The following is a 72,089-nucleotide window of genomic DNA, read 5'->3' on the forward strand; positions in this document are numbered from 1 at the left end:
GCTGCATTTACTATGCTGCTTTATTACTCACAAGCTTGGCATTTAGAAATAAACTAATCACTTCAATTTGACGGCGAGCAAAGCACTACTTGCTGTCTTGTCTGAAAGCCTTGAGAAGGATTTGGATACATTTAAAGGTTTATTAGAATAGTGACAGGGCTTGCCTGTACAGAGCAAGGATGCTGGACGGCTGTGCTGAATCGATACCAATGTGTATTAAATCTAACACACATATAATGAGGGGCAGGAAACTTGAAAGGTGAATAGCTGAGCGGCAAGAGAGGCAAGAGACTTAAGGCTTCATTATAATGGCACTTTTTTTTTTTTTTTAAACTGGAGACTTTTATCACTGTAAACTGAAGATTCAGTCGCTTTGCAGACTTAGCAGTGAGTAAAGTTCTAGCATCTATTCTCCACAGCAAAGCACTACTATGGCATTACGGCAAAGAAAAGAATATTGCAAACAAACTTCGTATCTGCACCTCTCCCGTACCACAGGGAGAACTCCCCAGTCCTCCAAAGCTAAAAGATCTACTGTTTTCTTCTGGTCAAAAGGAGTTCTTAATTATATTGCCATTTTACCAGAGCAGTTGAATAACAAGTCTACTCCATCATGAATTTTATCTGAAAAGAGTTATTTACACTCAAATAGACTGCACATGTTGGGGATTTTTGTTGATTTTTTTCTCAAGTCTTCATTACGCTGTGTTTACAGTTCACTTTTAATTTTTTTTTCAGCCTGGTGTTTTTCAAAACCACTGCCACATTTTAGGTATTCCAAAAAGATTGTGACTGAGAACAAACCCCTAAATTTTCTTTTAAGTGTGAATGAATCCTAACAGCTTCATGAGCTAGAAAGCTTTAAACCTGAGAATGCTTTCCCATGCCTCACAGCAGCTGTATCTCCTAGAACAAAACCTTATTCAACACTGAGTAAACAATAATGCACTTCCCCCCTCTTAAATCTAACTTGTGGATTTATCATCTTACGTTCCTTGGACACAAATGCAAAGCGGGAATTATTTTTCACAGCTGACAGTGGGAATGCAGAGCCCAGGAGGCAGAGAGCCCCAGAGACCTGACAGCCAGCTTGAACTGTGCCTGAAAAATGCGATTCATCTGAACGCTGCAGAGAGAAGTGGGGGGAAGGATGAGCCTAATTGCTTCTGACTATAGAAGTCAGATCTCAGTATTCTCTAGAGATGCGCATTGCAGGAAACACTATTAGTGAACCTGGATCCTTTTTAAAAGGGCTAATTTAATCAAGAGCTACAATAATGTAAGAATATGACACTGGTAGGAAATTTCCATATAATACTTGACAGTAAAAACTACCAAATGTTTGCCATTAAATGACACCGAATTAATAATTTGGGAGAAAGACAATACATATTAGCAGTAGCCAAAGGGAGCGGTCTCACATACAATAAGGCTTCGGAATAGACAATTTGTTGAGCACTAATTCAAACCCAGATCCTATCTATTGTGCACAAAAGGGAAACGTGAGCGAAAAGCTCAGAGAGTAAAGGATGCCTACCATGAAGATACGGGGACAACTCATTATCAAGTGATGGACGAAATGAGTTTGGTGTCAAAACACCCTCTTGTGCTGCTCATGACGCTGAAGGTTTCTAACGGCGGACTCCTGGGCGCGACGAGGAGCTTTTGCCGAGCAGCGTCCCCAGGTCGGCTGGCCGAGGCGCAGCCGGGAGGCTCCGTCGCGCTCGAGGCGAGCGGGTATGGAAACCGCGTCAGATTTACCCCGCGTTTCTCTGCTCGCGCGTGGAGCTTTCAGGTGTATCCTCTCAGGGCTTCGGGCTTCGCAACTTTTTTCAACCTCTCACCTTACATAAGCACTTCATTTATCAGAAAGGAAGGGGAAAAATCCATTCCGTGTTGAAACAGACTGCCACCTGCATTGCTTCCTAATGTAAGCAAATCCCAGCGGAAAGGTTTAGCACCAGACTTTTCTGCTGAACCAATAAATCACTCGCAGAAAGATCGTTTAAACCCTACATGTGGTGTTAACCAGCAAGAGTAGCACGCTTTTTAAAAGGAATTCCAACAATTCAACAATTAATCCAATTTCCTGGAAGAACTCAGGTGGCCACTGTGTATTTCAGGATTCAGACCAGCCATAGATATATTAGCAATATAATAATGACAGTGTTACTGAATTTTAATAAAAGAAAAATCACTGACATACACGGTACAGCGTGACACTAGCACGCAAGTTAAAAATGTTCCACAGACTTAATCCTTTTATAATTTTGTGTGTGATCGTGCGCGCATGCGTGTACAGAGACGCTGCTCTTGAAAGACGTGAGACTATTAACCTGTGCAGACATCGCGGTTGTCTCCTGGAGTGCCGGTATCCCACCCATTTATCAGCCCAGCTGTCTCGCAAGGTAAAAATAAAACGGTGCTTTGAGTTTAACAGGATGCAATCGACTTACAAAGCACGGCTGGGCTCTGCTGTGCTGTGCTCAGGGGAGTCTAAGAAGTGGATTAGGAGAGCAGCACATAAAACGGCATCAAAAAACCCAAATTCTTCCCTGGGAAACTTCCTCTCCAATTATGCATGAAAGAGAATAAAAATAAGGGAGCTTTCAAACAACCTGTACCACTTCTCCATTTTGCAGTTTGCTGCAATTGCTTTTAATTAACTCGCGTAATTTAAGTGGCCTGAATTCCTGAGCTGGTTCCCTTTAAAAAATGTCTTCTCGCAAACTTTGATTAGCTCCAGAGAAAGGACGGCAGATGACTTTAAATGGCATGAAGGTGGATTTATTGGCAAGAGTGTCAGGTTTGCACTTAGTAAGGAATTGGCAGATAGCAGAAAATGGCTGGACAGGATTCAAACTCCAAGGACTCAGAGCTGTAGAAGAATTTATATGAATAGCAAAGTATAGCAGCGTATTTACTTCAGTTAAAATTAATAAAAGCTTTTAACTAAAAACATGAAGAAATTAAACTTCCAGAGGAAAGCAGCTGCATTGCTTCAAAGGTATGGTCACGTGGATATGTGTTGCTTTCCTCCCTCACCATGTCATTTATCGCTTTGAGCAATAGGAAGGTATATTGATCTCCTCGATCAGGTGTATGTTCAAAAGTCAGATTTAACCCGAAGCTGCACAAAATTACTTAGCATACAGGAAATAAAATGCTCTATTTTTGTCCTAAATCAACTGTAGAAAAAAGTAGTATACTCATTGCGTACGAAAGGCACAGAGCCTGAAGTCCCAGAAAAAACAGGGTAGTCAAAGGGCCGTAAGCTGCTTCGTGCAGGTAGACAAGAGGTTTGGCCATGGTCTACAGCAACAAAACCAACAGGGTCTTGTGCCGAAGGAAGGTCTCACTACTGAAGGATCACCAGCTGAAACACTAACTTCGTTTGGTTTTGGGGGCATTTTTGAGTCCCAAGTTTTATGCTTTCTTTACAAATGTCACAAGATTGCTTATGACAGTGCTTAAAGTATCAACTACCGTACTGAAGCCTCGCTTATGCTCATGACTCCACCACTGGAGACGGACCACTGGGAATAGCAACAGAAATGGGTTTCCAAACTGCCAAGCACTGCTCTGCCCCCGGGCTGGGGCTGAGCCCTGCTTCGGGCGGGAGGTGGCCAGCTGACCTTCGGGCTCCCCTGAAACCCTGCAACCAGCGTTTTTGCGAAAAACTCTGCAAAACAGCCGTTACAACTACTCAACCCCAGACTTTTGGCTAGTAGCAAAGATGCCAGACGCAATGCTGACTTTGTGGAATCAGACACTTATAAATCGTGTTCAGCCAGAATAGCTCACAGAGGATGCTGAAAAGGTAGGGTGGCTAGGAAAATAGAAAAAGCAGAAAAAGCAAAAAGAGAAAGGGAAAGAGGGAAAAGCAAAAATCTTAGTCACAGTGTCTCTTAACTGCTGCTTTACACCATCAGATCTGCATGATCTGCTGATACACTTCTATGGAACTTCCCTGATGCTAGTCCATGATCGTAGCTAGGTGATGGGACATTCTAGTCTTTTCCAACAGCACATAAACACCCCAAATCACATTTGGCAGCTTCTTTTTCGGATAGCAATAGTTGACTTTTTTTTCCCCCTACTACTTATCAGTGTTGCACGTGCAGGAAACTGAGTGAGCCACCCTCCTATTTTGCTAAGTACTGATGCAGCATTTGATTTCCCTAAAAGATGCTTTCCTCAGAAAACCGAAAGACCACATTCCACGCCTGGCAGCAGCTGGTCTCAGCAGCCAGCATGTGGCTCACCTAACTGCAGGTGTTTATCTGAGACACCAAAAGAAGAGGACATTCACAAGGTCAGCTATGCCATTTGGAAGAGCTCGTGCCCAAGGATGCCAAGGCTGCTCCAGACTCAAGTGGGAGCAGACTCTCGAACCACGTAACCACAGGGGATGGAAGGGAGAAGTTCAGACTAAGGCTACAGGACACTTCCACGTATACAGACCATCAAAGGCTAATCACACTGAAGCTTGACCTTATATTCAATATGTTGTGCCAACCTTCATCATCACTACTTCCTTCACATATTTCTTCCCCTTTCCACCACTGAATTATGCTACAAGTCTCCTACGAAGCGTTTTGAGTATCTACACACCTTGGACCATGACCTGGACAGGCACAACAGTAGAAATATTTAACAAAATTCAAGGCATGAGAAAGAGAAGGTATGGACATTTTTTAATTCTTACTTCCCTTGGCCACTCTAAATAACTCTGGATGAGAACAAACTGTTTGTACCCACCAGAAGAAGACCTATCATCTATAAATTTCATCTACAGTGGTGTAATTTTGCAGAGAAATCCACTCATGGGACAGTTTGCTTACATATCTCTTTCCAAAAGAATTTTCTTTTCACTGATTTCTTCTGTTATTCTAGATTAAAATGGAAATTTCTGCAAAGTAACCTCAGAATAATGTTTCTGAATTTGTCAGCAGCAGAAAACATAATACACCCCATCATTTCTAATGTTTACATGGAAAAGTCAATAAAATGTTAAAAAAATGTAAGGGAGAAAGCTTCCCTTGTACTCGACAGCACCAGACCTGTCATATCTTAGAACACTCCTGATACTACTACATCAATAAAATTGTTAAAACAAATTTGTGCCTTAAAGCACAAATACAGAAGTATGCTATTGTAATTTTTTAGGATTTCTTGAAGGTTTGTCAATAAAGTATTAGAAATTCACTCAAGTCTGAAAATGAAGTTATTTTTACACTCAAATTTGCAGTTTCTACTTTGGAACTGCTGAACGGCAGCAACATAAAGTCACACACTGAAGCCTGAATCTTGCATGTTGCCCCGCGTTGTGCATGTATACGTAAAGTCATCAAGACTGTTCTGATTCCATGGACCTATCTGCCTGTACAGAGAAAGGAGGGTAAACATATTTTTCCCTGAAACTTGCTTGCAGGCTCAGGTCTTCTTCAGTATTCCTAACCAAGAAAAATTATGGCAATTTCATAAAGAGTGGAGAAAATCCTACAGTGTAACAGATTAGCTATAAAAGCAGAGTCTGAAATGAGGACAACCTTTTTAAGCCATCAGAATTTTCTTCATGAGACTAGAATTTTTCTGTGTCATACTCAGCACACAGAGATTTTCCTTTTTGAGAGCTATAAGGAATTTGACAAGTAAACCTACTACAGTTAATAGCATTTTAATCTTTACGCATAATAATCATAAACCTACATTGTACAGGTTTGATAATAATAACTGACAGCTGAATTTGAAGTATACGTTTCTTTCCAAAATAGATGCGCATGTAGGTGGATGTGTTGTAGAAATATAATATACTACATGGCTGAGCCTAGATAAGCTGGTGATCTCAAACGTCAGCATCTTCTGCACAAAGTTAGGGTTGAAATCTGCTCTTCTAAATACCTGTTCATCCTTCTCATGACACTTTCTCTAAAGAGCTCAGTGAATAGTAGATAAAATAAGTATCTAATGAGGTATGACAGAAACTCTGATGGAGCTAAACAGCAGAGATCTAAATTCTAATAAATAAATGAAGTAGAACATTTACTGCCAGCAACTATGTCAAGCTAGCCATAGGAAACTGTAGCTCTGCAGCTGGAGAAGGGCAATACTCTGCAAGCCAGAGGAGCGATGGAACTCCTCCAGCTTTGATTATTTATGGTGTGATGATGAAGGAACAACTTTCCATGTGAGGAACAGCTTTAAAGTTGAACAGTGAAGCTGAAACGGAGATTTAATGAAAAATCAGAGGAGAACAAAACTACAGCTACAAAAACAGTAACATTCGTTTTAACAATTTAAAAATATAATTTATGTGCAAAACCAGATGTTAACTTGTTCAGCTTCAAGGTAAACAGCAAACTGTATTCATAACAACCCTTCCGCTGAACAGCAAACACGCACTATTTAATGTTGCTGTAAATAAGGCTCACTTCATCCTTCCAAATGTTACCAAAATGAACACAAATGTAAAACAAACACATTTTAAACAAAGGACACATCTGTATTTAATGCAAAGCTATTTTCAAAAATCCCAACCTTTTATAATCTACCACAATCATAACAGCCTGAAACATAAGAATGCTTTCAGGCTGAGAAAAAAAGGCTTCTAATTTTAAACATTTACGAGGACACTGAGAAGTGGCTCAGAACCACACTTTAAAACATGTTTTCAGGCTTTAAATTGCTGAAAGCTGAGACCCCTTTACCCATTTGGCCTGAACTACAGAAAGGGAGAGAAGCGCAAAAATATGATGAAAAGGCTCTACATGAAAATTTCCACTTGAAAAAAAAAGCAACCAACTCCCTCATCCCAAACCTCCTGCCTCCCATCATCATTGCAACTCCCCCACTTCTACATGAAACGAAAGGGAGTGACGCTTCTTGCCTGATAACCACCACCAAACAACTCGCCTACGTCACTGGCGCGGATGCATCACCATTTCTAACAAATACTTTTTGAGAGTATTTTTGAAGGATGACTCTGCCATCATTGGTGCTGTTCCTGAACAGGAGAGACTCTGTGTCAGAGCCGCATTCATTTCAGCTCATTTTAAACTATACCAAGGAATGGGTGATATTGCCAGAAAGGTGATTTAATGTCCTTTCTAAATAATGACCATGATCAAAACTTTTTCACGTGTGGGGTTTTTTTCCCCCCACAACACTTAAAATGCGTGCTTTACGCTGGGAATGAACTTCCCTTTGATATATTATAACTGTGTGAAGGAGGGATTGTTCTCATGTTTCTGTTTCAGGGAAAACACCAAGTTGTTTGATTTTGAAAGTTAAAGGATTAAGAAGGGGGAAAAAACTGCTTCTAAATGCAAACACACTCTACTAAGTTAAATATAGTCTCAGTTTGATAAGAAACACTGACTTTAAAATTAGCTATTCCTTTCCAAATATGCCATACATTCTCCTCCATCTACCCAGTGAAAATAAATATGAATATATTGTATGCATTAAAAGATGGGTGTGCTATACCCAAGAGTAAGAACACGTAGTATTTTTAAAGCAGTTCAGCATACAAAAGTAATACACGAAAGCAAAGAACCAGAAATATTTATTTATAGCAACAGATAGTAGGAAGGAAGTTTTGAAAATCCACAGGGATTCTTCCACCTTACTAGGCACCTGTACAGTTCTATGAGCACTTTCCTTTTGTCTTCTATTTTTCTTGGCTCCAGTCCTATAGTTCAACCCTAGGGCAAAGCACCATACAACAAGAAATTACATTCAAAACTATCAGCTCATCAAAACTGCCTTTACTGTTTAAAAACAAAACACATACACAAAATATTGCAACATCTTCTGGAATCACACTCCAAAACCCCCACATTTTTAGACCTCTTCTCGTGTTTTCATCACCACAATTTTTGCAAAATAGTGAGAAGCCACCCAGGACATTTTAGGAATAACTCCTTCATCATTGCAATCACTCAGTTATAGTTTGACCACAAGCAGAAATGGATAGAGTAGCACTGTAGAGACAGTACTGGCGTATTCTTCAGTTTGCCCTCTGATGTGCTCTGACTTCTGTTGAACAGTGATACAGTGACTTCTTATGCTGCCTCCAATATTGCTCTCAAAATAATTCAGAGGTACGTAAGGCTTTAAGTAACAGCAGTTTAAACACCAATTTCAAACTGGTTCAATGACCTTTTCATCAAAACTGAGCTCCAGAACTCCATCTCCTTACAGCCTGAACTTACTTGCCCCCTTGGAGATGTGCTGAAACGGTCACCTACCCTGCCTGCTCTGTAGCAGGGGACACAGCATGCACTATTCCTGCATTACAGGCTGCTACAGCTTTGCATCCTGCTAAGGCAACTGTTGCTGGCTCCTGACATTGGAAGGTTAAGGTGCTGCATGCAATTCCTGTAGTACAGTAAATATGGCAACACACGTGAAAAAACCTTATTAACTGTACCATACAGTTAGAAGTGAAGGAACAATTTGCCTTTAAAGCCACAGAGTGGGTCAACTGCAGAAGTACAAAAAGCTATAGACCAAGAGTGTTAAAGGCAGAGTGCTAACGGTGTTGGCAGCAGTAGCGCTGCTGTCACAGGCGGTGCAAGGAATATGCTAAAAGTTCACTCTGAATCATGCAGTCTATTGCAGAATGTCAAACTTCCCAGGAGTAACCAACTCAGGTTACTATTTTTAAAAAAAAATTGGTTTCTTTCATAATGCAGTCAGGATTTGAGGGTTACATCTTCATGTGTGCCAACTAACTCATCTCCAACCCAAAGAGCTACAGAAAAAAAAATGAACGTAGATTTTTCACTTTAAAAATCCAAAGATCCTTGCTGTTACCAGGACAGAATGTAACATCTAAAAGACCTGCCAATAACAAATCTGCAAGCAATTTTAACATGGTTGAAGACACTGAAATAAAGAAAACAAGAATTAAAAGCTCTTAAATTACAGATTATAAAGCTCCTGAATGCCAGCTGCACGTATGCACATTCAAATGATTCAGAAAACTGCATGGAAATACATATTTACCCTAAAATCTGGAAGCACATTTGGGACTGAAATTACAGTTTCAGTCTGGTTTGTTATTTCATTCAAGATTAAGATTACTTCATATAAACTGGTTTATAGTATAGTATAATTTAACTTTTTCCTTGATATTAACCATTAGTATTGAGTATTTGCTGTTGTTAAGTTCCTTAAGCATGAATTTCAAGTACATTGTTTCATAATCAGTTTGCATGTACTCATCTGGAATGATACTGGATAAATACATTTTCTATTTAACAAAACAAAGGTTAGCATAACTTTAAAAAAACCCAACCAACCCACAAAACAAAGCTCTGAAGTGATACATCTCTTGAGTTAGTTTAGCAAAACCCCATAAACAATTTGGTAAGGTAGTTGATGTTTTTTGTGGCATTGTAGAATTGAGCTTCAATATTCACCATTATGAGAAAGGTCAATAATTCCTTGTTTTGATAACAAACTAAAAATTGTCCATAAAGTGGAAGGGTCTTCACAGTTATGATGACTCCGCCAGTGATTACAAAGATCCTCTTTTCTTCCAAATAACTGTTTGCATAAAATGCAGTTATAGCCCGCTTGAGACCAAATTTCTGGTTTTTTGCTTGGTGTACCCAAACCTACATTTTGCATCTCCTTGGCTGCTTCATTGCTTCCTGACTGAGTCAGTTCACTTTTAGATAACATATCGACATTATTTTGATGGTGAAAGTATATCTGTCTCTTCAGTTTTGGAAAAGTATAAAAACCTTCCTCATGGGCATTGCATTTTGACAAATGTCTTCTCTCATTGCGCTGTTTCCAGAAGTGGGTTGCATGTTTGATCAGTTCTCCCTTAGCTCCTCTATTTCCTTGCAAAACCCCTTCTTTTACTCTTCCCTGGATCTCTTCTCCATGAGAGCACAGTAAGTGAAACTTCATTTCACCAAAAGACTGTGCAATAAACTGGCATCGACCACATTTGATCTGTAGTTTCACTTCTCCTGGGTTATGGAATAGGTCCTCAAAATTGCACTTATTTCCCCTGTTAAAAAAAAAGGAAATACAAACTATTTCAGTATTAGCCATGCATAGAATAGAGATGGCAATTTCTGTCCTTATGAAGTTCCAAGAAGAAGGTGACATTCATGAAACAGTCTTTTAATTAAAAGCGGGCACTGTTGCTACAGTATTTAATTTACTTGGAACAGAAAAAAAGACAAATAAAATAATAATAAGGCTGGTTAGGAAACAACTGAAACCAAATGTTATTCAACACTGCTGAGTTTAAGAATTGCCTCCAAAATTACCCTTGGTAGAAATAATCTTTAACAACACTAACCTTTTAATAAAAGGTTAATAACTTTTTTTAAGTTCCTGATTTAGTGAGGTCAATCAAAATTCTTCTAGGTCTGTACTAGAAAAGTGAAAATGAACATTACGTGTAGTGTACTATTAAGGGAAACCAACTTATTAATTACTTAGTTGTCAGTTAGTTGTTAGAACACTGAGTGATCTAAGGTCAGTTTAAGGCAAAACCACATGTCCCACCTTTCACGCCAAGATGGAAACAATGAAACTTCAAAGTTTCGTTTTTCTCCCCATAACACAGTTGAAAAATGTTTAAATACCTAATTTACAATTGGACAGCCCCTCTCAGTGCCTTAGGACAGCTCTGCAGGATAAAGGAAACAGACACAGAGCTAGCAAGTCCCCGGTTTAAGTTAAGCCAATCAAAAGATGACTTCCACAGAAACCTTCTCACTATGCCTATGAAAAGGACCACGTAATACTGTGTATTTATACATATTAGACATACCGCTCAACAAAATAGATAAACTAAATGATTCATTGTACGAAGGCTAGTAAGGCTGAACGGAAAGTGCTGGTGTTCCTTAGGTTCAATACTTTAAAAATTTCTAACTGATGCCCCAGAGAGTGGGGCAAAACAAAATGTATAAAATTGAACATCAGTGTTGTAGTGAGGTGTCAGGTTAAAGCCCTGAGCTAACTAAAAGTGTACTTCAATGAAAGTAAATGCACAGTGGCACAAACAAAAAAGCCAACATTTATACCATGTCAAGAAATTTCACCTCAAAATCATAATGAAGAAATAAAAGAATGTTCTATCCATCTTAATATGGTAAATGTTAACTTTTCTACTTGGCTATGTGATCGCGAGAGCAGCACTAATCAACAAACAAGATGGATTAGCTCACAGCACTCCAGAGAAGGAAATGGGATAATGATATTTAATAGGGTAAACAAACTATAAACTAATAGTGAAATATGAATTGCTTTGCACTTATTGCAGTTGGTTCACTTACCTTCTCGGGAAAACCCAAAATGGGTAGAACACAGAAGACAGTGCAGATTAACAGAAAAAGTGATAGCGATGAGAAATCAACTGATCAAAATAGCTCCACTGGCAGTATATTGGGTATTACTAAAATATATGCAAATTTGGGATATTCAAGTGTCAGTAATAATATATATTCAATAAATCAGCTAAAATATAGCGGGTGGTCTAATGGATTGACTAGATCCCTTAATAAAATATTTAAATCATTCAGAACCTCACTTCAGGGGAAAACAAGATGAGGAAAATGCAACAATTTTCATAATGGTGATGTTTATGAACTTCCACTGACAACCTGAACTCCCATTTCCATTAGCATTTAATTAGTGAAAACACTCACCTCTCTGTTGCTTCTTCTGCATCTTTTATATTTGTGTCTCTCTTCTTTAAAGCATCTTGCAGCTGTTGCTCGCTAGTAGAGGGCTCTGTGCTGATAACAACCCTGTGCACTTCTCTTAGGTGACCAAAATACACTTTTGCATGGCCAAAAACTTTAGCACAGAATTCACAACACACAAGTTTTTTGGGTTTGCCTTCGTTGTGATGAAGTTTCATATGCGTGCTCAGGCTTCCAGAGTGAATATATGCTTTCCGGCAAATTCGACAGCTGTAAGGCCGTTTGTTTGTATGTGTGTTCATATGGTCCTGAAGATGGTGTTTAAACTGGAAGATATGGTTACAAACATGACATTTATGCATCAGCTTAGGTACAGCTGAACATGCATTTCTACTTAAATCACTTGATTTAGCTGATGTAGCGTCACTATGCTTGTAATTTAAGTATTTGTTTGGAAGTGAACTATTTAAAAATACATCCTGGTCTAAATAGTCAGGAGATGGTGTCTCGACTATTGCTGTAGAAGTCAGTGGTGCAAAAGCCTGCACAACTACCACTGGTTTTGGTCTAATACTACGGTATTTTTTCACTGCCTCTGCTTTTTTGTCTTCAGGTTGCTGAAGATCAGCTTTCGCCCTCTCTCTTCCTTCTCTAAGCTTATTAATGATGCATTTCCTTCGCTTGGTCTGAAAAGCCAATAAATCATCTGGGGCTCTTCTTTTCCTGCCTCTTCTTTTAGAGGCTGCACCACTCAATTTTTTAAGACTATCGACATCCACTTTGTTGGAAGGGGAGAAGGTATTTTCTCGAATGGTTTCCTTAGGGACTTGTGTAAATGATACAGCTAATCGCTTATCAGATGCTTTAGTAGGAACATGAAAGGTTTTTGACAAAGCTGGTATCTTTTCACATTCAGATCTTAGTGGAGGACCAGACACATCTGTAACATTAGTATTCTGCTTCGATTTACAGAACACTGAATTTTTCATCCTTGAGTAAGGCAAAATAGGAAGTTTTCCTTTTGGTGCTGATGGAGTCATCTGTACTGTACTGCCAAAAACTGCTGGTGATAGGACAGCAACAGAATTTGCAGAACTTGTGGGTTTTTCCTTTAGTTTCTCAGATGTTATGAATGACTCTCTTGTGGTTTCAGATGCTGTCTTCACAGACCGTAAACTTTGTTTCATGGGATTAATTGTACTTGCTGGCTTGGATAAAGTGTCTTTAACTACAGATGGTCCAGAAACATTACCATTAGCAATTTCAGTTTTGTTCGCTAAAGGAGATCCAGATTCCACACAATCGCTTTTATTTACTAATGTGGTCACTGTAATTTCAGCTGAGTCACGGTCTGTTAGCATCACTTGCTCAGTGGAATCTGAACTAGAATGAGTTTCAGGATAGTCTTCAGTTAAAGTAGTCATGGGGGAACTCTGTGATGAGATCAATGCTTTGGTAGGAATCTTGTTATGTGCACCCAAAACTGAGATTTGTGCCATTTTTGTGTCACTCAGCAATTTATTTCTTACAGATTGGTACCTAGGGATAGGCAGCTTTAGGTTTTCAGAAGGGGACACATTTGACTGCTGGACTTGCTGCGTTAGGGCAGGGGCAACATACGGCAAGGCGAAGAGAGAAAAAGTCCCTTCATGACCAGCCACCTGCATGACAGCATAGTTTTGAGTTGGTACCACCAGTGGTTTAGAACCTGCAGCTGAAATCGGTGTATTTTGCTCAGGCAAAGATGACTGAAGAGAAGAAACCGCTCCAGATGTTAGAATTTTTGGTACCATTTTTGGAGCAATGGTCCTAAACTGACTTTTCTTCTGAAAACTTTGTATTATATCCGAAGGGGATTTGTGTTTATCTGTAATAATAACATAACAAAGACATAATGTAATATAATGTAATATATAGTTTTTCTTTTAAAAAACCTACTGTATTGAATAAAACTGCTTACAAAAGATACTATTACACGCAAACTTATTAAAAATATACAGGTATTTAAATGACCACTAAATTAAGTTTAGAATTGCAAAAGTTTCATGGACAAAACAGAAATATCCCCTGAAGCAATGTGCTTGAATATAGATATGCAAAAAAACCCTCCTCTTAATCTAATCTTAAACGGATGTTTCATTCTAGGTTAGAAACCACATGGCATTTCAGAACAAACACACTTATCGCCTCTTCTGCCCTGGAAAAGCTGCACTAGCATGCTGGCAATATTCACCTGGAAGAACTAACAGAGACAGGATTTAAACTCCAGGATGCAGAACTTTTCTGAGCACCTGCTCTGATCATACCTCTCAACCAGAGACATGCTACCTTGCAGAGTTTCTGTACATTTAGAATTTGTGGGTTTTATCAGATACTGATCAAAGCCTACCTGATTAAGTCTTTAAAAAATCACTGCTATAAAACATGCAAATAATGTGTAATAAAACCAGAGGACTTGAGTGAAGATGTACTGTTGTCAAATACCCAATCACACACAGTGCTTGTGTGCCTTTAATGCACAATAGGACTACTGTAGTAAGTTATTCAAATATTTTTTGAAAGATGTAATTCATCAAGGTTATAGCACAGTTTCTTCCTGCTTCTATCTTTGCTAAATGTCACAAACATTTTTAGTAAAGAAGAATGTGATGATAATTAAGTAAAACAAACAAAAGGAAAAAGGTAAAATGTGTAAGATATAATCTGCAATGAGCAGCAGAGATATATGCTGACCTTTCTGACACTCCATAAAAAAGGATTTGATATATAGTTAATTGTACCACTACCATTTCATGTAAACGGCCTCATTATCCATTCTCAAATTCAACTACTGGTGCTTCCAGTTCTCAAAAACTGGGATAGGTTTACTGGGGGGGGGGGGAATCCCAACAATCTTAATCACTGAAAATTCAACTACAAAAATCCCAAGATGAAACACAATTTGGGAAGGCAACAATGTAAGAAAAATTCATTTTTAGAGAGGAATCACATTTTAATAGAATATGTAAAAATAAATGCCGGGACCTTGAAATATGGCAATGAGGTAATTCCATACAGAAGTTTCCACTCCTTATCATTTTAAAGCCTTGTATTACAAATGAATTTATGGACTTAAAGAGGTAACTGTGAATTACTACAACCACTGGAAACTCTAGTTCTTAATCCTGGATGTTCTTTTCAGACATTACACACTTTGCAACATGCACTGTAAGTTACAGAGCTATCACATTCGATGACCAGAACACCTGGACAGATACATATGCATACCATGACTACACATATGTGCAGTAAATCTACTGCCTTCAGGACATGCTAGATTCACTGAGCGACCATATATGAACTGCACAGTTCATACACAGTAGGTGTGATGCTTCTCAAAACTCTTTGACCTACAGCAGGTTCGTAGAGTAACTGCTGGGCATAAAAAACGTTGATCCTTTTACTGCATCAAACTTCAAGTCTATTATGCACCTTCTTGATCCCCCAATTAAATGAAACTACTGGGCACCACAACTACTTTCTTTCTGCTCAATGTCTGTAGAGACATCCAGAACTTCTGCATATTCTGTGCAGAGTGGACTACCATACATATGGAAATCCTGCCCCAAAATACAGAGAGATCCCTATACATAGGTTTAAGTCCAGGCCTACAAAGTTTGTGCACTAGCCCTGAACTTCAATGCTAGTTACAGGTCAAATTGTACAGCTTAAATACAGCAGATGACAAAATAAGTGTATTTTTCTTTCAGGGAACAGAATCTGTTCTTATTTTCTACATCATGTTTCCCATATACTGACATTGAAGACTTTTTACAAATCATCAGTTACTGAGCTTGCCACGATATTCAACACGAAGCAGCTTCCATTCTCTCTTCAAGTTTGACTTGCACCTCTCCCTTTTTATTTCAAAAATCTTGTTCATTGATTTGCATAGGAAAGCCAGCACTTCAGCAGACTGCTACCTGTGCTACTTTACACTCCAAGTTATAGGGCACCTGCTCTCCAACCAACGGTAGCAAATGATTTGAGTTCAAGAACAGACAGAAGTTTTTCTGCGGACATGCCACCTCTATAGAATTGCAAAAATGGAAGCGAAAGCATCACAAAAGAATGGTGAATATGAGGTTAGGAGGAAATACTTGTAGAAATAGTGCATTACACTAGCTTTAAAAATAAGCATATGCTTATCAAATACATAGACTTGCCTATTGCAAATTTAGGCAGTAAAATCACTTTTATTTAAATAAAGTCTCTCTACATATTTCCTCAGTACAAGAAAAGTACTATTCTAGAAGCCAAGACCTTCATGACTATCAACCACAAAATGCTCTTTGAAACAATGTCCATTTAGATCAACATTCTTTTTATGTAGTTAATACAATGCTAAGCATTGATCTAATTGTTTGAGAAGGAATTTTTATACAAATGCTCTCTTCCCACTAGTGTAATTTTATCATAAATATGTCTTCCAGTCACCCCATGTTTAGTATCACCCTTCTGTACAACTTTTTTTTTTTTTTTTTGCCAAGTTTACATTAGACAGTTTAGTGCAGAATTAGTCATTGCAGTGCCTCTGGTAAGCAAAGGATACTTAGCCCTGTATTTCCCTCTCATGCAACACAGCTGCTGTAGTTAAGAAGATTAGCCAGTATCTAAATACAGAAGTGGGGTAGATGCAGACTAGCTGTCTGATGATCCTTCAGACCCAGTTAAGATTTTGCTTGTGGACGGGGAAAGCTAATTGGAAGAACTTGTGGAAGACTTTCCTTGGATCAGGAAAAAGCAATCAGTTAATTCACAGACTGGAGGTCCTACTGACCCCATCCAGAGTGTCCACATATCATTAGTGACCAAAACTATTTTTTCCATTTATACTTGGCGAAAAGTTTCAACAATTTCTGTTGCACACAGTGATCGCTACAGTAATTCATGTATTTGCCATCCTGACACTGAAGGACTTGAATATGGTCTGGCTGCCGCTGTACCAGAAGGCCACTTGGAAACTTAATATGTATCTTTCAGGATTCCACACTATCTTCCAAACTATTTCTGTCTCTGATTCAAAGGACTGATTTTAACTTTTCAGTTGTGACCTGAGGATAAACCTTCATTTATGCAAACCCATGAAGTCTTGCATCTAAGAAGGGGAATTTTCAGTCAAGGGTGGCTCTGCAATGGCATTTTTGAGGATGGCCCTTGGTTTTAGACAACATTCTTTCTACAAGTCAGTCTACAGGTCCTTTACTGGAAGACAACAGTTTTAATACTTTCTCTAAAACGTTCATTAAGATTAATGGAAATGAATGAAAACTTTAGTTTAATATCCGAATGACATGAAGTTAACTGCTGTGTTTTCAGTCTTTCAAATAGACATGCAGCTGGGGCAACAGGCAGACACTTTTAAATAATTAAGCACAAGGTTAAATCAAACACAATTCAATCCATTTACTTTATAAGTCTCCGTTAAAAGATTAACGGTTACCACGCTAGTACCTGCAAGTACCAAATCACTCAAACTTGCAGGATGTCATAAGCTTTCACCCCTTCCAAATAACTTCAAAATTGTATAGGACTGGACAGTGATACACCAATTAAAAAAAAAAAAAGATGCATCAAAGTCTCTGATACAGCCACGCTGGGAAGAGTCGTCTGGAAGAATGAAATCTTCCACAGGGCTGCTGTTCATTCATGGTTCCCTTTGGTTCCCTTTCCTTCCCAAGTCATTCAAGTCTGGTGTGCTCCAGTCTGTTCTGCCTTCTTTTTGTACCTCGTTCAGTTTGTTCTCTATGTAAAGCATGCAACGTTACTGAACTCAGACACTGTAGAAAGCATCAGAAGAAATTTTGTTTTCCCCACTAGTTTGGTCTATTTTGAATGTTAAAATAAACGACCAAAATGCCAGAAACCACTGTGTAATAGTGTTAATTTTTTTAACAATTCTTCTAAGACCACCTCAGTTGTGTAGGTATGTATTTAATTTGTGTATGACTGGATGAGTGACAGCACATAACACAAAAAAAGGATTGTCTTGTTTTGAAGGGAAAGGCAGAATACAGATGAAAAAGATTAATGAAATATTTTATTAAATGCATATTTACATTGCTGAGTCTTTTGCTGACTTTGAAAGGAAGAATATCTGTTCTATGGGAAAGAAAAAAATGTACAACTTTCTAACAGACAATCCTAGATCTATTTCTGTCAACGATAGTTAATCATCCATATTGCCAAATCTCCATAAACACTAAATACCTGTGGATACTGTCTTTCCAGCACAAGTTTCTTGTTTTTGCTGACCTAGCATACTTTGTTGGACACAATGTTTCTCTGCAGGATTAGCATGCAAAAAAACACCACCTGCAAAAGTGCTTCAGTTATAAATAGATCCAGGACAAAAAAAACCCCAAACCACCCCCAAAACCAACAAAAAACAGAAAAAGACAATATAAAACAACAGTATAAAACATTAACTTAGAGTTAATGTATTAAGAAAGCTACTGCTTCTTGCTCTCCATTTTTCTCTCCTTAAAAAATGTTTTAAAATCTAATATATCACACACCAAATGCAAGGTGATAGCTTAATAATTGAGTAAAGCTGGTTAATGTGGTAAACAGATGGGATGCTTTTAGCTTCAGTGTCATGGCAGACAGTCAACAGCACCAGAACAAAAAGTTCAGAAAAAATGAGGGTTCAGTAGCTTTAGCAAGGCTTTTAAGTACAGGGGCTAAATCCTATGCCAATTAACGCTTTCTGTAATCCCACGTAAATCAACGCAACTGCAGGTATTCTAGAAAATAGAATTTGGCCTTCTATGTTCAAAACTAGGCTGCACACCTACAAGAAGTAAGGTTGGTAATAAAGCCTAGAAATCAGGAGTGCCCAATGCTATACACTATAACAATTAATTTGCATTTGTTTCTATCTTTGCCTAATAATAACTATTTGCGTGGAATGTTCCATTCTGGATATTTGCCTCAGATAATTTTCTAACATTAATTTCAACAGAAAAGGCCAGCCATCCCCAGGTATGTTTGCATTTAAAGAAAAAAAAAAAAGATGACACTAGCAACACATCTGCGCATTAGATGAAGACCTTGGTATCTGACACAGCGATGTCTCTTTTGTCTGTGAAAAGCTGCCCAAATTTGGTGAAGTTGTAAGCTCTTGGCATGTGTTCAATAGATACTTGAAGCAGCTAATTCTTCCAAAGATTACATTCTATTGAATGTGCTTTTGCTTCAGGCCGGGGCTGGATTTTTCCTAAAACTATATAGCTTTAGACCCAAACACCCGAGTTGGAACAAGGATATGGCCTCTCCTTATTTCTTAACTGCTGAGCTGACAGTGTGGAAGAGAAACTAAGATGTATACAAGGCAAGCAAAAAAATACAAGACACTTGGAAAGTGTCTAGGCCAAAGAGTCAGGGTGGGATACAGGAATTAAACGCAGACTTAAGATGGGTAATGAACATTACTATTACATGTGATTTGGAAAGGAGAAGCATTTAAACCACAGGGATAACCTCATATCTCAGATTTCTTACCTTTTTAGTACTTGATTTTTTAAAGAGTAATATAATTATGTCTACACACGAGTCCTTTCATGCAATTTAAAATAGATTAGAAAAATAAATAAAATTAACAAAGTATTCTAATGCAAGATCAGAAAAATCACACTGCATCATTCATACAAACACTAACATACGGAATGTACAAATACACTTAGAATATATGTTCCAGTATACCACAGGAGGAAAAAGTTCAACATAGTTTGTTAAAATCCTAAAAGGGAATATTTGGCCTCTTTAAAGCTATATATAATAAATTCTGATTTGAGCAATGTGATTTGCTAGTTGTACACTAAGCATTTTATCCTTTAGAAAGGCCTTCTTTGCTTTAAAGTCTGTGCAAATTTATTATCCTAAGGGATTAGTATTATAGTGCATTTCAAGATACTTCCTGGATTCCTTAAGTTGTCTCCAAAACTCTTCTTAGCAGAAGACAGCATTAGAACAACAAAATTACACAATAAGAATGTTTTCTTGACATTAACTGGACTCCATTAAAGCAGACGTCAAACCTTAAAATTTCTAATGACATTTTTCACTGTGGGAATAAGCTAAAACTATTTTTGGCATAAACAGTCATGTTGGAGAGACAACTCATACAGTAATCCAAGATCATGGATACATAGTACATATTTAAGGAAGTTCTTCAGTCTCCTGTCTAATTCAGTCTTTTTTTTCCTCGAAACGCCCTTATTGCACTATCAGGCATATATTGATATATGCCAAAGTTTATACAGATCTACTTTTCACAAAATTAGTAACTTATGCAAACAAAAAAAAAAAGGATGGAGAAAAAAATTAATACTCTACTGTTTGGTAACTCCACTTTCTCAACTTCCAGAATTGCTTTCCTCTGTTGTTCAAAAGCACATAGGAGTTGCTTCATTATCATACTATCTGGACTTCTGTAAGGATGGTCCCCCACAACATCCTTCTCTCTAAATTGGAGAGATACAGATTTGACAGGTGGACTATTCAGTGCATAAGGAATTTGCTGGATGGTCACATCCAGAGAGTAGTGGTCAACAGCTCAATGTCCAGATGGAGCTCAGTGATGACTGATGTCCCTCAGGGGTCCGTACTGGGAACAGTATAGTTTAATACCCTCATCAATGACATAGTGGGATTAAGGGGATCCTCAGCAAGTTTGCAGACAACACCAAGCTGAGTGGTGCTGCTGACACGCCTGAGGCACAGGATGCCATCCAGAAGGACCTGGACAAGCTTGGACAAGCCTGGACAAGCCCACATGAACCTTATGAGGTCCAACAAGGACAAGTACAAGGCATCCCTGGTATCAACACAGGCTGGGAGATGAAGGGATTGAGACCAGTCCCGCCAAGAAGGACTTGGGGGAACAGGGCGATGAAAAGCTGGACGTGAGCCAGCAATGCGCGCTCGCAGCCCAGAAGGCCGACTGTAACCTGGGCTGCATCCAAAGAAGCATGGCCAGCAGGTCAAGGGAGGTGATTCTGCCCCTCCACTCTGCTCTGGGGAGACCCCACCTGGAGTCCTGCATCCAGCTCTGGAGCCCGCAGCACAGGGAAGACATGGACCTGTTGGAGTGGGTCCAGAGGAGGGTTACCAAAATGATCAGAGGGATGGAACACCTCTCCTGTTAGGACAGACAGAGAGTTGGGGTTGTTCAGCCTGGAGAAGAGAAGGCTCTGGGGTCACCTTCTTGCAGCCTTCCAGTACTTCAAGGGGGCTTATAAGAAAGATGGGGACAGACTTTTTAGCAGGGTCTATAGCGACAGGACAAGGGGTAACGGTTTTAAACTGAAAGAGGGTAGATTCAGACTAGATCTAAGGAAGAAATTTTTGACAATGAGGGTGGTGAAACACTGGCACGGGTTGCCCAGAGAGCTGGGAGATGCCCCATCCCAGGAAACATTCCAGGTCAGGTTGGACGGGGCTCTGAGCAACCTGATCTAGTTGAAGATGTCCCTGCTCACTGCAGGGGAGTTGGACTAGACCAATCAATCTTGCCAGCATCTTGGCTCCAGTATTTTTTGTCCTCAGAGAAAAGTGTAACATAAAACAATACCCATGCAAAAGAAGATTCATTAAACAAAAGTTAACACATCAAGAAATCAATACATCCAGATACTATATTATCAGCAATAGCAGCAATAATAATCTAAGACATCATTTTGAATTTCTCAGATTCAGATTTCACGTATCTCTGTATTGTCCCACCACACGTAACCTTTAGAATATGTATAAAATCCTGTTTTGTAGGGAAGAACAAGCGGCCAACAGCTTTGAGGTAACGTTTTTGAGTTGCAATATCAAACGTATTAGCCACATGTGGGTAAATCAATATTCAAAAGCAACTTCTTCTATAAAATGTGGGCAATGCAAGGCTTAACACAACTTCCTGTAAAAAAAGCCATTTCTGTGCTACTGTATAAAGGAAGAAAGTCTTGTCTTTCCTAAAAGTCGTAACATATATACATAAGAGAATTTTAAACATCCTTTTGCAACGAATTTAGAATACATTTTTTAGCAGATCCACATGTTCTCTTAACACCTCTCATGTAGTGTTTGTGAACTTTAAAAGGGTTCCAGTTTTTTGAAGGCACAGTCTTTCAAGTTATAAGCTACTCATTTCATATTAAGGTTAACATAATTAATAGGTTTTAAGCAGATCAAAGTATTTTCACATCAAGAAATGAAAACTGACATAAAGAGAGCTAGACATAAAGCACCTGTAATTATTAATAACTTCTTACAACTTTACAGCTGAAGAAATCACACTCAGATTTTTCTCACTATGGCAATAAGAGAACTTAGGAATAAGGTTTATGGAGATAAATCTATGGGCTCAAGACGGTGCCTGGCCTCTGCAACTACACAAATCACTATTAAAGATGAAAACACTGGTTCTTTTGTGTTTAAGAATGGAACTTGTCTGAGGGAGACTGTTAGATACATCATCAAAGACTGTGTTTCAGCTTCTATATGCCTCTACTAGTTTCAGCAACCAATCACGTCAAAACTTCAAGTGGGCATTATCTAGAAAACATGCTGCTCCGATAGGACTCAACTGAGCTGAATGGACATTATTTTGGTATCACTGCAAATCCAGTGGTTTGTCATGTCGGTTTTGCCCAGTCATTCTGCTCCACAGAGGATACCATCCCTGGAGATTTGTGAAGCAAGGCTTCAGTGACGCAGCCACTTGGGGGAACTAATTGTTCAGAAAATAGCTGAAGGGAGGTGATGGAAATACTGGTCAAACTTGTAATTCATAAACCTTCAACGGCATTACAAATATGAAGGAGCTATATCAGAACGTGGGGATAAACCCAAGATTCAAAAGAAAAGGTTGTAATCGGATTGTTAAAAATTATTTTCTGGGAGAGCTGCCAGTTGAAATTTCTTTTACTGAGCTTCAAGAAAGATATGGACCTAAACAGTAATTAATTCACTGTAAAGTCAATGTCAAGGTAAAGTCCTTTTTAAAAGTACTATCAAGATCACATAAACCTGGGCAAAATCTTGATATGACTAATGTAAGTGGTAATTAAAAGACTTATTTTTTTCCTTAAGTGCAGAAAACAATAATGACCAGGTCTGCTACAAAAATGAAGGCAGAATTCTTCAGAAACTACGCAGCACAAAAAGGTCAAGTAGAACCATTTTATGAATAAACCATTAAATATTTTCTGACTAGACTCTTGCTCCTCTTTCAAATAAGCTGAGAATAGAATCTGTCTTCGTCTTACTGAGAGCTCACCCTTCCTCCCTTTCCTCCATGGGACAGAAAATACACATATCTGATTGCAGTAAGGGAATTATGCCTCTTACTCCCAAAATGTATTTTTTTTGCAAGTACTGATGTGCAAACAGAGTGCACAACAGAAGAGCAAAATTGTTATTCTTTTTACAGAGTATCACTTTTTTTGTGAAAATCAGAGCATTTTTTTCTGAAGAGAGCCTGTAGGCAAAAGAAACAAAGAATTAATTTGCCACTTTGGCTCAATAGAGCATATATATTTTACTTGAGGTATTAAAAGCAACTACATGGTGACTTCTGTAGAACAAACCTCGGAAAGTGCTCCCTCATTAGAGATGAGCAGAGGATCAGAACACTGTCAGTCCTGGCCTGGCCTATTTTGAGTCTTCCAATATGAACTACACACAGGATTTATCATTCCCCAAAGAAAGGGCCAGAACACATTGTTAAACTTAGATGATAGTTTGAGACTCTTTTCTGAGGGATTCTGTAAATAGCTCATTTCTTTTGAAAATTACTTAAGTGATCTAACTTTTGAATGTGGAATCTCTATCCAGGGTTTTTCTTTGTTCTTGCTGTCCCCTCCTTTTCATGGCCTAAATTGCTTCAGAAAAAGACTCTAAAGGTCTGGCTGAGATATGCAAAACATTGCCACCTGTAGTCAATTCCAATAAGGATTAAAACAAAAATAAAGATTAGAGGATCTCCACAGTATTTCAAATAGATATGTACATTTATTCAAAGACAGAGACACCCCTGTATATACCCCTGTATAGCATAAGAAAACTGAAACATCTTTGGAAATACTATGGTCCTGGGTAGGAAGACATTAGTTTTCAGAACATACCAAGTTAGCACTTGCTGCTGAACCTGAATGTAGCTGGGCCTTTCTGGCAGTAGGATGTAGCAATATAAATTACAGTATCTGAATGTTTTTCCTCCCCCTGCACATAATTACAATTATTTGCAATGCTTATTGGTATGGCTAAGCTTCCCCGTGCTAGCCACTGTATTGTTTAAAGGCAGCACCGGTTCTCAAAAGAAGGCACTGGATGTGCTGTAACGGAATTGATTGTTGATTTGTGATAAGTGATTGGTGATAAGTGATAATCTATCAGCAAATATTTGTCATGGGTGCCAGCATACGAGGGCATGGAAACAGGAATGCAGTCAACAGGAGTGCAGGCCGAAGACGATATCCTTAACTTGCCGTGTGCAGAACTATCAGTACGTTTCTAATTAAATTCACGTGTATCTGGTATGCTCCGGCAGACAAAGGAGACCCTTGGCGCAGAGTCCAGTAGGGGGAGTCGGGCGCCCGTCACCGCGGCCTCCGGCCACCGCCGGAGCCGGGCATGCCTTGCTGCAGCCGGGAAGGCCACACCGGGCACTTTCTGTTCCTTTTTTTAAGTGCCAGCACAGCACTCACGTCGACCACCCTCCAGTAATTGTCAAACAACAGAAAGGCTAAACTATTTGTCTAATAATTTTGTAACACTAACTACGGCTTCTATTGAAAAATCCCCACAGTCGCGAAATCTTTCACAGCACCGCACACACAACCTGTGGAAAAACTTCATGACACGTTACGTTGTTATTTCAAAATATTCTACCTTTGCAAACTTTTCAGTCAATTCAGTATTTTGTATAAACTTGAGAAGAACTTGAAAGAAAGCAGCTGGGCCTTCCTGTAATTACTTCTATTAAACTACTTAGTAACTTCAGTACAATCTTTGTGTGAGAGGGGTTTTTTAAAAAAATCCTTTACTGATTTTGTGTTGATCTAGTTAATGTCCCAAATAACACATCCACGTTACTAAAACCATCAGTATTTTTAACAGATGTTCTTCTTTTGGCCAACATCTGAAAATGAAGCCCTGTTACCAACACATTTTCCCATCCCAAGCAATACCCCGAAATCTTTGTCAAACTTTCTTGCTTTCGTCATTGCTCAGCTCATCACACAAACCATCTGCATAAATAAAGATGCAAGCATCTGCTGTATGGCAAATGGTCTCAGGGGCAGATGTTTTTATCCTTGCATTCATGTCACTGGCTTGGATACATTATTTGAACAGATGTACACAATTTGAAAGTGTCGTGTCCCACAGTGAAATGTCTCCAACTGCTTCCTATCAAAGTACATAAATGCTATTTGCACCTGCATTTATGTTAATGATATAAAGGCAGCAGGGGTTCCAGTAACATGAGAGTTGATGCTAAGAAACACATTCACATGGTTAATTGAAGATTGAGATCTCCCAGCACCAAATGACCACACTAACATGGATACAGAATGTACTAAACTATAGACTTTTAAAAAAGCTGTATGAATTTTTTTAATTAAAATAAAAATACTAAAGGAGCAAAGGTATAATTCAGCCTGTGATATACTTTTCCAATGTATATTTTAAAAAGACAAAAAAGTATTAAACAAATTCCTAGATAACCAGGACAGCCTTATATTTTGCACAATAATTGAATAAAATACACAAATATTTCATGTTAGAGTCATTTAACAAAAACATTTTACAAATCTGATAATGCCAAAGGTATTTAATTTCTCTAAGGCACACTGGTATTCTATGTCATTATGGAGCACTATAAAAAAACCCCAGTACTTGCTCAACAACAAATATTAACATGAGTGTGAATGATGGAATATGATGCTTCACTTACAATTTCCTAATTCCTAGAATAAAATTAAAATCTTAGAAGTTAAATATTTATCATTACTCAGAAAAGTGCATCTGTTTGAACATTGAGTTACAATTGCTTGTTATATAAATTATAATCACCTTTCTTATAAAATACTTTAAATTGAGAAAAATAGATGCCCTGAAGGAGTACATATCAAATTACAGAACTCCTGCTATTACATGACAAATGGCAGCACTGAAGAGTTTATGTTGTCACTCAAAGAACTTGTACTATTACTTCCATACTCAACTGAAAAATAACAAGCACTTTCAAAGTATAGAAAGACTGACAAAAATGCTATATTGAATGTAACTGATGGATAGGTTCTACTTCCAACATAATTTATTTTCAAACGTTTTGTTTGTAAGAAATGCACCAATGTTATAGTTGTACATAAATCGTTATAAATTGCTAATAGCCTCAACACTTTCAAAGTGCCATAACATATTTAAAAAACAAGTGTGGTGCTTGATAAGAGGATGAAAAAGAACGACAGTAAAAGAATATAAAAAAATATACTGAGACTAGTATATTTGTAGAATATCATGATTTCGCACTGATACAGCTTTTGGTCAGGATCTGGTTATGATTTCTAACATGAACCCTCACTTCCGAAGTTTACAAGATGGCTCCTGTAATTCACTCTGGGTGCAAGGTGATAACAGGATACTGACTGGAATAGATTTTGTGTTAGGAAAAAAAAGTCTTCAAAAAAATCTCAAAGCAAATGATTCAGAAGTTTCAAGTTTGCAAACAGCTTCACAGTCTATATTATCCTCCTGTTATTCAGAAATGGCTTTAACATAAAAATAACACATTCAATTTGACTACAACAGTGGTCAAATTCCTGTTATTTAAAGGAAAAATTAAATTAAGGCTTTGAAGTATTAGAATTCAGTATTTCAGTCATAAGCATACGGACATAGAGCATACTGCAGGGTGGATAGCTTTACAGAACAGTTCTTTCTCCCTTGAAAGAATAGTCGCATTAGACACAGAACTCATCAGCCAAGATCAATTTGCATGACATCCTTCTGGAATAGCTTCCTCATAATTATTACAGTATCATAAAAATACTCAGCCTTCACAAAACAGGTAAAGTATAAACTTACATGACAGGAAAAGCTCAAGACTTCAAGTTAAGTAATATGTAGTGCTTTTCTTAATTAACACAAGTATTAACGATGGAAACTTAACTGACAACTTGCAATGGCTCTGAAAGGTCCATTAGAGCTTAAGTCATATCCTTCAAACATTCACTCACATTTAAGAAGTATCATTAAAAATGACATTCAAGTTAAAAATCATATTTAAACATTATCATTGTGACACAGATCAAAAGGGAAAGGAAATTAAAGTTATGGCTCCACATTTAGAGGCTTGGGGATACATAGTTGCAGCACAAATACTCTTACTAATAACAGATGGAAAAATTCAAAACACTAATCCTACTGAAAACTAAATGAACAAAAGATGACTTCTGAAGACAAAACATGGAGGAAATATAGTTAAACACAAAAAATGTCAGTAAGGATAGGAATGATGGAGAGCAGGCACTTAAAAATCTAAAAATCTAAGTTTATATTTAGATTTTTTTGTTTGTGCTAGTCTTGTAGTATAACTCCAAATAGATTTGACCCTCAATTATATGAGGGTCAAATATGACAAAGATTTTCATATATATAAGGATAAAAAATCTGTAATAAACCACGAACTTTTAATTCTGCTAAATCAAACAAGAAGCAGATTTATTTATTTCGTTTCAACTATAGGTGGTAACAGTATCTAGCAATGTCCCAAAGAAGAAAACAATATAAGCTATTGCAATTGCTTAAATTGATAGATACTGCAGTATAATGGCTTATTTTTTAAAAAAAACATATATGGGGAGAATAGTAGACACAAGTTACATAGTGATTTATTAATGATGATGATGATATTTCTTCCACATTTTGAATCACAAGCATCTAATTTCTCAAAAAAGTATAGAAAGTATACTATACCTGCAGAAAAAGTTAAAGGATTCTGCATTATGCCCTTTAATAGTTACGACAACGTTCCTGGAAAGAAGAAATACAGATACTTAGAAGTTCTGGTAATCTTTTATAAACTAAAAAAAACATAGGACAATAGCAATAGTTTTCCGAAACTGTATTTCAGGATGGATCCCAGTATACCCATACCTCATGCAAAACACCAGAGTTTTAAACCGTTTCCCTGGATCACACATACCCATATACGCAATCTCCATATTTCAACACTGGGTACAACTAACTTAGGGTTCTTGTAATTGAAAATCCCATTAAAGCCACAAGAGAGGACATGTCATGAAATCCAGTGTGATAATGCATTCCAAAGAATCACAGACAATGTAGGGTTAAGCAATTTTCCTTCAAACATCTGACTGCATGGATCCCATATAACTTGACTGACAAGCAGAATCTTCCATGGATGCTACAATGAAGATCTTAGCTTGCATTTGTGAAGCAAACATTACACTGCCACCTCTCCTGAATTTCACCTTGGTACTTACCACAAAATTTGATACATAATGTTTGACATAAAATAGCGCTACATCAAGTGGCCACCCAGTAACTTAAGTGTTGGCTATTTCTTTCCAGTGCATTCAGTGTGTTGCTTAAGCTTTGCTCAAGTGTGATTCAACAGTCAAGTAAGAAAGGCATAGTATATCTACTGAGATTTTCTTTATGATAAAATGGTCTAGCTTTTGGAATGGCTGCATAATAGCTTGGTTCGGCTAAACACCACTAACATGTTAAAAGTCACACAAGGTATAAAACTCTTGTTCTCCCGATGCAGTTGGAGGCTTTAGGAAGGTAACAGGCAAGTCCATTGACTGTCACAGATGGAACTGCAACTACTTGGGGGTTTACTTGGATCTAGGCTTTCATACCAGTGCCTATCTATAACATTTCCCATGAGCAGAGCCAGCTGTGTGGATGTGGAGTTTGCTTACTTTCCTGGCCAATTTAACAGCTGGTAGAATCTTACATAAAAACCATTCCAGACATGCACTCAAGAGCCCCCTTCCAAATACATGAAGTACCAAAGATTGTTTTTAGATAAATACAACAATAGGACAAATTCTGATGCAATTACCAAACACAAAAATAAGTCTTGCATATGTTTATTTACTATCACGCAATTGACTCCCAAAAAGCAATGGAGAGGTTCCAGGAAGGAGACGGTTCTGTGGGCAGCAATAAAGTATAAAAGAGGCAAAACCACTTCCATTTCCAAGAAGTTCAGTACCAAAGCATAAAAGAAAATTGAGTGTGGCTGCTGTGAGGAGACTTCTCACACAGCAAACAAGTGAGGCTCTTTGGTACCTGTATCCTCTGTGCTGAGCCATATGTAATAAGAAGCTCTTGTATGTCAACCAGCGCCTCCTGGCACAGGTTTGCCGACGTGGATCAGCCGACCCCAGGCTGCCTCAAAGAGCCTCTGTCCGTGGTGCTTAAACAGTCAACCTCTGATCTGTCAGACCCAGCATACAAACCTATGTCGGCTCACCTACATGTAGTTTACCGTCGCCGTAACCTATAGACAACCCCCTCTTAACCTACAAGAATGGAACAGACCACATTGATGTCACTTTGGAATGGAAAAACACTTCTAGGCACCTGCGTGGATTTTCAACTTTTCACCCACAGCGTAAGACATCCTTCTTTAAGGCCGTGTCGCTTAACAAGATCTTTTTACAGAAACAAAGTCCAAAGTTTTTCTTCTATTTTAGGACTTCCAACACTTGAAAGCATACTGAAGTATTTACAGCAATGCATATTCTTGTAAAAAACAATGTAAGAAATGATGTTCAAATGAAGGTTCTCAAAATCATTATTCTGAAGTCCCATTTTTATAGGTTGTCATGGTTGCTCTCAGTCGCAGGGAACATTAAATCTTTTTAAAAGGGTGCCCCACTTCTGGTTACTATCTCCTCTTAGAATTACAGCAAACAAACCAGACTTCAGGATACACATCGATAATTCTTAGAATATCATGTGGAAACACAAGCTTCACATCTTCTTCCAAGCATTCACAAACCCCAAGACTAGGGCAGAAAATTGGACCACACAAATCAAAACATTTTGTACAGGTATCGCCGATTTGAATTCAGCCCTGACTGCAGTAAGATAATGGTCTTGATCCAAAAAATCCAGTGCTTATTTGACAGACCAGTACATTGATCAGCTGCTGTCAATAAAAAAAGAAACGTGTAATTTCTCAAATTAACTTTTCATCTTTTAGCCATTTATGAATTATTATTTTTTATTGTTGTTACACTGAAGAACCTTTCACTGTCCTTTATTTTTGTAAATACTTAATCAAGTAACCTTTCTTTTTGGAAAAACTGAACAGCTCAAGATTTTGCAGTCAGGGCAAGTTTCTTACCGTGCCTTCAAATTTTTCTATCCATTGCTACATCTATGACTGTACTAAAGCATGTTTTCTTCGAATACAAATACACAAAGCAAACCATGTAACTTTGTGTAACTGTCCTGTTTCCATTTTACACTCTTTTTGAATTTATCAACAGTGATACTGTCTTTTTGATCACTGCCTAGTGCTGTCTCGGAACCAGTCCCACCACAACTTTACTACAAGTATAATGATTCACATTCCTTTCTCATGGACAGTTTCTGACATCTTTCATCTGACTGGAAACATGTTTAACAGATACTTAATAGCTACATATATTTATGTTTAGGACATGCATCAAACTGCAGTCCTAACTGAAATCTTGAATCAATGCACAGCACAGAAGTTAAGGATAGTACATCTATACAGCTACCTATACCTGCCCTCAGCAGAATTTTTTTTTTTTTAATTTCATTATAAAACTGGCTTGGCATGACTACTTTCCATAAAAACCATGTTGATGTTCAAAAAAGAGCCAACCTTAGCAATAAAATTATTAACTAAATTTTGTACCTGTCTTACACTCTTACATCCAGGAAAAAATTTAGGTTGGACACCACTAATAATTCACGATGTCTCATTGTTTTTAATGAATACTAAGGAGGCAAACATTCTTACAGTCTTCCTTTGTTGTATCTGAGTGCAACACTGGTTCTTTCCAAACACAGAAGATGATATTCTTTCTATCTGGCATTATCATCCATTTTTTCTGCACCTGAGAGCTTATCTGAATGATAAAACTTTTAAAATTCAATATTATCTTAAAATCTGTTTTGCTCAGTTTGTAACTCTACCATAGGACAATAAATAAAATATTTTAAATTAAAGTAAAATAAAAGCATTCAAGTCACAGTACTCCAGAACTCAAAATAGTTCCCTTGAAATCTGCTGCTGACTGGTCAGAGATAAAAAGAAGTCTATTACAAGAATTTCAAGTGAAGTGGAGTTGAAAGTGGACCGAATTAAAAAGCAAAATTTATTTTAATGCAACAAAATAAGCTCTAGCATGCCTACACTACTCCTTACGTTACCACAGAATGAAAGGATAAGTAAATTTTCAACCAGAAGAAGCAAAATTATAAAATCAACTGGAAAAAAAACTACACTGTAAATTGTCTTTAACCATCAACAGAAGCAGAGTATATGCATGTAATAACTTAAAAGCAATTTTCGCAGAAAAACACCCACAGGTTTTTATATGAAATTGGTGTCCTGATAGACTGACTGAATCTGAATATCAGGTGAACCCAATTAACCTGATTTGATGCTTGTCCATACTAAGACATTTATTTTGGATGTTACACAAAATCCTTTAGGATACTACACAGAAAATGATAAATAGGCTGTAAAGGTTATAACATTAATTTTACTGTCATTCTCATGCTTTAAGCAGGTATCAAAACAAAAAATCTCATCCTCTGGGAAGGAAGAACTATCTGAAAGTAATTATAGTACTCATTATCATAACAGTATTAAACTAAACCACTATGACCCTAACTGAATTTATTTTTGGTACCATTTTTTAAAAGAACAAAGCTTCTCAATGACAACTGCACCTTCTAATGCAGTGAACATTAGCCCAGGTACTGAAAGAAAGCATTAAATCAAATCTTGTAATTCCATATTAAGCTTAATTATGAATTTTAATTTAAAACTAAGCATGTAAAGAAGTGTTAGTTCAATATTATTATGCAATTTAATTTCAGAAGGAAAACATACTGCTAAAAAGAAAAATTAAATAAGTACAGTTTAGAAAAGACGCTCTCCTAAAAGAAGCCCATGAAATGTCAATTTATATTTCAAAAGCAATTTTATTCATTTTTCACACCTCTTCTTTCACATACTGTGCCATCTTGTAAATGACAGCACCATGCAACCATTATTTCCCAAAATTTAGAAACTTTTCAACAGAAACCAAGTTTCCCAAAAAGCATGAATGAATCATATCAGAGTAACTTCCAGGAAACTCAGCAAAATCTGTTCGTACTTAAAGGCTGAGTTACACTTGAAATAAATTACTAAAACATTGAAGCTATGCAAAAATACTGAGGAAGGTAGAAATGACAAAGACTGACTAGTGTAACACACAAAAACATTTGTTCAAGCAAGTATATTTGCCAAAAGCCTGCAGTGCTTGGCTACTTTATAAAATCAAGCACAAGGCATTAAGCCAATTTGTTTAAAAAATAATAAAAAAAAACCCTTCAAACCCCCAAATCTCAATAAATAAGCAATAGCTGATTTGCATTTCTGAAAACCTGCAAAAATATTCTGCATTTCACTACCCCAATCTTCAGTTGCAGAAGTCTGATTTATTATTTTCAAAATTTTCTATTTTAAATCGTATTTTCACACTAGGATTTAATCCTACATCCTCCTATTCTATATCCAAAGAGATATGCATGTAGGCACAAACAACAGCTTTCTTACAAGAGAAATTACACATTGCTTATGCTTCTATACTTAGGTAATTAATCAGGGAGCAACGTGTGTCCATAGTAGAATTCTTTCGGCTGAGCCCATTAGGTGACTTCAGCAGACAGCCAAAAAGAAACAGAAGCCTTATTGCAACTGGTCACTTTTCAAAGTATAAACCCAGAAGAACCTAAAACCCAGGCTATTTTTAAATTTTTGGTCATCCTATGAGATGGACCAGTCCAAGCGCATTTCCTTAACTTCACACCTTACATGCACTGAATGCCACAGTGGCAACCCTGGACAGGAATTCTTCCCTTCATACTCTGTTAGGTCTTGTATAGAACGGTTGGCTGGCATGCCTACGCTATGCCCATCTGTCAGAGTGGAACTGTGCCTACATGGCAGGTTCTATGCTACTTTCAATAACATGTTGCTGATAATAAAAGCTTATTTATGAAACGACACAGGGCAACTTCAACGTTTGGCTTAAAACAAAAAAAATGAAAAGTGATTGCTTTTCTTGAGGGTATAGATTTTTTGAAATCAACTTCTATGTTTTTTCAATTATATGAATAAGGACTAGGATATATACTGCAAGAAATGAGGATGTTCCACACATCTATTTCTACTATTGCAGAAAACCCAGCATACAGTCTCAGTAATTCTTATTTTGCAACTACAGCTATCTCCAAGACAGCAAATTCAAGGACCTGAGGGAAAATTTACAAAAGCTAAGTTTCTCAAAAGGAAGCCTGGGAGAAGAAAAGGCTAAAGAAGGAGCAATATTGATTCTTCATTTTATGAAATCTATGTATATTAAATAAATTGTAGTTGAACGGTTTTTATGACTGTAAAAAACCCCAACTATTTTCCATTTGAGAAAACAACTCCATTCTGAAAAACTAAAAAAGAAGAGCAAGGAACAGCACAGTTGCTATTATGCCTAATACTAGGCAGTTCCTAGAATGCCAAAATATAACACTTTTTTTTTCCAAATTTCCAATTTAAAATGACAGATAACATTTTATATTTTGCTTAGTAAACACCTTCTCGGTAGTACTGCTTTGAATGCCATGAACTGGAGTCCTGTATAATTTCCACATCTATATTCGGCACCTTTGCCATTATTCTGTATTAAAAGGTCAAAGCTTCTTATTTTAAAACAGCATTGGATCTTACTGTTGTGAAAGTAACTGTGAAATGATGAATCAGTACAAATTGCTACGTTTTGTTCTTTGTTCTGAGGGCAGCTGGAAACAATAGTTCTGGAAAACACAAATTACTAATTTCATTTTTATAAGATACTACATGAAATCTATGCTTTCCATAGTTCTTACAATTTAAATTCAAATTAATGTACTATTTAAAAAAAAAATATCAAGAAACAGAAACATCTAGGACTCCTACTTGGCAATGGCTGCTCCAGAATTTACTTTAAAATTCAAACTCTGCAATTCCTTCTACTCCTCTTGCCCTACACCCATTTTATCCTAGTCCTAAACTAAGCACTAATTTATTGTTTGGGTCCAAACTGCTAAGAAGTTTTCCAGGATTCTCAATAATGCAGTTTCGTAAGACAGACTCAGCTGTCAAAAAATAGCTCACAGTTCTGTTAGCAATATGTAATTTCATATATAGTGGAAGTGCAGTACACCATTATGGTTTTCAGTTTGCAATGCCCAATTAAATTGTAAGACTTTTTGATTTTGCTCTTGTTCCTAATTAATCAGAATTTGGGGGTTGGAAGGGACCTTGTAAGGTCACCTAGTCCAACCCCACTGCAATGAGCAGGGACAGCTTCAACTAGATCAGGTTGCTCAGAGCCCCGTACAACCTGTAATAACTGTTTTGGTCTAATAAGGACAGAATACATAATTTATCTTTCACTATGTATCTGTTGCAGTATATTAGCTTTCTTTTCAGATAAACATCATCAGAAATACTAACCAGTGATTTCATTGCAGTTATAATAAAACTTACATAGCTTTAGACAAACATCTGCAGTTGTGCACACAGGTACTCACATAATCATTCAGACTGGCAGCAACCATGATAGGTGTCCTGGTTTCAGCCAGAATAGAGTTAATTTTCTTCACAGAAGCTAGTGTGAGGCTGTGTTTTGGATTTGGGATGAGAAAATGTGGATAATGAGCTGATGTTTTGAGTTGTTGCTAAGTAGTCAAGGACAGTCCAGCTTCTCATGCTGGCCTGACAGCAAAAAGGCTGGGGGTGCACGGGAAGCTGGGAGGGGACACAGCCAGGACAGCTGACCCAGGCTGGCCAAAGGGATATTCCATACCATATGACGTCATGCTCAGTATATAAAGCTGAGACAAAGAAGAAGGAAGGAGTGGAGGGACGTTCGGAGTGATGGTGTCTGTCTTCCCAAGAAACCATTACACGTGATGCAGCCCTGCTTCCCTGGAGATGGCTGAACACCTGCCTGCCCATGGGAAGGGGTGAATGAATTCCTTGTTTTGCTTTGCTTGTGTGCGCGGCTTTTGCTTTACCCATTAAACTGTCTTTATCTCAAACCATGAGTTTCCTCACTTTTACTCTTCCGATTCTCTCCCCCATCCCACTGTGGGGGAGTGAGCGAGTGGCTGCGTGGGGCTTAGTTGCCGGCTGAGGCTAAACCATGACCCTAGGTCATCCCGTCCAACTTCCCTGCTTAAAGCAGGGTTAACACTGGGCTTAGAGCTTTGTCCAAATAGGTCTTCGGAACCTCCAACCTCAACAAATACCCTTCAGAAACCAAATTATATTTACCACTTGACAAAAAAGGATAGCCTGAAAATCACACTAACATGGGGTTTATGTACATAGGACAGATTGTTCCAGCAATCCCTGCTGCAATGCTCTTACCACATTTCAGAATTAGCTAAAAAAGTACTCAAAAAACCCTTCCTGTATTTGAAGCTATACTGAAGGCTTAAAGTAAAATTTGACTGAGTGGCAGAGAACAAAGATATTTTATAATAAATTACCATATATACTTTTTATTTACTTGCCCTTACTCTACAGATATACAGGTTATTTCAAAGAGTAGAATGAGGTTAATGTACGACAAAGGTACCAACCAAAATAATTAAAGATGACTAACGGAAAGACCAAAACCACTACTTTTATCTTAGGTGCTTTTTTCCCTCTTCCTCAATTTTGGCATCTGAGGAATAAACTGTTATTGGTAGAATAACGATAATTTTCTGGTGAAAATCAAGTTTTAGGATTCTGCTAATTATCAGCTTAGACTAAATAAATAACCAGCCAGGACTGCAATGCTGAAAGGAGAGCAAGTGTTCTGTTTTCTTAATGTGGTAGTCCTAACATATTTTAGAGATATTTGATACCTCAGAACTTACTTGCACATAGTCAAAACGTATTTGAATGTCTCAGACAACACAGCCCTAAAATTTCCATTAATAATTTAAAGATATGAAAAGAGTACAGCACATCCACCTGCATGATCTGATGGACTTAAGTTTGAAACTTGGCTCTAATGTCTACACAGAATCATAGCTGGCGCTTAAATGATGTAAAGACTAGACAAGAAACAATCAATCCCTAATCATTTCTTCTATTTTGACTATGGAATATTGGGTTATTTGGACACTAACCTGAATCCCTCAGATAAAAATTATTGTTTCATTCATGAAGAATTCTGTACAAGGTTTTTATTATTTTAAAAAAGTCTGGGCATGTTGTTAATGTTCTACTAAGAAGAAGGGCAACCAACAGCTGACAAAAAGAAAAAAACCACTCCAAATATTGCAAGGTGAATTGCCTTCGCAATTCTGACTCAGATAATATAATTCTTTCTGACTTTACAGCTGCAAACTTGAGCGCAGTATTAAATTTTGCCATGGTACTAAGTCATAGAATAGTTTGGGTTAGAACGGACCCTGAAAAGTCATCTAGTCCAACCCCCCTCCAATGAGCAGGAACATCTTCAACTATATCAGGTTGCTCAGAGCCCCATCCAGCCTGACCTGGAATGTTTCCAGGGATGGGGCATCTCCCACCTCTCTGGGCAACCTGTGCCAGGGTTTCACCACCCTCATTGTCAAAAATTTCTTCCTTAGATCTAGTCTGAATCTACCCTCTTTCAGTTTAAAACCGTTACCCCTTGTCCTGTCGCTACAGGCCCTGCTAAAATGTCTGTCCCCATCTTTCTTATGAGCCCCCTTTACGTACTGGAAGGCTGCAAGAAGGTGTCCCCAGAGCCTTCTCTTCTCCAGGTTGAACAACCCCACCCCTCTCAGCCTGTCGTAACAGGGGTTCCATCCCTCTGATCATTTTGGTGGCCCTTCTCTGGACCTGCTCCAACAGGTCCATGTCTTCCCTGTGCTGAGGGCTCCAGAGCCAGATGCAGTACTCCAGGTAGGGTCTCCCCAGAGCACAGTAGAGGGGCAGAATCACCTCTCTTGACCTGCTGGCCATGCTTCTTTTTGATGCAGCCCAGGATACAGTCGGCCTTCTGGGCTGCAAGCGTGCATTGCTGGCTCACGTCCAGCTTTTCATTGCCCAGTTCCCCTAAGTCCTTCTCGGCAGGGCTGGTCTCGATTCCTTCATCCCGCAGCCTCTGTTGATACTGAGGGTTGCCCCAATCCTGTGCTTGGCCTTGTTGAACCTCATGAGGTTCACATGGGCCCGTTCCTCAAGCTTCTCCCAGTCCCTCTGGATGGCATCCCATCCCTCACGCATGTCAACCCCACCACTCAGCTTGGTGTTGTCTGCAAACTTGCTGAGGATCGCCTTGATCCCACTATGTCATTGATGAGGGTATTAAACTATACTGTTCCCAGTACGGACCCCTGAGGGACATCAGTCATCACTGAGCTCCATCTGGACATTGAGCTGTTGACCACTACCCTCTGGATGTGACCATCCAACCAATTCCTCATCCACCCAATAGTCCACCCATCAAAGCCCCATCTCTCTCCAATTAGAGGGAAAGATGTTGTGGGGAACCGTGTCAAAGGCCTTACAGACGTCCAGATAGACAATATCGGTAGCTCCTCCCTTGTCCACTGATATGGTCACTCCATCATAGGAGGTTCATGTGTTGGTCAGGCAAGACTTGCCCTCGGTGAAACCATGCTGGCTGTCTCGAATAATCTACCTGCCCTCCATTTGCCTTAGCATAGCTTCTAGGAGGATCTGTTCCATGATCTTCCCAGGTGAGTCTGACAGGTCAATAGTTCCCAGGGTCTTCCCTGCTACCCTTTTTAAAAATGGGTACAATCTTTCCCTTTTTCCAGCCACCAGGGAGACTTTCCAAATACCATGAAGAGTGGCTTGGCAACTACATCAGCCAATTCCCTCACGATTCTAACTAAACGAGCATCATCTAAGTTGTTTCTCTAAGAATTTCCATTATAGAGTTTCTTTAAAAGTCAGATAAGACAGTTTTCAGTCAGAAAGCTACATTCTGACATTTACGATATTTGTGCTGCAATATCCCCCATACAAAAAATACACTTAATTTTAAAAAGTAGCTTAGCTTCAATGTGTTTTATTCACAGACTCAAGCAGAACAAGCATTCAAGAACTGAAAAAAAAAAAAATAATAGAAGGAGCTTACTATTAGATGGCATAAAGGACAAAGTGAGAAGGCAAACCTATGACTGTGCCTGATCAAGCAATAAATGAGCTCGGCAAATATGGTATGTATTGCCAGCATGATAAAATTGAAATTGCCTATCAACTAACGACTTTTAAGACAAAGACCCCCCAAAAAAGGTTCACCTGCAAAACACACATTTCTAATGCAGAAGTTAAAGAAACAAAGAAGATAAAAAGGGTATTAGTACCAAAAAAAAAAAAAAAAGTAACACTGCCCAGTGCCTAAGACCAATCAAAGCACACTAGACTCTAAGGCCTAATTTCTCTCAAAGAAAAAAGCTCTTGATACAAATTATACACTGGAATATTTAGTTTCTTACGTTGAAGGAAAAGGCCTATTTTCTTCAGATAAACTCAAAAAAGTCCTCTAAATTCTACAGAATAATTCACTTGAGAATGTGTAACTATTGTGAGGCACAGCTGGTCCTTGCAGATTGCCCTGTACTGAAAAATATACCAGATAACGAATCAGGTGTTGTACCAAGAACTCTTTCAACTGTTTTGGTGCTACACTGATCCTGCCCCCAAACTTTGCCTCTAACACTGCTAACCTAAACTGTGTTTCAGGGCTAAGGACCCTTTTTTCTTGATAGCTGAGTGCCCAGTACACTTTAAGAACATGTATACTTTTAATCCCAGCAATGCAAATATAATAGTTGAATTTTCTTAATGATGGTGAATATGAAAAACATTGCCCAACTATGAATTATATCCTATGTCTCCCAAACATGATCCTGTTCACCAAAAAAGATTATGTACTTAATAGATCACACTTCAAAAAACCTGTAAAAATCTAATGACTGGCATAAGCAACTTAAATCCTATGACTTCCACCTTTACTGCCTCCTAAGCATATAATAAACTACTTCACACTGGAAGAATCATCAAATATTAAGTTTATAAGTTAGAACATAATCTCACTGAAACATCCTCATAAAACTCAGAGTTTCAAGTTTAGTGCAAAAATTAAAAGGTCACATTTTATATAATTTCTGTGACAGTAAGTTAAGTTTTAACGAATATTGCATGTTTTATACTTGTAGATAAAAAGAATTCCCAACACACAACCAATATAGTCAAAATCATCTTGAAAAATTAAAGGCAGTTGAACTTTCACAGCTGAAGAAGTGGACTACAGCTGCAGAACCCGTGTGAAACCTGCAGCAAGAGAAGCAATCGCCCAGCTGCGTGCTGAGCACATGCAGAGGAGGCAGCATCCACCCTCCCTGCTGCTGCTATGCCCAAACTATTTCATACAGACCAAAGCAGAGAAGTTCAGCTGTTTGCCTGCATTCTTTGCTTGGTCATATCCCTCTCATTTTCTGGGAAAGGACTGCCACTGCTTCAATGGATTCTCCTGCACAGAATACCCCAATTCCCCAGTTGGGAGCTCCTGGAGGTCTGATCCAACTGATGAAGCAACTGCTGGGCCAAAGTGATTGATATATCATTTATTTTAAGAACAATCAGAGCATAACAGAGTGTATTTTCTAGTGAATCTGGTATAAACACATTTCTTAATTTAGATGTTAATTAATAATCAACTTTAGATTTAGATTTTAGATAGACAAAAATATTCTATAGGTTTATCTAGATTTGGTGACATTGCTTGATTGATTAACACCCAGAAGCAACGTATAATAGCAGCTGTTGTTCAAACTGGTATGCCATTCACCATGCAGTATACGGGACATTTGCAAGACAAAGTGTATATCCATATTCCATTATTTACTTAAATGATTCTTTTTTGGCAGGATTTATTACTGTCTGTCAGCACAATGTTACTGATGAAACACACCTTTTTATTACAAAAACTTTCACACAGATAAACATACAAAAAAAGAATAAATCAAAGTTTAACCTGTCCTAGTTCACTGCCTTCACTCACTTATCTTTGTGCAAATACTTCTTGCCAATATAATTTTCATTTTTGTATCCACCACCCTGTTTGTTGTTTGAAAAATGTTAAAGACACAGAGCTTCAAAGACTATCAGGCATACTTAATTAAGTGTCCTCAAAACATGTTCATGGAGAAAAAATGTGAAATAAACATGTCAAAATTATTCCTGGCCACTGTCCAGCAACCAGCTGTGGTGCTCAGACTACGCTAACCCTGGGAACATTTTTCTTTCTCTATGGGCCTCCAGCTTTGCCTTCTGTTCCTAAGGATATTTGTATTCCTAATTCATTCAGTTAAATCTCAAACTAAGGAAGACCAAGCTGAATTAGTACTTCAAGAGAAAATTAACCATAACCAAGCTTTTAAAGCAACTAGGCTTTTGTGGTTTGACACACTGTGCCTTTTCATTAATTTCCTATAAAAAAAACATGCTGTGGGACACCTATACTGCTTGAGTCACGTCAAGTCTTCAAATTCTAACACTCAAGTTCTACTCACTGAGGGTAATTAAATAACCAAACAACTTTTTTTTTTTTTTCCAGTAGTGGCATGAATTCCTACATATGGCCAAATTCAAACTTTGGCAGTCATATTCAGTCTCTCTACACTTCAGTGGAGTTTTAAGTATTTGAGAGACTGCTCAAGTATGCACAGACAAGGCTACGAAAGGCAAAGCTCACCTGGAGTTGCAACTTGCAAGGGACGGGAAAGGTGACAAGACTTCTGCAAGTACACCAGCAACAAAAGAAAGTCTAAGGAAAATGGGAGCCTAATGCTTAATGGAGAAGGGGCCCAGGTGACAGAAGGCATGGAAAACATTACCAACAGCAGATGAAGATGCGGTTCAGTAAGAGAATACAACCGGACATGTACATACCCACAGGATCAGAATGATGTATCCAAGGGAGCTGAGCTCTGGTCAGCGTCACTGCAAGGATGCACTCCATCATCTTTTAAAAGCCATGGCAGCAAGGGAGATTCCCAAAGACTGGAAAACAGCACACAGCACACCAATCTTCAAGACAGGCTAGAAAGAAGATCTGGGGAACTACAAGCCAGTCCACAGACGGGCTATGGAGCAAAGCCCCCTTGAAACCATTTTCAGCCATGTGAGGGACAGGGAGAAGGCTGGGAACAGCCAGCAGAGATTTATGACAGGTAGATCATACGCCACTAACCTAACTACTTTCTGTGATGAGAAGGCTAGTCCTGTGGATAAAGTGAGGGCAGTGGGTGTTGTTCATCTTGACTTTATGAAGGTCTTTGACATGGTGTCCCACAGTATCCTCACAGCCACAGTGGTGAGGTATCTATTGGAAAGTGGATGATAACGTGCATGGAAAACTGGCTGGACTGTCAGGCTAAAGGGTGGTGGTGATCAGTGGTATAAAATTCAACTGGCAACCAGCTACCAGCAGTATGCCTCTGGGATCAGTCCTGGGGCCAACACTGTTGAACATCTTTATTAATGACCTGGATAATGCAGTAGGGTGCACTCCTAGCACATCTGCAGCTGATATGAAATTGCAAGCTGGATGGCATGGCCTCTTTCAGAAGGACCTAGACAGGCTGGAGTAAAGAGCTATCAGAAATCTGTGAAATTCAACAAGGGCAAAGGCAAATTGCAAGCAACTTTCCATGGAGTAATGCCATGCAACAGTACAAGGTAGGGGCTCGCTTGCCCATTCTGATCAGCATTAATTATGCAATTCTTCTTTAAATCTTCACTGACGACATACTACTATCTGCCTTTTCAAGGTTCTCACATTATACTTTCTAAATTTGGGCACATTAGTTCCCCTTCCCCTCCAGCCTTCTAGCATTTCTTGGTTGTTCCATGATTTGTTAAAACTCAAAATTGATAATTCACATAGCTTCTAAGCTTTTTTTTTAACTATCTGTAGGTGTCAGTGCAGCAGATTTAAAAACATTTAATGTTAATAGTTGCTAGTGCAGTGATAATATGTTCTTTCCATCTCTAATGATGGAGGAGGTGAGATGTAGAAGCATAATCCAGCCTTTTTCTGAATACAGAACATAATATTTATTGAATATTTACGCTTTTTTCTGCACAGCAGAAATTTATCATCCTTGCCCATTATTGGACTTCTATCATTACTAAGCTTTTGTATACTTCAAGAACACCCTCTATATTTAAAGAGCTCTATTGTACTCTACTGCCCACAGATTTTTATTAATATCTTTACCTCCTTAACCATCTTGAAGCCATGTAGTGCTTGCCATCATCAGCTCCCCATCCTTTCAACTGTATTGCTAACTTCATTCCCTTTCTTACCTTGTTTTAACCAAACAAATCATGTTTCCTAAGAGAAGAATTGCTCTGGGAGTATCTAAATGAGTAAGCAACTGTCAAGTTAGTCAGAGTCTTATGCTCAAGTATACCTTGCTTTTAAAGTTTGCGCTTGTTTTAAAAATTAAAGTAGGAGATATGCACATGCAGAACTTGTTCTTGCCTCCTAACATGCATAGGTCACAGTTCCCAACACATCTGCACTATTTATTCTACATGCATCAGAAAGAAAACCTGTACAGAAGCAACGAGAATCATGTGGCTTTTATTTGTTAGAAAACTGTCTCATATATATATATATATATATATATATGTATGTATGTATGTATGAAGAAGTATTTTAGAAGCATCAAAAATTGATCAGTGGCCACTTGATTTATCAGCACAAACTCCCCATTCATGCAACACGCTGAATTCTCCTAATTTTCCTTTATTCAATACAGAAAGTTTTAAAAGAACTACTCATGCTTCTAGGATCTGAATTACATTTATAAAAAGCCTCCAATATATTTTGTCAGTGAAAACACTAGCACAGTACCACTTCACTTGTTTTCTGAATTGTGAGAACTGTTAAAATAGGCAACAGAATGTTTAATATAAACTTTTCTGTGGTCTTGTATAAGGTTTTTTTTGTGACATTTTAGTTTTCACAGAGGTTCTCCAGTAAACAGTCATTAAAAATGTTTTAACATACAAGTTATTTGGGTCCCCTATCATTTTCATTACAAAGCTGTGATTTGTTTTTTTTAATTTGTCATTTTGCTATGTCTCAAAAAAATAGCACTAAATAGCAGAAATATACAAGTCTGGACAAAGAACACGATATCCTGTAAGATTTATATAAGAGTTTTAATATGGAAAGAACATTAGTGAATGCATTTCTGTAAAAATAAAAACCAATGCTTCCCTTGCAGCAAAGCAGAAAACCCTGCATATTATTTCTATCACATTCACTTTCTCTCTGTCAAGTCCGTTCACCTTTCACTAATAGTGAAATAACTTAAGATCTGTGTTGTAAATGTTGTATTTTAACATGTGCACTGAGTGCATGCCAACAACCTGCATCATCTTCTGCAGCAAACATTCATTCATCCACCTCAACTACTTTTTTTTGGAGCACTGGAAGGGAGGTAGGGAAAGAAAAAATAATGGTGGTAACTGCCAAAGACATTTCCCACTATTCTTGTACAGATATTTCTGATCTGAGTGAATTCACTTACTGCGTGCAGGCCTCATGATCCGTAGCATGTAAATGTCAATGATCATGCTACAAGTTTGAACAGAATTAACCTTAAAAAAGAAACATGCAATGACAAAGAGTTCCATTCAAACCTTTAAAGGTCCCTTCCAAGCCAAACTAATCTATGATTCTATGAAACCCACCGTCCTTTGATTAATATATATATTAAAAAAAAGGATTTCCATTGCTGACAGTTACCTTTAAAGATAAAAAGGTAACTAATTTTTTTAATATATCAGCCTACCTAAGTACATAATTTTTAGATATTTGCAAAACAGTCCACTGCAATAGCTGTAACACCTACTGTATTTAAAGATTATTAAAATCCAGAAACTGTAAACCAAATTCATTTTATACAGATGGAAATATGAGCTTTAAGTTTCTGAGATGCAAAGTTTTGGACAGGATTTTTAAAAGAAGCCTCCAATGAGTAACAATTTTAGACTATCTATACACTTAGGAGATCACATAGAAAGCATAAAACTACTTTGGGCATTAGACCAGAGGGCAAAAATAGAACTCTTTCTACACAGGAGAAACACATGTATAATAAAGATGCAATGTATTCCTGTTTCCTAACCCTTTTCAAATTGTAAAGTATATTTTAAAGTTCCCTGTTTTCATGACTGTTCATCTAAAACCATACAATTAAAAAGCCTTAAGTATATAAACAGAACTTCAAAAAATTCTGGGGGGTACTTCATCTCAAATGTTAAAAATCTCATGATGCTTCATTTTCTCTTGGCACAGAAAAAAATGACAGCATGTCTATCGCTATACTTAATCCACTTTTCTTCAGTTGCTAAATAGTAGTGTCTAAATGTGGTAAACTGGGAAGTGAAACTTAACATTAGCTAAGCCTATCAGGCATCTTTTGTTCCTATATTTATCCATGGGGGACAGAATAAGTTTTAACTAGTCAGTAAGAGCTGCAAATAAGCTATTTCCATCACTGAACTTGCATGCTTTCTGCAACTGGTCAGGAATAACAGCCATCTGGGATCTTGCTTGTTACACTACTGTAAACATCAGTAAATTGCAGAGAGCAAGGGTGTTTACAGCATTTTTTCCCTTCAAAAATCACTGCCTATTTATTTATGTAAAAATCCAGTGAATAAGTATAAGTTGGATGCATGCTTTGTGAACTTAGAAAGGAGATACTTTAAAAAATATATGAATCGTCCAGAAACAAAAAATGGAACTGTTAAAAACTAGGTGTAAGTGGGAAAATTAGTACCCCAGTACTCCAATCTTTTTGTTTCCCATTCCAGAACACAACACCACCTGAAACTTATTAACACATATGAACACATGGACTGGTTTAAATTATTTCAGATAAACAATTATTTTTTTTCCCTCACCGGGTATGATTCAGAAGCCAAAAGAGTTTGTGCAGATCACCAGGTCCAAGACAACAGTCCACCAACCAACTTATTACAGTGATAGAAAGTCTCATCTAATCTGAAATTACTATTTTCAGTGCAAAGTCTTTAGTGCACAGTTGCTTTTTTCAGCTGAGTATTATCTGATTTTAAGCTACAGAAATAATGCCCATTTCAGTTTTTAAACGAAAGATGGCAGTTTTACTCAGGATACCTGTTCTTTCCCCTTACAAGCAGTGCTCAAACCAAGAAATTCTTAGTAGGCAGCGTAACAGAAAAAGATTTTTATCTTAAGTAGCAACTATACACTCTGACAAACTCTTTTCTCTTTTCTTCCTCACACACATTTCAAATTAAGAAATTTGTTTCCTTTAACATTTCAAGAACATTTTCAAGCTTTTATGCCAAACATTTTCATTTTCAGGCAACAACAGGCAGGGGAGTATTTAATTTTTCTAACATTTGGGTCATAAAAAAACTTATTTCCTACTAAGAACAGGAAACTGTAGCTGCATTGCCTAATTTTTCAACATTCTATGCTACTATATGTTGCCAGTATTTTATAATAAGGCTTAAACATTTCCAGAGGGAAAATATGGTGATGATTTAACACAGTCTTCCAAAGCGATGGGGGAAGCTAAAGAACTGGTCAGGAATGTGAAAGTCAATGGCAGCCTTAGCTCTAGGAGATGGTAAATCTTGAGATCCTGAGAGAAGCAATCGGGACTAATAGCAAAATTGCAGCCCTGGACTTGAGGAAACGTTTCTGTTTGTTCAGAAAGCTAGCTGGTATGACCCCTTTGAAAGGGCCACCCTGAAACATAAGGGAGCCCTGGAGAACTGGTTGATATTCAAGGTCAACCTCTTCAAAGCACAAGAATGGCCCAGTGTTTTAACATGCAGCAATGTGGAAGAAGCCAACAGAGATGAACAGAGCACTCCTAACTGAGCTCCAAGACGAAAGAAGCATACGCAAAGTAGAAGAGAAAGCAGCTAACCGGAATACAGAAACATTGCCTGAGGACACATACACATAATTAGCAAATCAAAGATCATTTGGAATTGCAACTATCCAGGGATGTGAAAGGCCAAGAAAGGCTTCCATAGATATACAAGACTAAGCTGAGGGAACTGAATACTCCCATCTATTCTGCACTTACAGGGCTGTGCTCACGTTTGGGTTCCCCACAGACATACTGAAGTTCAGCTGTAGGAAGAGAAAGGTAAGGTGGGAATCTTACTGCTGTCTTCACCTACGTAAAATAGGAGATGTCCTGATTTTGACTGAGACAGAGTTAATTTCTTCCTAGTAGCTGGTATAGTGCTGTGTTTTGAATTTGGAATGAAAATAATGTTGATAACATACCGATGTTTTCAGTTGTTGCTAAGTTGTCAAAGACTGTCCAGCTTCCCATGCTGGCCTGCCAGCAACTAGGCTGGGGGTGCACGGGAAGCTCTGGGCAGGGAGGGACACAGACAGGACAGCTGACCCAGGCTGGACAGAGGGATATTCCATACCATACAACTTTGCCTATTAAATTGTCTTTATCGTCTCAACCCACAAGTATTCACACTTTTCTGATTCTCTCCCCCATCCCACTGGGAGCAGCTGTGTGGTGCTGAGTTGCTAGCTAGGGTTAAATCACGACAGGAGGGCATACGGAACATGAGGGCAGACTGTCCTTCACGCTCCACAAGAGAAGGGCAGGAGGCTACAGACAAGTTGCCATGTGGGAAATCAAGATATCAGAAAAAAATTCACAGTGAAAGTGGTTAAACAGTGGAAAAGGGTGTCCAGAGGCTGTGTAGTATCTATCCATGGAGATGATCAAGGCTCAACTAAACAAGACCTTGGACAACCTCACCTAACTATGAAGGTAGCCTTGTTCTGAGCTGGGCATTTGAGCAGATGAGCTCCAGGGGTCCTTTCCAAAATAAATTTTTCTATGATTCCATCATGTATACCCACAAGAGCACATTACTTTTGGCACATCCTTGTTCAACTTACTAATTTTGCTTTCCAACGTATGTGTCTGTTAAATAGTAAACCTGTCAAAATAAATGATGACTCAAATTAACTCTGATATTACTTATTTCTAAAACCTCTTACGGTGCTACCATAGTGTCCTCACACCTTCTTCCCCCTTTGACACTGGGATTTGTGCTCCATGTTTCACCTCTCTTTCTCCCTAAAGCATCAATATAGAACTCTAGGAATGAAAATATGTACATAAATTAAAGAATAAATAATAGCAAAAATATGTGCATCAAGTCAGTAAACATTACTAAACACATAGAAAGCAGACAGATGGAATTAAAATGCAGTACATACATAGTCAGTGTAAAAAGGACTGCCATAATTGAAAGATCTTCTGCATGCTTAATACTTATCTACAAATAAAGATGATAGCCAATTCCTATAAAAACATAATAATATATATATGTATGTAATTGGTTCTTTTTATTTACACATACAAGATGAAATGTAGACCACAAAAAAGCTGATGTGCAACACACCTATTTTGAGGTCAATGTTGTGGAACTCACATGTAAGTAGCCCAAGAAATTCAGTATCTAGAAAAAAGATCCTGAAAGACAGTTGCACAAAGAGCATGTGTTCTGAGATTCTCATCACTGGATACATCTTCTGAACAAGGAAAAATCCAAGCAAACTCAATTATCCTTTTTGCACATCAGTGGTAAATAACATCATTCTGTCAGAGTGTTTATCTTTTAGCAGTAGTTGTTAATAGGATATCTAATACTTATAATTAATACTTTATTATATATAGTTCAAGTCACTCAAGAAAGCCAGGGACATAAAAATTGCCGTTAAAAATCTAGTCAAGAGGTGCTCTGTGACTAAACTTCAGTTGTGAATGTTGAAAGTGAGAAACCACTGCATTTAAAAACAAAGTGTCTGCAGTTCTACGACATGTGCTATTACACTTGATGTGTGTTAAATTTGTTTACATGTTACTTTTTATAGCCGGTCTCAAACTGAGGCACTTAATCTTGCCTTAGATAAGTGAAATGAATTAATTACTATCAAATCCTAGACATATTTATGCATTTTGTCATAACAGTATTTAACATGTCTTCTCAAGGAGAGAACTTGTAGAAGTCTGATTATAAAAATACAGTTCACTACATTGTCTGAAAGCCTAAACACTCACCCAATTCAAATTATTCCTTAATTCTATAGTAGCTTGTTACTTGCTTTCTCTGCACTAAATACACTTAAGATTAGACCCAGTTCTTCCCTGCATCACAGCTACACGCATCACCTTGCCTCCAGTACATTAGAGACAACTAAATCCAAAAGAGCTTCAAGTTGAACCACTAGATCAACACACATACACAAGTTCAACAGCACCAGCTGACATCCTGTAACATGCCTTCTACACAAAAAGCAGGACGTAATTTCCATATGACTCTGAAACCACATATTTTTCATACAAGAAAATTCATTACCACTGCAGAGGTCAAACTTATAATGAGCATCAGGTCAGTTACATTCTAAGCACTTTACAAAGCAAATTTAAAACAAGTTACCTTTAATTACAATATAACATGTAACTCCTCACTGTCTTGATCTGAGCAGGAGCAAAATTAAACAGGAAAAGAGAACGGAAAGATGATCTATACATCCTATGAGACGGAAAGCAGGCTTCAATACAATTGTACTCACTTTCAACTAACTCTAAATTCATCAGTGTTTTCGTAATATAGAGTCGAAAGTAATCTGTTTTGGAAAAAGCTTTAACCAAAGCACTACCCTGCTGCTCTTCATTGTACAGGAAGCCTAGAATGCTTGCAATGTGTTTAATGCATACCCTGGTTGATGTGTTTAGGTAAGTCCTCTTCATACGAGGTTTCCTACAAAATCTCAGATACCTGGAGATCACATGCAGGCCGTGATAAAGGGACAAAGGAACATTCTCATTTCAAGATATCAGCAGTATCTTCTTCTGTCTGTTCTGTTATACTCACTTGGTGCTTCATGGTTTTTCCACGTGAATGCTGTATAAATTCTTTAAGCCAGGACCTGTTTTCTGTGTATTGAATAATATGCCAGTAAGAACCTCTGTGTTCAACAACAAAAATAGGAATATCTGATAGCCATGTTCCCAATTATATGACAGAGTATGCTGTTAAAAACTGGGCAGCATACTGACTGCATTCCAATTATAACTAAGCCATCAAATTCAAGAAGACATCCTGATAAAGAATAAAAAGACATTTTCATTAAAATACATCCTTTCTATCCTTCACTAGTATAGCAGCACAGTTAACAACATGCACACGAACTGTTCTAACTTCTATTTATAGTAAAGCACAAGCACCAGTATACATGAGAATTAAACTAAGAAAAGGGTTCAAACTGCTACAATTTATTACCTACATAACATTTTCTTCCAAGTATAATCCCACTGAGCTCACACACAGTTATGCATTCACACGACTTCAGTCAGTCAGTCACTGGGAAGACTTCTGAGCATCTGAGTTGCAAGGACAATACCAGAGATAAACAAAATAGAATTACTTGCAGTCTGAGAATTTCACACAGCAGCCAATTAAATGCATGAGGTAATAAGACTAGGATTGTAACAAAAAAATTATCTGTAACAGGATAATAAGCTAATGAGATCACTCTTGAATGAAGTATCAAAATTCGGGCTATTTCTTGAACCAATGGTTCACAGAACTTCCACCTACTTTTGTCAGTAACAACAAACCACCCACCGATGTCAATTTATCAGTACATTACAACTCCTCACACCCTAAAAAAAACCTGCCATCACCATCTTGCACCTCTCTTGGCTCTGTGAGAAATGGCATAAAGGTCATGGAAAGAAAACTTCACTCGCATTCTTACAGGTGGCTCCTCCACATTAAAGCTGAAGAGCAGCTGAGCAGTGGCATGTAGGACCCTTCAGTACCTTTGCAGAACCGAACACTTCAGTTCCCACACCTCTGAAGCCAACATTTTTCAGCAGTATGAGGTCACTTCTATTTAAAAACAAAATAATACCTTGTGTTTACTGCTTATATACCACAAACTGAAAATCAGAAGAAATACAGGGTAACTGAACTATGTGGGAAAGACACAATTGACCAGTATCCTCTCTTTTTTCCTAAGATATGCAGCTACTGCAAAGAATCCAAGTGAAAAAAAAAAATCCTGAAGGCTCAACTAAGTAGTTCTACATTCAAGGAAGCTTAAAATGACTTGCCAATTATATGGTCAAAAGTAAGAAGCTACAGTCAAAAATCTGTCTTTTTTTATATCATAACCTATTTTCCAAATGTATTAAGAAAAAATAATCTTTAATGTGAACTCGCAGTCATTCAACAAAGATTCAGCAAATTCTAAACCCACACACTTGACTTGTCATCTATTTGGCTGCTAAATCTGACTCTGAAAGAGTGATGTGTTACCTTATTATTATTATTATTATTATTTTTAAAAAGATTTCTCTTGGGATTGCACAGCAAAGCAATGAGTATGTAGCCTATCTTATACAGGAAGGAGAGATTTTTATCCTTAAAAACAGGAGGTTCGCCCACATGATCACCTGGGACAAACTTGGCCAGTGCAAGCAGGCTAGAAGGTTATAGGAGCCTGGGAATGTTTAACATCAAGAAAGTAATTACAGCCCAGCAAGATCAGAAGGAATTACACAGGAAATGTGAACAGTAACCCTTTCATGCCAAAAAAAAAAAAAAAAAAAATCACAAAAAACTGAGCTCTCGCCTGCCAAACTATGAGGCTGTACAAACCAATTGCAAAATGCAGGAATGGAAAAAACACTACATATTACTAGGCTATAAATTCCCAACGATGTGATAAAACTATACTTCCAAGAAAAGAACAAAACCTCTGGTCTTTCTTGTTGCCAGGTATATGCAGTATAATTAAAGCCCAGAAGAAACATGAAAACATTTCAAACACCATGTAAGAATGGTCAGTTGTCTCTTCTGAATTTTTGCTTTTAATTTTATGCTGACCAAACAGTCTCCTCCCTAGAAGGTGGTCAAACATCTTGTTCTTATTTAGTCATGGGAAACTTCCTTCCAAAATAAATAGTACATTATCCAAGCAAGAATGCTAACTCTCTCGGTTATCTATTCCATAAAACTGAATCTCCCAAATTCTGATATAAACCCCATAGTTCAATAGAATGGGCTCAAGCTACAATATGTAGTTGTTGGTGAAAAAATTTCTGTTCTCCAGGGAAACAAGGGAATTTGAGTAATTTGATTGTAGTTCAGTCTAGTTACAAAGCCTTCAAGTGCCATTGTGGAAAGCGAGCAGTGATCATACATGCATGCTCTTCACACAGACCTGGGAACCATTTCAATGAAGCAAGAGACTTTTCTTAAGCTCCCCGCTAAGGAAAATTGTATTACTTTGTATCTACCAACAGTAGTTAGTACATAACCCTGATCATACAAGCAACCAAACACTAGTGTTTTCATTAATTTGTTGATTAAAACTATGATTAAGATATTCTCCATATAGTAAACAAACAAAAAGCTCCCCTAAAATGAGTATCGGTGTGTATCTGATCTACCCAAAAATGAGATAGATACTTCTATATTAAAAACCTCAATAAATGATCTTATTTATTTAAACAACACACTGTTTTAGCTGTTAAAATTCAACCCAGAAAAGTGTCATTGCATTCGCAGAACTCCATACCAGCACTTTAGCTTCTTCCACCTTGTCACTCAGGTCTTCCTTTCTACCTTCCTTTATTACCAAAGTCTGTCTTTTCTCATCTGTTCTTTCAGATTCTATTTTGTTCCCTTTTCCTTGCCTTCATATCTAAGGAGGGCCTTTGCCACCACTAACACCAAATGCACCACCAACTCCTGCATGACTGAAGTCTACTCTGCTACATGCTCAGTGGAATAAATAAATAAAATAAATATTTATTTTATATTAATAAATACTCACGGAATAAATAAAAGGGGGAAAAAAAGAAAATACAAAAGAATCACATGAGAATTTTGAGCATGGGCATGCAAACAGAGCAGATATGGTGCAGTAAAGAAGTAACAATCAAGAAGGCCAAAAAGTCATTGCTGACATTATGGCCTGCACAAGTAACTAACTCCCATTCCTCAGGAGATAAAACTGAAATATGAAACAATTATATTTTCTATTATTTTACTGAGATGGAGGCTGAAAAGAGACAAGCACCATGACTTCATTCTGAAGACAAAGTTCCATTTTCTCCTGCACTAAACTTAATTCCACTTCTAAGGGTTGGTGATTTGTAAAAACAAACTGAACTAACTCTCCCAGTCAATACATATTCTTCTGAGATTCAAGTCACTTCTCCTAAATTTGTCTGTGTCCACAGCAGATTAAGTATTCAGCAGTACACTGTGCATATAAAATATTAGCCAAAAAACCTGCAATAGTAGATGAGCCACTAAATTTTCGATGGCTTATAAACTCAACAGCACCATTTGTTGATCAGTCAGAAAAATATTTCCATATTGTTGCAAGATATTCTGTCTTCAAAAGCACTTGTAAAGCTAAAATACATCCAGCGATACTACTATTGCTTTTCCAGTGAGCTATGACAGTTCCAGCGTGCATAAAACCACAGCCTTTCTTTCACTAAGATGAACTGACCAGTCTGAAGGCTGTTAGGAGCCACAAGCTAACTACACGGACTCTTACCATGCAAATGAATTGATGGCAACAGCACTGGGAAGCACTTCCTGAATCTCCCAAATGTAGGCAACATACCAGAAGCTGAGCATTCCTTTCAATACATACATTTGTAACCGATCCATCTGCTGGACCCTGAAGCAGCACTGTGTCTCACAATAGTGTGCGCTACTAATACAAGATTTCTTTGCCAGTCAACAAAATTTTCTACCTGAAAACACCTGCTCTTTACAGAACCTCTTTAGAATTTATATCTGAAAACTAGTAATGTACCAATACAAGTAACATTTATTAATGGACAGGTTACTAGCATTCATTTCATTTACAGAAAGAAATACAACTAAATTTAAAAAACTGAAAGTAAAGAATGTCATATTCTGGGCCTGGGAATCCACTTTATAATGAAAAAGTGAATTCCAAAGATACTAGTTTTGAAAATTATTAAGCTTCTAAATACAATTATTTGTAATACAACTAGATTTCAACAGAAATTTAAAACTTCCTCTTTTGAGCACATCTACAGTTAGTCAACACGTATGTTAAAATTCCCACCCAGCCTCTTCCTAACTCCAACTATATATGCTAAACATTTTCTCCTTCCTAATGTAAAGCAGTTTTCTAAACATAATTGCCGAAGACTGAATTATCAGATAACACCACCATTCACAGATGAGTACTAAAGAAAACCTGAAATCCTTCTTTGTAAATATCCTCCAAGAAAACATGCATGGTTCTTCTGTGCCAACCAGTACTAGCCTACACAAATTTTGAGTTTATCTATTAACTTTTTAATTATTAATAAACATTTTGGAAACAGTGTTAAGAACACACTTTAAAACATAATTTCACTTAGACAAAAAGAGGCCTATACTGCACAACACGATTATTCCTCCCATCACTGAAATCTTCCAGGGTTAAGTAAGTATCCTATTTCTCTGATAAGACCAGGCAGTTCCTATAGTATATAGGTACAGTCCACTACCAAAATGATTTTTTTTTTTTTTAACTTTTTGTTTACTAGGGGAAAGGTGCTTTGCAAGTTATTAGATATCACCACCAAGACATTTCCTTGGCTTGCATTTTTGATGGTCCAGTTAAAGCCCATTACTCCACAGTTTCTGTAATCAACATTTTGTATTCTCGGGGTTTTTTTTTTTTTTTGCTTTTTTCTAACTGAACAGCTTCCTGAAACAGGAAGAGACTTATGCAGAACAAACCAATTCTATAGTCAGGAGTTTCCATCAACTTAGCAGTATTCTTAGTCTAAGGAATTTTTCTGCTTCTCAAAAGTTGATCAGCTAAATCTTTCACAGACATCTGCACTTCTGTAAGTGCAGTTTGATTTTAAAATCAAAAAAGAAAAATAAAAGTTTGCTCTACTTTAATCTTGAACATGAAAATAGGCTTTTTGTGTCTCAAAATTGAAAAAAATCACGTTCCAATGAACATCAATATTATATACCAAGTGTTTGAAGATTTTTAGATGCAAAAATACCTTCAAAAAGGTTTCAAAGCTTTTACAGTGAATTAGATCAATTACACCTTAATATGATCTCAAACCAGCTCTCCTTGCAATACGCAGCTATCTTCACAGCATGCTAGTACATAAATGTAGGTTTAATACTTACATGAAGTCATTACAAAAATAAATAAAACGGGTATGATGCTTGCAGATCTTGATCTAGCCTAAATGGAATCTACAGTTCCATGCTTCTTTTGAAGTAAAATCTTACTATTTAAAAGAAACCTTACACATGCTCATGACTAAAGGATCCAGAATAAAGTCTTTAAATACAGAATCCATTATTTATCAGTCTTCCTAACATTTTTTATGTAGTTACAAAGTCTTTCAGACACTGCAGTAAACAAAGGAATTTGACAGACAGGTGAAAAATACCTGGAAGGAATTAAGTACAGAACGGACATAATCGATGCTAATCAAACACACCAAACTCTGTTACAGTTTCAGCATCTCACCTTAAGCAAAAGAACATGCCCAAAACTGGTCAGAAGTACAAAATCCTGCACTGTCCGAATAACCCTCAACTGTTGATCAAACCTGGCTTCCTTTACATCTTAGGAAATAAAAAAGGCTTCACTCAATCCTCATGGAGCTGCTCTGACCACAATTATTTCCAGGCCTGTCACTTTCAAGCCACTGAAATGAGTCAGCTAACCAAGGAACTCAACATGCTACAGCCAACAGGCAAGCTAGTTTGTCCCATTTTCTTCTAGCAGTGCATGTACATTGTTCATCAGCAAAAAATATGGGAAGATCTGTTCTCAAATCTGAACAGGATCCTCTAATCATGACTTTGTAAGCCTTGAGGGGAACAGAGCATGTACATTACATATCTTACACATATGATGCTTTTGACAACTCACCCCACCACACTAACTGCTTTTTAAAAAAAAAGTAAGACTTTTTCATTATATTCTGACTAAGTGCACAATAAGATACAGTCCTTCTATTTGAAATCCCATCTCTCCAGAAGATGGTAAGAGCTACTATAATCACCACTAGAATATGAAGACCCAGAGCAGGAGGCAACATGGTTTTCTAAAATACTAACGCAAGATTAAGGAGCATCATCTCAAGGAAAATCAAAAGTTGTATTACTATCCTCCCCTCAAGATTGCTGTATTAACACTTTTTCATCACAGGAAAAAAAAAAATTCCTCAGGCTCCATAAAGTATTAAGCACATCACTACACATAGAAGAAAACAGAAAATTGGCACAACTTTCAAATATAGCAACCTGCAATCGAATTTACTGCAAATTGTATCACATTCATGTTTTTATAATCTATAAACTATACTGTGGCAATATATATTCTTGAAGTGCAGGTAGATGGTGAGTGAAAAAGAGAAAGATAAACAAACAAGTAATCATTCTACTAAATAACAGATTACAGAAAGTGTTTTCAGAAATGGCCCCTTAATCAAGGCAGAGATAAAATATTTCCATCCTTAAAAAAAAAAAAAAGCAGCCACTAACTTTCGAAGCATTCTGCTCATTACAAAACTGAAAAGAAATAAAACAAAGCAACAAACTTCTCCAGGATCCCACATACATCTGGCACCCACCTGCTTACGCAAAGACCGGCAACATGTCATGGTGGCTTTTAAATGCACATTTTTTGAAATAGTGACAATCCCCAAATGGCAAAGCTTACTATTTACATGTTCCAACCCTAAATAGTGTTTAAAAGTTGACCATTATTTTAGGCTTATCATCCCTGACAGAGTACCTCTCAGTTACTGAAGTTTTTCTGCCTTGACAGGGGAATTTCATTTTTAAGATTCATACAGAGAAAATGTTTCAGTATAAATCGTGGCTATTCTAAGCCAGGAAAATGTCCCGCAGGTCACTAAGCTACGATCTTTCAGGCGAGTTCTCCATAATTAAGGTATCAATTATAATTTCACAGGCATATTTTATTTTTATAAATAAACTCTGTTTCCACAATTTAAGCTGTGGGAAAGAATGCTTGTGTCAATGCACCAACCCTTGCAGCACAGCAAGTTTTGAACTGAATGCCAACTCTAAATTTTATAACGTGGATTCTAGCAGGGGAAAAAAAATAGGAGGAAGATTTCCCCCTCACCCCTCAAATTCCCATAAGCCTTCTGAATCTTTTCATTCCTGTCACGGCACCTCCCTGACATCTGCTCTTTGCTGCTCTAGAGCCAAATACAACAAATTTAAGTCAATCTGTTGCTAAACACACCAAAAGTAAAAACTGCAGCCTCTATTAAATGGAGTGAAAAGGACATTTCAGTGGGAATGAGCAAAAGCTGATTCTGTAGTCTTTTCCTGCTGAACACTGCTTTTCATGCTTTTATCACAGTTTTGTATTTGAGTTTGATAGAGACTGAAAGCAAACATAGTTTCTAGGACTTGAACCATGCCAAGCAAAAAGACTGGCAGAGTGACAAGCATGCTCATTTAATTAAGATACCCTCGCTGCTATTTTTTATGACTTTTTACATACTTGCTGGAAGTTGGCTGGACGACACAGAAGGCCAGCGTTAGCTCATCTCACCCTCCCTAAATATACCATTGCTCTAGGTACAGCACAAAGTTCTGTACTGACTTGGATTAAATTACTGCAGGAATATCTACTTAATGCATGAGCCCAAGCAACAGAAAAATCAAAGCGGAACAGAATAGTGTCTCATGAGTGGCAAGTCACAAAAACAACTCCCCTACATAATTTCTGTCCAATCCGAGGACAACCCCGATGTTACTCGCACAAACTTCTTCCTCAATGTCTCCATTTACAAGAAAAACAAAGTAAATCAGTGGATACTACCAAGAGAACTAGGAATAGTACCTAGTAAGTATTTCACCTAGATACAACCTAATACAGGAACAGAGAGTAAACACATTAGTGAGATGCTGTAATTATTTCTCCTATAAACAAACTAGGGACAAACTTACTTCCTTTACTCCCACCATCAATACATAGTTTTTAGATGAGCTTTAGAAAAAAAAAATCACAATAGTAAAAATAATCTTATAAATTACAAAAAGCTAAGGAGTTATATTCTTTCAGGAAAAGAGGTAACCTGAACCTGTAAATATTATTGTACTCTAAATTATCCAATTTCTACTAGAAGTTTCCTAAATTAAAATTATCCCTAGACTGCAGAGCTCACTGTCTTATCAATTTGTTAAGAAATACATCCTTTCTCAAGTTTCCTTTCTCAATTTGCCAGCCTAGTTTCACAGAATGTCCCCTTACTCTTACAGCATGAGCCAACAGAACAAAAGCTCTTGAATTACTTGTCTCAAACCATTCATCATTCTTTATACTTGTGTTATACTTCATCATATTCATTGCCTTTCAAAGGCTAAACAACCTAACTCTTTTTCAATTTCTCTTTATAAAAGCAAATTTACATCCCTGAAGATCACTGTTTTAGCCTTTCCCTGAATCTCCTCTACACTCTCCTTTTTAGAGGAGGTGTCACACACACTGTGATGGCATGCTATATGACAGTAAGATTGATTTCTACCATAGCATTTTATTCCCCATGCTATTCTCCATCACACTTTGTTTACTCTGATTGCAAGTACAAACACAGATATCAGAAGTTAACAGAGTTCTCAGAAACAAGATTCTTAACACACAGCCCCCTACTTTGAACGTGTGATACAATGAACATGTGAAGACTTGTCATTTCGGGCCAGGTAGTCTTCGTTTTTTTGCAGTTTAGCTTAATTTCTTCTTCATAGCTCACCAATTGCAGTCCACAAATCTTTTGTCATATGCCCACGGAATCACTCATTTACAAGAGAACATAAACACAGATTAAGCAAAGGTAACTGCCCTAAACTGCAGGTATGTGGACTTTTCACCTTTAGGCCTTCAGTGAGGCACCAAGTATGCTCCTGCATAAGAACAACTCTGTAATGTAATATAGCAGTCCTGCCCTTTGAAAAATTAAGACTTTAAAAGAAAACATAACATATGTATATATGGAAGACAAGAACATTCTTCATCCCACTTACCCTACAAGAACTACAGAAAACATGTAACATCTCAAAATTAACTTACTAAAATATCATAAAATATGAAAGATACTATATTGACACTTAAGGGGTACATATCCAGTCAAAACTAGATGAAAGTTTCAAAGAAAAACATGCATTTGAAGATCTGAAATTACATCTGCCTATCATGATTTTTCTCTGGAAGTGAAAAAAAACCAAGAGAATCAAAAGTCGAAGATTTTTTCCCTCGATGAGGAACAGTATTGTAAAGTTTGTTTAATTATTGCCATTTAGGGAAACACATAATAGTGATTAACCCAACTCTCTGTTCTTAAACACTCCGCTAAAAGAACAAACTATTTGTGAAAATAACAAAAACCAGCTGAAGGCATTTGGGTGGTCTCTGTTTCAGTCCTGTAATACAGAACAGTCCCTTCTTTCTAAAACCAACACCAATTTGTTTTCCATCTTCAGTAAAGCCTCAAAATGTGTTGATGACAAAAGCAATAAAACCCACTGAACATCCACATTGTTAATTTAGGACATTTTACTAGTAGACTGATAACTTAAAAGTTCTTGATTCATCATACACAGAGCACACTTTATATACACAACAGAACTATGCAGGTTTTTAAAGACTGATCCTTTTTGATTCCCTAACAGTATTTGGGGGGTTCATATACTTTTACCTTTAGGACAGTTTATATCATTAACGGTGACTGATGTTAGACTGAATGCTAATATTTAGACTTTACTACCTTGCTTCCTGAAAACATGGATCTACCTTATTTCTTCACCACCTGTTCTGACTGAGCTGAGCAAGACCAAGAACTGTCAGAAGCTCATGTCTTGGTGTACATAGCACTTCACTGCAACAGCAGTCTGATACATATCCGAGATTACAGGCAGTCACAGAAAATAGGCAGACTGTAACCTCACTTAGGGAGGCTAACCAGTCAATGACAGCCCAAAAAACCCACCAAAATTAAGTTTTGTATCTTTACTATTTAAAATCAATGACACACAGCAGACTGAAGTGTGCTCAAAACTACACAGCAACATCCTTATTTTCTATGGTTCATCCAAAAGAACCACAAATATATATATAAGAAAAGTGAAGTGGTAAAGAAGCAGGGGTACAACAGAAATTACATCTGTCTAAGCTGTAATTTGTCACCATGCATCATTTTCAGAAAGTTGTCCTTAGGGAAAGGTCCTTAGAAGAGGAGAAAGAGTCTTTTGCAATTGTCTCTTAGAACAGATGAATAATGCACCAAAAAGTAAGATAACACACCTTTATGGGTTGGCTTGGTTTGGTTTCTGCTTTTGGGTCAAGTAAACCCATTAAATACTTCCTTACCGGCATTTCAACCTACTGATAACACACGGCGTCATACAGAGGACTGAGTATGGAAATGTTGCTCTAACTGATCTGCCAGCCAAACTCAAACAAACAGCAAAAATTCTCCATGAAACTATAACTTAGAAGCCACATAATATCCCAAACCAATTTCATTGATAGGTCCTAGTAAGTCTGCCAGGAGTGGTTTCTTTCCCCTATAACCCCTACAGCTATCAAACAAATTTTCCAAGCTGCTTTTCCCATCTCTTTTGTACCTGCTTCTCCGGGCAAATACCTAAGCAAGCCACAGGAATATTCCTACCTCCCTGCCTCCCCAGTGACTTGCTGTGACAAGAGACATTTCAGCAGGGCTGGGATAGTCCATCTCTGAAGCTCATCTCAGCACATGACCCCTTCCTGGCATTAACCATGATACTTTTTCTAAGCCAACAACATTGGGCTTAGACTTTCTGAAAAACAATAAAGGGCCGTAGTTTCATCCTGTGGCTTAGGACACATACATAGAAATTAATATCCTACAGCAGCCTCCAAAAGTCCCACTTTAAAAAATATATATGTTCATTACCCAATGCTGCATAATTTTACTCTTTATATGATCAATGAAAAAAACAACAACTCATTCTGCAAAAAAAGCTTAACCATAAATTAAGTGACCACAATGCATTACAACCCTGAAAGATGCATCAAGCTACGTGTTATTTTCTTTCCCTTCCATTTGTGCAATAGTTGAAAGTATAGCAATAGTTCAATGCTAAGCCTGTTCTGGCATCGGGACACTGGCTAGGCTTTCAGTACTGTATGTCCTTCGAAAAGATGCAAAAAAGAACCAATAATACAAAGAATAGTTCACAGTTTAGGTGAGGAAATAGTTCTTTCCTAAAATGGTAAAGACTGAAGTGACAAACCAAAGATAGTCTCTCCTTAATTTATGCATTTTTGTATCCTTGTTTAATACACAGTACAGTTCTACCACAGTTAGACTTACAGTGTTTTGATTACATTTTTGATATTAATTAGGAAGAATTATCAGATTAAGACTTATTTCTCCACAAACAGTGATAACATTTCCTACAACATTTAATTACGCTATAAATACCCATGAAATCACTCCTTTAAAAAATAAGGCCTGAATACTACTTATACTAGGTTTAATCAGCTTATTAAGGACAAACCAGTACCTACAAATATAGTACTATCGTAAGTCAAAGATCCGCTTAATTAGTAAACATCACATGAAGAATAGTATAGTTTCTACTCAGCTGTTCTGTATGTTTTCATGAAGGGTGACAAGACCAATAGTAATACCAGGCAAATACAATACAAAGATGACAGCATTCTCCAAATGCCATTTTAAACTGACAGTAAGAACATGTTTGTTATGTCAGCAAAAGAAAGCATGGAATCAAAAGATTAGAAATTTTCAAAATTGTTAAAAAAATATCATTACAGATCTACACCATATATATTTTTTTTAACCATTACATTGAGAAGTTGTTTGCATTTCATTCAACTCTGATAACAACATACAAATACACTTCATAAGAAAGTGCTCAACTATTATTCAAGTGTCACTGTTCTCTTATTTGCCAATGTTAGTCTTGTAAAAACATATGTCCATGTTTTCAATTTTGTTTAAAAAAAAAACCTTTTTAAGTAAAAACATGTTCTGGATCTCTGTAAGTGAATTATAATGGTAAACATAAAGCATTACGTCTAAGCAAATAAGGTCAAAATCTTAACTTGACTGCATATGAGGATGAGCATCAAAACATCTTCTACTGCCGCTGAACCACTAATATCTTTTATGGAAATTCTGAAAACAATTAGTTTCATGGGAGTACACTCCCACAGCCTCAATGACGTTAATTAAAACATATAAAAACAAACCAACCAACAAACAGCAACTCAAAGAGACAAAAACTTGTCTACAGAAGAAGGGAAGTACATAGATGGCGACTGAGTCTTTTTCTTCCTTGATCACATTTAATCAGAACACTGAAAACAAGATTACAAAACACTATGTGGTATATTCTCAGTCCAGTTTTACAAAAGAAAAAGCATACAAACCTTAGAGAAAGGATACATTGAAAAATTTCCCTTTCAGGATGCAGAATTAAAATGCATCAGCTACCTAAGGCCATCTGCATCTACTCATGTAACCTGTGCTAATCATGTAGCAGCTTACCACAACCGAAGGCAGGTAAGGTACCTACATCTACCACAGGAAAGAACCCTAGCTTACTATATGTCATTTCTTTGTGTTCAGACAGACACAGAATCAAAAATTAAAAGATTCTGCAAGGATATTAACCATATTCTTTAAACATACCCACCTTATACATACTGCTGCTGCTGCTACAGCCAATAAAATACTTCATCCATCTTAATTCCTATTTTAAGGAAAACAAAAAACAGAAAGTCCCAATATCTCCGCAAATGTATTTAGCAAAGGACAGAAAACCATATTAGGTAAAAAACAGAAGCATACATTTTAGAAAGTGGTAAATAAACATGAATTCTACTAAAACGTGTTTACTTTCAATACAACAGCATCTCCCCTGAGGTCTACCATACATTGACAGTACTTCATAATAAAGTTAAAGTTCACACATTCCTGATTTTACCACACACTTTTAAATCTCTGTAAGTTTCTGTAACTGTAGTTTTCCCCATTTGACCATTTCACTTTGACCTGACATTTACCTCATTATGTGCAAATAAATACATGAAACTATCACCAGTTTTATATAGACGTTTAAAACATTAAACCACTTCCACGAATAGCATATTACCTGTGCACATAAAAATCCCTGAAACACCCCACGTAACAGATGGAGAACACTCCTTCCATCTAATACAGCATTATCATTGAACCTGTACATCAAAAACATAAACGTATCATTACATACATCTAGAGTTTCATGTGAGAAAGTCAGAAATACCTCATCATACGCTGTCACTGTCCTTGCTAGATCAGATATTCTCAAAAATGACATGCAGAGGATACACAGGAAACTAATATGTCCTCCATGAATGCTTTAAAAAGCATATTAATTACAAAATTTTAGTTACCCCACAATCTATTACTTTAACAGTCTGCCCAAAATTTAAAAACATTTGAATCGTACTATAAAGCTAGTTTTCTTCTGATCTTCCTGTTATCATTACCCAATAATATTTTTTTAATTAAATACTGAGAACATTATATCAGATGATCAAAAAAAAAATCTTTTAAAAACATACAAACTCACAGGCTTTTTTCTTTCCTTTTCCTTTACGATTTCTCTAAGTTTGAAAAAAAATCCAATTCTTGTAGCTACTGAAGAAGAAAAAAAAAATATGCACTGATCCCTAAAATATACCTTTTGCTTTCCATAAACATAACTTAAAAATATTAACGTAAACTAGTACTAAAAATAAGTAGCTACAATAAGGTTAGAGACACACACACAAAAAAATAAAGAAAAAAGCAGCAGCTCAGTATTTTGGTTGCTGAACGGCCCTGTGAAAAAAACAAAACACTGCACACAGAAACTACTGTGATCCAAGGGAGCTGTGCATTTACCATATGTTATCCTACCCTTTCCTTTTTATTATAGGATAATAATATGAAAGACCATTTTTAGTGGCATATTAGAGGTTCAAATAAATCAGTACAAGCAAATTCAAGACTATAATTTCTAAACTAAGCCAGCTAAACTACACAGTATTTAAGGGCTATACTGTTGACTGAGACTTCAACACACACGTTAAAAAGCTTCAATGAGATACAGTTAACATGGAGAAAAGGAACTGAGCACAAGGCAGTATGAACTGAAGAGAAAAAGACTGCCAATAGAAATTAACATGTATCACATAAATTTTAACTCAGGCATAGAATTAGGTAAATCTTTTAATAAAGCATGGCTTTTGGACAAAATAAATTTAAACAAGCCTATTTCTCACATTGTTTCAAATCCACCACACTGCAGGCATTACTGCAGACCTTCCAAAACTCTGTTATGCTGCTTTCAAACACTTCACTCCTCATTTCACCAATGCCAGCCACATCAAGCCACTCAGAACTTGGGATATGTTCTCTCTTTCATTATTACCAACATAAAAAGTCCTGACGCCTTCGTCAGCCGGCAGGCCTCCACACCAGCGAAGCACAAGCACAACACCCATTTACTACTTTCGTTTCTGCAGCCACAGAACGAACGAAAACCCTTCTGCTCTCCGGTTCCTTCCAAAACCTGAGGACTTCGAGAAGACCGCAGGTAGCATTCAGTACTGCTGTGGAAGCAGCAGCAGGGTTTACGAAACAAGGCTGAGAGCCAAGGGCCCAGAGCTCCGCACGCAGCTCCGACTCGGCTGGTAGGGGGATTTCACACCCGCCAAACGCTTCCTCAGCTCGGCCTCACAAAACCGGAGGGCATCTACCGCCATCCCCCTATATGACCGTTTTGTGGCCACGTGTACTAAAAAAAAAAACCAGTGTAAGTGAACTGTACAAGTAACTTCCGCGACCTGTAGAAACCTTTCCGCAGACCTTTATTATCACATCACATCCGACAGCCGCCGTCTCACCCGCTTGCTTCCCCTGCGTTTGCAGGGGGCTGACAGCGCCGAGAACAGGGATCGCGGGCGGCGGTCGCCCCAGGCCCAGCGCGGCAGAGGCCCCGCGGGCCGCACACCGCCCACCTCGGGCTCCGGCCCGGCGGCGGGAGGCGAGCGGGCCCCGCGGGCTTGGGCCCCGCTTTCCCATGACCAAACGGGTCAAGGGCCTCAGTGACTAGGAGACCCTGTGGCAGAGCCCGGCGAGGGACCCCGCGGGCTCGCCGGGGGCCGGGCCGGGCCGGGCCGGGGAAAGCGCCGACCGCCGCACAGCGCTGCCGCCGGGAGCCGCTGCGCCTCCGCCCTCCCCCTTCCCGGCCGCCAGCGGGGCGGCCCCCCCACGCCGCGCCCCGCTCCGCTCCTCGGCCCGGGGGGAGGGCGCGGGTGCAGCCGCACCCAGCGCCGGGGGCCGCCCACCCACCCCAGGCCGCAGCCCCCACCGCTGCGGGCGGAGTGGAACTTACAAGCGCGCCCCTCTGCGTGGCTGCGTCACGCCGCCGCGACGTCACGGCGACGGCGCGGTGTGGCGTCACACCCCGCGGGAAGGCCGTGTTGCGTGTGGGCGGCCTGCCCCCACCGCCCGCTCGCGGCGCAGGCGCAGTGCCGCCGGCGGCGAGGGGTGGTGGCGGGAAAGCAGCGGCCCGTTCTGAGGGGGTGGTGAGGGGTGGCGGGGTCCCCGGGACGCGGGGTTACTGCTGTGCGTGAAGTGAGGCCTTCCCTTCCTCACCGGCTGTTGGTGTGGGAGGAGCTCCCGGCCGGCCTCAAAACTGAGTGTCATCATGCTGCGAGTGAGGGGCGGTGGGACTGGGGACTTCGGGGAGGCAGGTTGGAAGAAGGAGCCTCGGGAAAGTAGAGGAGTTGTCCTGGGAAATGGGCGTGAGGGACCTGCAAGCAGCAGGTCGGGGGGGAGCACAGCCGGCTGAACATGAGCCGGCAGTGTGCCTGGGTGGCCAAGAAGGCCAACAGCATCCTGGCCTGTATCAGAAATAGTGTGGCCAGCAGGAGTAGGGAAGTGATTGTGCCCCTGTACTCGGCACTGGTGAGGCCGCACCTCGAATCCTGTGTTCAGTTTTGGGCCCCTCACTACAAGAAGGATGTTGAGTTGCTTGAGCGTGTCCAGAGAAGGGCAACGAAGCTGGTGAGGGGTCTGGAGTACAAGTCATGAGGAGCACCTGAGGGAACTGGGGTTGTTTAGTCTGGAGAAGAGGAGGCTGAAGGGAGACCTTACCACTCTCTAAAATTACTTGAAAGGGGGTTGTGGTGAGGTGGGTGTTGGTCGCTTCTCCCAAGTAACTAGTGATAGGACAAGAGGAAATGGTCTCAAGTTGTGCCAGGGGAGTTTAGATTGGATATTATGGAGCAGATCATCTTGAGTGCCATCACACAGCATGTACAGCACAACCAGGTGATCAGGCCCAGTCAACATGGGTTTATGAAAGGCAGGTCCTGCTTGACTAACCTGATCTCCTTTGACAAGGTGACCGGCTTAGTGGATGAGGGAAAGGCTGTGGATGTTGTCTACCTAGATTTCAGTAAAGCCTTTGACACCATTTCCCACAGCATTCTCCTGGAGAAACTGGCTGCTCATGGCTTGGATGGCTGTACTCTTCACTGGGTAAAAACTGGATGGATGGTGATGAATGGAGTTGAATCCAGTTGGCAGCTGGTCACAAGCGGTGTTCCCTAGGGCTCAGTATTGGGGGCAGTTCTGTTTAATAACTTTGCCAATGATCTGGATGAGGGGATCGAGTGCTCCCTCAGTAAATTTGCAGATGACACCAAGTTGGGTGGGAGTGTTGATCTGCTTGAGGGTAGGAAGGCTCTACGGAGGGATCTGGGCAGACTGGGTTGATGGGCCGAGACCAACTGAATGAGGTTCAACAAGGCCAAGTGCTGGATCCTGCACTTCGGTCACAACGATCCCATGCAATGCTACAGGCATGGGGAAGGGTGGCTGGAAAGCTGCCCAACGGAAAAGGTCCTGAGGTTGTTCAATGACAACCAGCTGAATATGAGCCACCAGTGTGCCCAGGTGGGTGACAAGTCTGTTTTCCCAAGTAACAAGTGATAGGATGAGAGGAAATGGCCTTAAGTTGCACCAGGGGAAATTTAGATTGGATCTTAGGAAAAATTTCTTCACTGAAAGAGTTACTGAGCATCGGAACAGGCTGCCCAGGGAAGTGGTTGAGTCACCATCCCTGGAGGTATTTAAAAGGCTTGTAGATGTGGTGCATAGGGTTTACTGGTGGTATTGGCAGTGTTAGGTTTAAGGTGGGACTTGATGATCTTGAGAGTCTTTTCCAACCTAAACGATTCTATGATTCTATGAAAGAGTGACAGAAATAGGATAATATGGCACTTACAGGAAGGCTGAAGGCAGAAGTGAGCTGGGCAGGAGGGACATGAGAAGATGCAGAGGAAGAAGCATAGAATATGTATGTGAGAAAAGAGAAGGGAAACATAACATTCAGAAAACAGAAAGGAACCTTTTTTTGCCTCATTCTTCTAACCATCTTTCTTCAACAAACCTGATCCTTGTGGGGAAGAAAAGGACTTCTGCCTGCAAGACTTCAGAAATTATTGGGTAGTGGCGCCACCTCCTTTTCCAGTATCATCCCATGATGGAGGACTGTCTCCATCTTCACACCCTGCTGTTTCACATGTGCTCTGCCAGGACACCCCCATCTACTGTAAGCCCACACTCGGCACAGATGTTCTGTTGTGCCGTAGCCGTTTGCTGGAAAAAGGACATGATAGGGAACCCCCAGCCATTGCTGGAACAAAGAATCTGTGAAGTAGCATTGGTACAGCTCCTGGGAAGTGGGAGCAAGGGAAAGGGGGAAAATGGGGTTAGGCTAAGTGTTTAATTCTGATGTCGTCTGCTATCATGTGCTTAGAATCATGGTGATGCCGTGGTATTGCAGAATCATAGAATCATTAAGGTTGGAAAAGACCTTTAAGATCATAAAGTCCAATGGTCAACCCAAGACCACCATGCCCACTAAACTATGTCCTGAAGTGCCATGTCCACACATTTTTTGAATACTTTCAGTGATGGTAACTCCACCACCTCCCTGGGCAGCCTGTTCCAATGTTTGACCACTCTCTCAGTAAAGAAATTTGTCCCAATACCCAATCTAAACTTCCCCTGGTGCAACATGAGGCCATTTCCTCTCGTTCTGTCGCTAGTTACTTGGGAGAAGAGACCAACACCCACATCACTACAGCCCCCTTTCAGGTAGTTGTAGAGCGTGCTAAGACCTCCCCTCAGCCTCCTCCAGACTGAAAACTCCAGTTCCCTCAGCCGCTATCAAGTCCAAAAGCACCAAAAATGGCAAAAATAGGGGTCAGAGTGGGAAAAGATAGAAGGAATATGGAATGCCTTACAAATATCCACATTTCTTTACATGTACCTAAGGCTGAAATTTGAACTGTGTAGGTTTACACAGTATGCTAACAATTAGAAATATATTTAAAATATATGTACAGTTTTCTGAAAATCTGTTTCTGCAGATCACTGCAAAAGTGACAGCTAAGGAAGCAGATATCCTAAGTCTTTGGTCCTGAAAACTGTTTTTCCAGTGTAGCCAAACAATAAAAAGAAATTAAAAGTTTAGGCTCTTATTGAACTCAGATTTCATGAAAATATATGTGAATTAGAATTAGTTATTTTGAACATAAATACAATTTTATGAATACAGTAACTTGGCAAATGAAATGTGAGGTCATAAAACAGGCAGGCTGGCTCAAAGTCATTTCAGAAACAAGGTACAGAATCACAGAATCACTAGGTTGGAAAGGACCTTCAAGATCATCAAGTCCAACCATTAATCCAGCGCCACCATGTCCCCTAAACCATGTCTTGAAGCGCCACATCCACACCTTTTTTGAACACTTCCAGAGATGGTGACTCCACCACCTCCCTGGGCAGCCTGTTCCAATGCCTGACCACTCTCTCAGTGAAGAAATTTTTCCTAATATCCAATCTAAACCTCCCCTGGTGCAACTTGAGGCCATTTCCTCTTGTCCTATCACTAGTTACTTGGGAGAAGAGGCCAACACCCTCGTCGCCACAACCCCCTTTCAGGTAGTTGTAGAGAGCGATAAGGTCTCCCCTCAGCCTCCTCTTCTCCAGACTGAACAACCCCAGTTCCCTCAACCGCTCCTCATAAGACTTGTTCTCCAGACCCCTCACCAGCTTCGTTGCCCTTCTCTGGACACGCTCCAGCACCTCAACGTCCTTCTTGTAGTGAGGGGCCCAAAACTGAACACAGTATTCAAGGTGCCAAGTACAGGGGTACAATCACTTCCCTACTCCTGCTGGCCACACTATTCCTGATACAGGCCAGGATGCTGGGCACACTGCTGGCTCATATTCAGCCAGCTGTCAACCAGCACCCCCAGGTCCCTTTCCGCCGGGCTGCTCTCTAGCCACTCCTCCCCAAGCCTGTAGCGTTGCATGGGGTTGTTGTGACCAAGGTGCAGGACCCTGCACTTGGCCTTATTAAACCTCATACAGTTGGCCTCTGCCCATCGATCCAGCCTGTCCAGATCCCTCTGCAGAGCCCTCCTACCCTCCAGCAGATCAACACTCCCACCCAACTTGGTGTCATCTGCAAACTTACTGAGGGAGCACTCGATTCCCTCATCCAGATCATCAATAAAGATATTGAACAAGACCGGCCCCAGAACCGAGCCCTGGGGAACACCGCTTGTGACCGGCCGCCAGCCAGATTTAACATCGTTCACCACAACTCTCTGGGCTCGGCCGTCCTGCCAGTTCCTCACCCAGCGAAGAGTAAACCTGTCTAAGCCACGAGCCACCAGTTTCTCCAGGAGAATGCTGTGGGAGACGCTGTCAAAGGCTTTACTAAAGTCCAGGTAGACAACGTCCACAGTCTTTCCCTCATCCACAAGGCGGGTCACCTGGTCATAGAAGGAGATCAGGTTGGTCAAGCAGGACCTGCCTTTCATGAACCCATGCTGGCTGGGCCTGATCGCTTGGTTGTCCTGCAGATGCCCTGTAAGCACTCTCAAGACCAACCGCTCCATAATCTTCTCTGGTACAGAGGTCAGGCTGACAGGCCTGTAGTTCCCAGGATCCTCCTTCCGGCCTTTCTTGTAGACGGGCGTCACATTGGCAAGCAAGCCAAAGGTATGTTTATGATACGATACTGTCCTTCAGTCACGTGTTCCACTTGGAGGCTCTGTATATGAAATAACTGTGCCTATGCTCAGAATACTTTCTCTAAAAGTCATTTAAAATTTCAGCAGGTACTGAAGTTTAAAAATAAACATACTTATTTTTCACCTTTTTGTGCCTACTAAAGCTGAAGTGTTTTGCAGTTACAGAACCTATAAAATACAATGAATTTGAAGATGAATCCTCCAAGTGGTCTTAAATAATTATAATTCCTTTTGAAGTCATACAAGTCTTAACTGCTGCTTAAGCAAAACCGTTAATATATTCAGTATGTGTATTGCTTTTCTGAACCACAAATGAAGCATAATTAGTATACGATGGTTCTTTATGTATTACATGCCACTTGGAGAGACACAAAATATTCATTCTGATGTGCAAATGTGTTTGTGCCTTTACCAGCTATTAGTTTTCATTTAAAGAGATAATAAAATACTATGATGGATTTTTCTGTTGCTAGTGAAAAAGAAAAGCGATCTGATGACAATATAAACTTCCATTTTATACTGTTCTTAGTATTCACAGAAAAGATCAGTTATTTCCAATAGTGTATTAATTATCCTCAGACCTCATTCATGATAAACCATAGAAACTTTGTAGCAGCGGTAATTACTGTCAGTCTGGAAAATCAAGTTTTAAAACAACACTGCGAAAAATAATTCATTGTAACTTGTTGAAGATAGTATTTTGTGTGGAGTAGCACCTCAACATTCTAGGTTATGATATATTGAAGTACTGTTTCTAGAATATTTTGATATTCAGTGATTTCAATTCTATTTTACAGGCTTTTGTGAATGAGTTTTTCTTAAAAGCAAAGTGATAGAATGAGTTTCTACTTGAAAGTAAACAGGACTTCGTAACTATCAATACAATAGAATAAAATGAAAGGTATGATACCTGATGAAGATATTACTTTCTCTTTTTACAACCTACAATGGACAAAGAGGTACTGTTTTAAAGATTGTGTTGGTAATGATTTAGAATAAATATTATGTATGCTTTTCCTCCATCATCTGTGAATTACAAGAGTGGTAGTAGAATGTCGCATAGAGTAAACTGAAGAGTATACCTACATGATTAAGAATTTTAGGTTGTACAGTATAAATATGCACAACTTAGAATTGGTATTAGTAGTTTAGGGTAATAAATTGGATAAAAGGATTAAAGCCCACGATATTTTTTTTCATATTTAGCAATGTAGTATATTTTCAGAATTAAATCAATAGCGATCTCTGCAGAGTAATGCTTTTGCCATGTATCAGCGCAAGTGGAAATGCCAATACATTGTAATAAAGGAGTGAACCACTGTCTTCTGTAACGCCTTTGTGGGGAGAGCAGTTTGAACAGGCAACTGCAATACTTTCCTCTCCCACAAAATCCATGAAGTTTTAGAACATTAATCATTAGTCTGCTATTCTGTCTTGCACTTTAGTGTGCATGGAGGAATTTTAAATCACATTTAGAGAAAATCCACCCACCTGCATGAGGGTATTATTGCATAGTACTAGTTTGGTTTAGACCCGGCAGAGAATGATTTAGGTTAGTTTTGGTTTAGATAGTTGAATTTGGAGTACTACAGCATCCTTTGAGAATACTATGCTTTTTAAAAGATGATTAAGGTATTTAAAGTCACTGCATTAAAGCACAGACTGAAAGAGTTTGGGGAACTTGGACGACACCAAACACAAACTTTGAAAAACCTACAAATACCAAACTTCTCCAGCTTCCCACAGATTAGGCCTTCTGCTGGCTATTTATACCTGTTAAATATATAAGACAGTTAAGCATTAATGTCTACACCTCAGTTCCCTTAGCTTTGAAACAGCAGTGATAATTCTGACTTAAATATTGTGAAGATACATAAATAAATATGAGGAAAATTCTTTGAAGTTGAAAAATATAATGAGGTTTAAGTATATTCCTCTTTGTCATCATTAACCTGTCAAACTTTTAAATGCTGAAACACTGCTCGTGGGGAAAAAAAAAGCAGAAATGCCAATTAAGATAATAAAGAAGCCAAGATCCAAATCAACTGAGCAGAACAAGCAAGTGAAATAAATATGGGGAAAAAATCCAAGGAACAGAGCAGATCTAAAAAGATACAGCTCAGAAAAATGAGAAGAAAATCTGAAACATATGCTGCCAGCAATTGGAAGGGCAGTTTTAGTATGTTACTAAGAAACACCTTTGCATGAAATTCAGACCAATGAGTGTTAACGTGCCAGAGAAGTCTGCGCAGCAATTTGTCTCATGAAGTCTCAAATGTATCAATGGTGCCCTGTAAGTTCCTGTTTCTTCTCCTCTGACGGTAAGAGGAGCCTACAGCAACTACCTCAAACAGATGAGTCCCAGCTCTTTAGAGTTCCGGTACTTCCAGTGTTAGAGGATGGCTAAGTGGAGGTTTTTCAGATAACAATTTTGATCTAATCTTAGAACCAGCTGCACAAGAAGACTGAAACTGGGCAGAGGTCTGTAAGTGAAGTCGATGGTAGACTTCAATCAGCTGAAGTGGGAGAAGATAATACTTGCAGGAGTAGGTAGAAGGAAGGATCAAATTTAGGGACAACAAGCAGAATGGTCTTGCACACAAGAACATATACCATTCCAAATCCAAATGGATCCAAGATGCTTAATTTTCATATTTCGCCTTACAATAACATATATTTGCAGACAAAAGGTCAAAAACATACAACTTCATTTGCGTAGAAGATGAGAATCCATCACAGCTAGTGA

The 72,089-nt window shown here is 38.5% G+C and overlaps 1 protein-coding gene across 1 annotated transcript; it reads right to left on the reverse strand.

Annotated features, from left to right (window-relative positions):
* Positions 1–9,316: 9,316 nt before the first annotated feature.
* On the reverse strand, positions 9,317–27,720 carry ZNF438 (zinc finger protein 438; the record flags this gene model as incomplete). The annotated part of the gene is made up of 4 exons (XM_082014963.1): positions 9,317–10,030; positions 11,685–13,548; positions 17,931–18,035; positions 27,693–27,720. 4 exons carry the CDS (start codon positions 27,718–27,720, stop codon positions 9,418–9,420), a joined length of 2,610 nt encoding a protein of 869 aa, XP_081871089.1. The 3' UTR covers positions 9,317–9,417.
* Positions 27,721–72,089: the final 44,369 nt, after the last annotated feature.

The sequence above is a fragment of the Phaethon aethereus genome (assembly GCF_964289735.1).
Source record: "Phaethon aethereus genome assembly, chromosome: 2".
Classification (NCBI taxonomy): Eukaryota; Metazoa; Chordata; class Aves; order Phaethontiformes; family Phaethontidae; genus Phaethon; species Phaethon aethereus.